Raw genomic sequence first — 72,089 nt, 5'->3', positions numbered from 1 at the left:
TGAGTTTGGGTTGTAATGGAAACATTATACTACTACACTCCCGACACAACAACTAAAATTAAACTCAACATAAAAACATGTTACTAGCCAAACTCAACCCGACTCAAACCATTACTAACCATACCGACACACCACAAAAAGATGTAAAAACTCTTAAAAACTCTTTGCGATCATCTCCTACCCCCCTAAAAGAAACAAGGTTACGTCCCCGTAACCATACATACCTGATCAAAAAGAAAAGGGTAACGCTCTCTCATAACCTCCTCTGCCTCCCATGTAGCTTCCTCAGTCTCGTGGTTAGACCAAAGGATTTTGAGCAAAACTGTCTCTCCACTCCTAGTCTTCCTAACCTTCCGGTCAAGAATCTGCTTTGGCACCTCAAGGTATGACAAGGACTCATCTAGCTCTAAGCTCTCTATCTCTAACACATGTGACGGATCACTCACATACTTCCGCAACTGAGATACGTGAAACACATTATGCACCCTCTCTAACGCAGCTGGCAAAGCCAAACGGTAAGCAACCTCTCCAACCCGCTCTAAGATCTCATAAGGCCCTATGAACTTCTGACTCAGCTTGCCTTTCTTCCCAAATCTCATAACCCCATGCATAGGAGACACTTTCAGAAGAACCTTGTCCCCAACCTGAAACTTTATATCCTGGCGATGTAGATCTGCATAACTCTTTTGCCTATCCTGAGCCGCTCTCATCCTTTCTTTGATCATCTTAATCTGCTCAACCATCTCATGTACCATCTCTGGTCCTAGAACCACTGCCTCAGCACTGTCGTCCCAACAAATCGGACTTCTACATCTCCTCCCATATAAGGCCTCAAACGGTGCCATGCCAATACTAGTGTGATAGCTGTTGTTGTAAGAAAACTCTATCAAATCCAACCTCTATTCCCAGCTACCACCAAAGTCCATCACACAAGCTCGTAACATATCCTCAAGAGTCTTGATCGTTCTCTCAGTCTGACCGTCTGTCGCAGGATGAAATGTTGTACTCATTTTCAAAGTCGTTCCCAAAGATTCCTTCAACTCTTTCCAAAACCTTGAGATAAATCTCGCATCCCTGTCAGATACTATGTCCTTAGGGACTCCATGCAACTTTAGCACATTCTTCCGATAAGCCATAGCTAATTGTGCCTTAGTCCATGTATCTTTCATTGGCACAAAGTGAGCTGACTTGGTCAATCGATCCACTATTACCCATATCATGTTGTTACCCTGTTGACTCTTCGGCAAACCCACGATAAAATCCATAGAAATGGATTCCCACTTCCACTCAGGTACCTCTAAAGACTGAATCTTACCTTGTGGTCGTCGTTGTTCCCCTTTAACTCTCTGGCATGTCAAACAACGGGCCACAAACTCAGCTGTCTCTTTCTTCATCCCAGGCCACCAAAACGTGTTCTTTAAGTCCTTATATAGCTTGTCACCACCTGGATGTACTGAATATGGTGTACAATGTGCCTCTGACATGATTGTCTTTTTCAGCTCCTCATCACTAGGGACACACCACCTACCATCAAACCTCAAACTACCATCTGTATGAATAGAGAATCGAGACATTGTCCCTTTCTCTACTCTAGCTCTCCACTCTACTATCTTAGGATCCAACACCTGTTTACCTCGAATATCATCATAAAGATCAGGCTGTACCATCAAATCTCCCATGGCATCCCCTCTCTGCATCATATGTATCCCAAACTTCCCCAACTCATCTCTCAACCTTATCAAAGATAAAGCTGTACACAAAGAATGTACACTCTTCCTACTCAAAGCATCTGCAACAACATTGGCTTTCCCTTCATGGTAGATAATATCCATGTCATAGTCGCCAATCAGCTCCATCCACCTCCTCTGTCTCATGTTCAACTCCTTTTGAGTGAAGATGTACTTGAGACTCTTGTGATCGGAAAAATACCTTAAAGGTCGCCCCATAAAGGTAATGTCTCCAAATCTTGAGAGCAAACACCACAGCACCCAACTCCAGATCGTGTGTAGGGTAGTTCTCCTCATAAGGCTTCAATTGCCTAGAAGCATAGGCGATCATTTTACCATTATGCATCAACACACATCCCAACCCATTCTTTGAGGCATCTGTATAAACCTCAAAGTTCTCAATCCCTTCAGGCAATGCTAAGATAGGAGCTGTGGTCAAACGCTCCTTTAATGTTTGGAACGCCGTCTCACAACTCTCATCCCAACAAAACCTGTTCTCTTTCCTCATCAAAGTTGTCATAGGTCTAGCAATCTTGGAGAAATCCTTCACGAACCGTCTGTAGTATCCAGCTAAACCCAAGAAACTCCTGATCTCAGCAACATTCTTTGGTGCTTCCCACTTTGTCACTACCTCAATCTTTGCCGGATCCACAGCTACCTCATCCTTAGAGATCACATGCCCCAGAAACGCAACTCTCTCTAACCAGAACTCACACTTGGACAGCTTAGCATATAACTCATGCTCCCTCGAAGTCTGCAACACAATCCTCAGATGCTCCTCATGCTCCTCCTTAGTCTTGGAATAGACTAAGATGTCATCGATAAAAACCACCACAAACTTATCCAAAAACTGTCTGAATATTCTGTTCATCAAATCCATAAACACAGCCGGTGCATTAGATAACCCAAAAGGCATCACTACATACACATAATGGCCATACCTCGACGCGAAAGCTGTCTTTGGTATGTCCACCTCTCTAATCTTCACCTGATGGTACCCCGACCTCAAATCAATCTTGGAAAAGACTGATGCACCGCTCAACTGATCAAACAGGTCATCTATCCTTGGCAAAGGATACTTATTCTTCACTGTCACTCGGTTCAGCTCCCTGTAATCTATACACAACCTCAAGCTCCCATCTTTCTTCTTCACAAAAAGAACTGGTGCTCCCCAAGGCGATACACTAGGTCTAATGTATCCCTTCTCTATCAGATCATCTAACTGTTTCCTGAGTTCCTCCATCTCTTTAGGACCTATCCGGTACGGTGCCTTAGAGATTGGCCCCGTCCCCGGTTTCAACTCAACCGTGAAATCTATCTCTCTCCTCGGTGGTAACCCCGGAATCTCCTCTCGAAAGACATATGTAAACTCACCCACCACTGGTATCTGATCAACTGTCGGACTCTCTATCCGGTCATCTCTCACATGGCACAAGATCAAAGGACATCCCTTCCTCAGATTGGACTTCCAGGTCACAGCTGCAATCAACTTAACTTTGGGTTTGACCACAAACCCACGATAAGACACACTAACACCCTTAGGACCTCTCAAAGACACTTTCTTTTGATGACAGTCTATCTTAGCTTTGTACTTTCCCAACAAATCCATCCAGACTATCATCTCAAAACCATCTAAAGAAAACTCTAACAAGTCTACAGGTAGGTCAACTTGCCCAACTATCATAGATACATCCATGTACAACCTCCCATATGATACAGACTCACCCGAAGGTATAAAAACTTTCTCACTAACAGACTCATATACCTTCAAACCCAACCGTTTAACATGACTCGAAGATACAAACGACTGAGATGCCCCCGAATCAAATAAAACAAAGGTATGAATACCGTTAACAAGAAAAGTACCAGTGATAACATGTGCGTCGTCCTCAGCTGCTTTCTTGTCCATCATAAACAGCTTTCCACTGGACTTTTGTCCACCTCCCTGGACAGTACTGGCTGACGTGGTTGGTTTAGCACCCGTCCCCTGATTGTTGTTGTTCGTAGCTGGTTTCTGATAAGAATTACCGCCATTGCAGTTACCTCCACCCCGGTTGCTCTGACCTCCCCGGTTAGACCATGACCACCCGGGTCCATTACTCGCATAACTCGTGTCGGCCCCCGAGAATAGCTCCCCGAGTAGGTCTCGAAAAGCTCCAGGTACACTCGTGCACTCATGTCTCTTGTGGCCTATACCGCCACAGCCATAGCAGGTCATTCCCCAACTGCCACTACCACTCACACGGCCACGCCCACAGGAAGCCCCAGCACTGAACTCTTAACCAGAAGAAAACGCTCTAGCCTGACTGTGGTTGCCTTTCTTGTAGTTAGATTGGCCACCACCTTCACTCTCAGCCTTTCTTTTCTCACTACCTCTCTCCCGAGCCATCTCCACCAACCTCTCAGCTCTCCCAGCCCTCTCATAAGCTTCCTTAACATCGGTAAGGACTCCACGGTAACTTGTCCATAATCCGGGTGTCAACCCCTCTCAAATCTCAGCGCTAGGTTCTCCTCACTCAAACCCATGTCCTCAGCATATCTAGACTTCTCATTAAACTGCATGTAGTACTCAGCTACCGACATGTCAGATGTCATCTTAAACCCATCAAACTCCTCCTTCAGCTTACTCCTCACATGCTCAGGTACAAACTCCTTCCTCATAGCTCTCCGGAACTCTTCCCAAGGTATAGCAGGTAGACCCTGCTTCGTGTACATCTCCCTAGCACTCACCTTCACCTTGTCCCACCACTCACCAGCTACTTCCCTCAGGTAGAACGCAGCTTGTTCTACCTTCATCTCATCTGGACAATGTACCAGATCCAGAATGTTCTCCATCTCACGATGCCAATTGTCAAGAAGATTTGGCTCCCCGGTCCCCTTATACTCTTTTAGGTTGAACCTCGCTATATAAAGACTGATCTTAGAGTGATCAACATCCTTATCCTTCCCCACTCTCTTTAGGGCCTCCGTAAGAGCATCTTGATGCTCCAACATCTTAACTACGTCGTCGATGTTCATGCTCTCAGCTCTCGCATACAAAGCGGTTTTCTTTGGTGGCATCTTGAAACTATATAATAAAGGGTAGATATAAACATTCGTACTATAACCAAAAACACGAAAACAAACTGCCCAGAACCCACTCGATCGAGTACCTAAACCTACTCGATCAAGTAGCGGCTACTCGATCGATGCCCAACATACTCAATCGAGTGGCCCGACTTCAGACCCAAAATAGACCTTCTGATCTCTAACATACTCGACCGAGTAGCATAGCCACTCGATCGAGTGCCCCCTACTCGATCGAGTGCCCCTATGTACTCGATCGAGTACCCAAAAACACGATTCTGGTTATAAAAACGTCAAATACCCACTCGATCGAGTCAGACCCACTCGATTGAGTACCTCACCTACTCGATCGAGTGCCCCCTACTCGATCGAGTCATGCTGACTCGTACATACTACCCGCATGTTATCTCTCATAACCCAACATGCTACGTAACTTTATAAACTCAACATTATAATATAACTAAGCATGCAATTCTACACAACTCCTCATATGATCAACAAATTACACTATTTCATGTTATCAAATGCCACATAGTAAACATCCATCATGCTTCTTTATGCAACCAACATACAAACACACCCCACCAAATTTTTCAATCATGTTTTCAATCTCTACTCCTAACATCCAATAATTCACAACATATATCGTTACATTCACATACAAGCTAACAAACACAACATACGACCTTGACACATATCCCCCCATGTGACCAGTTCAAAAATGTAGAGCGAGTTCGCGACTTTAGGACGTCTTCCAAGCCTTTGCATTAGCTCGTACAACCTTTACCCCGGGTTCATTTTAATTGACTCCCTACGTTCATTATATTCATTAGTTACAGGTTTCAGGATCGTCGCTCTGATACCATTTTGTAACACCCCCATACTCCAAGTGCCTTACCAGGACCACTTAAGGCATGGATGTGCTACCATCTCGGTTCCCCGAGGCAATGATAATCATAAGACAATAACGAAACAACATTTAAATAGTAATAGTTAAGTGAAAGATTACAATCCGGAAACCAAACTGATAAAATGTGAATACATGTTCTCCAAAAACCAAATGTCTAAAAGCTAAACATAATGTCTGACAACAGCGGAAGACTCTTCTAATCGCAGTGATGACTCATCCCGCCTAGCCCATGTATCACTACTCATACCGCTCAACAACCGCTCACCATCCCCGAATGGATCACCACAGTTTTTAAAACAATAAACGGGTCGATTACTAATCACACAATTTATATAATCCAACAACACAAAGAAACAACACAACTCAATCATCACGGATATACTCCGAACTCCATCACCAACTCCACACTATCGACATCGACTACACACTAAAGTGTAGCCCCGCTGCAGTGCCCATCGCAACAGGTCACTCTACGCCGCTAGTGGGGGACCGCAGCCTGTTCCACCTAATCCCCGCTCATCTCTCGTTGAGCGAATAACCCAAATCCATTAATGTGCACATCCTTCGCGGGTTCCACAGAAGGCGAATAATGGGCGTGAAGCCACTCCCGCAAGTGACTCCACTCGGCCCAGGGACGCGCCCAAGAACAGTACATACAAATAATCACTACTATTAAACAGCAATCAAAACCAACAACCGTCACAGTACTCGTATGATAACAATCAACAATCACAAATCACCACCAACACATTATGGGATTAATACTGAGTAGGGAAAACCCTACCTGGAAAGCAACACAGTCAGACGATCTCAACAGCTGTTATCAAAAAGCCTCCTCTACGAATCCTCCTCCTAACATAACATCACATATATCACTAACCACACAAAACTAACACAAATCCCCCAATTCCCAAAATTAGGGTTTAACGAAACTTAATAAAATATAATAAATTCGGTACGTAGGTCTTACCCTCGACGCAAGGATCACAAAGATGTAAAGAAAGGTGAATTCCGACCTTCCAAGCTCCAGGATTTGTCAATAATGCGATGAATGCGAAGTACGTAGATTGATTTCTCTTTTGAAAGTAATTAGGTTTGTAAAAGTGTATTATAAAAGTGACGGAAGCGTTTATATATTAATTCGCATTATTAACAAAACCCGACAAATCATCCCCCCGTAAACCGGCTACTCGATCGAGTACCAAGGCTACTCGATCGAGTACCCAACAGGTCAGAAACTATTTTAAATCGTAAAACACACTTACTCGACAGAGTAAGGCCCACTCGATAGAGTACCCAGAGACTCATAAAACCATAGTATTACATAGAAGACCTTTGTAAATAATGTAGTAGATGGGCAATGATGAAGTAAATCCTTGCATCTCCGACAAGATCCCGGAGGATTGTTGGAAGAAGAAAAGAAGGAAAGAAGAAAAAGCTCACTGGACTGGAATCCACTCATCCCAGCATCGGGACGCTCGTCCAAAAGCCACAATCCGAGCATCCCAGCACCAGGCCGCTCGTCCAAGAGCTCCACAGTCCGAGCGTCCCACCTACCAAGCCGCTCGTCCACCACCTGCACAATCCGCTCGTCCCGACCTTTTGGACGCTCGGATTGTTCTTCAGTGCAGCCCGGCTTCTTCTTGTTCTACTCGGGATGCGCATATTTTCGAAAGACTAGCAAAAAGGAGACTCGCATCTTTCTTCGAGAGGAGCATTTCCTCAACTTTTCTTAAGGACTTAATCGTCATTTAAGCCCTTAGTAACCCTAATTTGTGCACCTAATCCCCATTATAAATACCCCCATTATACTAATTAGATTATGATGCTCTTATCATCAATCTTTAGTGTAGTCTATATTATTCTACTCTCTCTTTAATCTTGTAATCAACTTTTAATCAAGTATTAATACAAATCTCATTTCCTTAATTTCTCTATTGTTCATCCTTTATTTTGGATAATTGAAGATTATTTGGGTTTATTTGGAGGATTGACAGCCTTCCAATCATTCATCAAGTACTTCTATTATTCTTTGCTTATTATTTTGGAATCATCATTAGGTATAACTCTCTTAATCCCTTTTTAATTATTGTTAATCATCTTCACTTATTCATCATGTTTTGCTTTGTTGATATGATTGACAACCTTGTTAACATGTTAAACTTGATAATGAGTGAGTAGTTTCCTTAACTAGGGTTAATGGGGAATTAGGGGAACCCAACATGGAGAATGATTCATGCTTAATCTAATATGTTCACATAATTTATTTGCTTGCTTGTTGTGATCTCAACTTATGCACATGTTATGTTTGATGAAATGCGAGCCTATGAATCCTTGCATTTTTTACCCATCACTTACCTTTTTAATGAGACTTGTAAGACATAAACCAACTCGAGTCTCATTAGACCATGCATATAGTTGAGTAGGGAGGATTAAGTCGACTTGTAGGTGTTATACAATCTAATCGATTCGGCTCCGGGACCCAAACCTTCATAGGATTGTAAGATATAAACCAACTCGATCCTATCACAACAATAATTGCTTGCTTATAATTTGAGAATATGTTTGTATGATCAATTCCCATGAATCCCCTATTAACCCATGACACCCTAGTGCTTTTAATCAATTGTTTACATCTTAATTTAGTCATCTTGCTTGTTTACTTTTATTGTTTTTTAGTTTAGTGATCTTCTTATCTCAACCCAAATTGTGACACCCCTAGACACCACTACTTGCAATCGAAAATCCTACATCAATACCCGTCCCTTGGGATCCGACCTTTACTTGCCTCTTTACTAATATTAGAGTTGTTTGTGAAGTTATAAATACTGTTTTGGTCTAGGTGCTCCTAACGACAAGTAACCGAAATCTAAGCTCAAAGCGGACCGACCAAAAATGGCGCCGTTGCCGGGGACGGTGCTAACTTGATTTGATTTTCTTTGATTGTTATTAGTTGTGTCTTTCTTTGCCTTGGGGAAGTAAAACTCCTCAAGGTTTGTTCTAATTGTTTTCGAGTTGTTTGATATTTTGCATGTCTAGAAGATCACAAGGTAACTTGTTACCCATTGATCACGAAATTGAAAGGACTTTGACAACCAATAGAAGACTTGCTAGAAATACTTTGAGAGGTATTGGTGAGGTTGTAGATATCCAACCAAATACTCTTGAGTTCATCAACCCTTTTGCAAGAGAAGGTGAGGAGAACCCAACATAAAATCAACCACACAATCAACACACAATGCCTAAGTTTTCATCACATTCCGTACCAACCGAGGAGAACCTACCCAATGGTACTCCCACACCACAACACTTAACCGGAAATTTTATTGCAAAATCCGCATTTATCCAATTAGTCGAAAGAAGCCAATTTGGGGGGATGCCTAGTGAAGACCCTCATTCTCACATGGAGACTTTTTGTGACTATTGTGATGCGATTTCACAAACCGGAGTGACTCAAGACCAAATTCGATGGGTCTTATTTCCTTTTTCTCTAATTGGTACCGCGAAACAATGGTTAAAGAGCCTTGATAAGGCTACTCTTGGAATCGACTCTTGGAAGAAGTTGGTTCTAGCTTTCTACAAAAAGTTCTACCCTCCGGAAAAGACTAACATGCTAAGAGCCCAAATCACGGGTTTTAAGCAAAGGGACGAAGAATCTTTGTATGAAGCTTGGGAGCGATTCAAAGGAACTTGCCGCTCATGTCCTCATCATGGACTTAGCGAGTGGTTCTTGGTACAACAATTTTGGAATGGTCTTTATGAAGACTCCTGAAACATTCTCAACATGGGATCAAATGGTATGTTCACCGAAGTTGACGATAACCAAACTTGGAACAAGATTGAGGAAATGGCGGTCCATAATTCACAATATAGTAGACCTCGCAAGGCTACTAGAGGAGGAAAGCATGAAGTGGACACTATTACTCAATTGGGTGCTCAACTTAGTGAAAGATCATAGATCCATATTAGACTCTCTAATAAAATTTAAATTATCTCATAATTTATCATTTAGGTGATCTATGTAACATGCATGCAAATATAAAAGCATGAAAATGAAAGTTTAAGGAAAAACAATTTCCTTACATTGATTTTATGGTAAAAAGGGCACAAACTAGTTCACCTTACTAGTTTGTTCTTGAGCTCATAACAAATGGATGATCCTCCTCACATATCTTCAAAGAGAAGATCTCCTTCATGATGCACCCAAGAATTTACCTAAAAATAATAACAAGTATTTAACTAGAAACTTGTTAAAATTATACCCTTGATATTATTTGTAATATTACTAACAAATCTTAGTAATAAAAAGTATTACTAACTTCTTAGTAAAGATGAATAATTATTTTTAGAGAGATGATTTATTTTTGTTCACATGCAAAACATACAATATGTTGTAGTGAAGAAATGAACAAAGGATGGAGTATAAGGAAGGGAAAAGTGGCGGGTGGGATGGAATGTGGTAGTGGACAAATTGTCTTATATTATTTAATCTTACATCACATGCAAAAATCTATATAAGATAACTTATGGTAGTATATAAGGTAAGGTGAAATGATTATGTTACTAATCATCCACTACTCTATTTTACACGGTCCACTTGCCCATTTACGGGTCCATGTTAGTTTTTATATTTGTCGCACAAATACGTGTAATTTTATTTTAAACATCGTTTCATGTTTAAATACTTCCATAATTAATTCGTCCAAATCACTCCGTAAATATACGTGTACCACTACACATATTATTTACGTACTAATATTAATCACATTAATCAATTAGTACAATTTTAGTGAATTAACAATTAATTAACTAAAACCCGTCTAATTTATTATTCAATTATCACATAATTAAATAATAACTGTCGTTCCTCGAGTTCGCAACTCGAATTATCTCTTAAAATAATTGACTAACCTTTTAGTCTACAAATCAAGGGACTAAATAAATTGTATCTCATACAATTAATTAGTTGTCTATTGGGGTTCGTTCCTATAGGTGTGACCGAAAGGGATCAGTTGATCACCGCCGTCTCACGACAATAACGTCAAACTCTAGTCAACCAACCGTTATCGATTTACGTTAATCAACTGACGAGGATCAAATAAATAAATATCTGATGATATTCCGTTAATGAGATTTATTATGTTAACGCACTATTGTGGAGGACACTAACTCCAACAAACGCCCACTTGTCCCACACAAGTTGTGCGCTACCAATTCTCTTGTCCGTTTTAATCTCCCACTCAATGCAAGGTGTCTTTCAGGTCGCACTTGCACACGAACATATCGCGAGTGGTTTTCTCGATCGGGAGTGTGACTACCTGACCGAAAAAATCTCTCACAGATTACTTCCGAGCGTGGCCACGCATTTGTATTCATTAACTCCTCGAGTGGCCTTGAGATATATTTACCCAACGTGGGTGGACAATTCCTGTATGCCCTATCTATCCTATTGTACAATACAGCTCACCATGACCTAGTAAATGCCCTATTTGCCTCCTTTTACGGCACGACCTAGGACAAAAACCAAAGTCACTCGAAAACTGCACTTGCTCAGATAATAGTCTCCAGTCAAAAGAATTGACTCATTAGAACATCTTAGAGATCCCCGCCACGACCAGGCGTCTATAATAGAACTTAGGGACTCTCTAAATGGTCAATGTCCGGCAAAGTGTCACACACTCTGCCTATGTAATCGACTAGTCATCATGTATGACCTTATGGTGTTAAACAACCATCAATCGACTTACAATCTAGTCACTCCGAGACGTCACCTCATTAAGTGACTAGGGACAAAATATAATGTTCATCTTATTCACTTGAATAGTGTTCAACATTGTCTCCACAACTTATTCAGATAAACAAGGTATTCATGTTCTCAGTCAAACTGAATAATTGAGTTCTTAAAGAAACTCTAACAATGAATGCGATCATCACTTATGTAAATATCAAAACTCTATCCAATATTTACATAACGATCTTTAGCAATTAAGGTATACTCTTCAATCACATTGAAATGACATAACCATCATGTCTACCTTATGCATACGGCTTTGGTTAGAGGATTAGCAACAGTTGCATCACTCTAATTTCCATTGTTATTTTCCTTTGTTCTATGCAATCTTTTCATCACACAGAGCCTTTCTAAGTACATGTCTAAACAAGTTTTTAGACTCTGGTTCTAAAGCCAGTCAAACACTCCCACTGTTTTCACAGTCTCTTGGGATACGATATTCGGCTAACAGAACTACTCTAGTCCTATTAAAATCCGGATATCAACTATCTCTTATACAATATCGGATATTGTAATGTACTTAGCTTTCGTTCATGATTTATACGTATAACTCTTATACAAATCCTTCATATGACATCTTTTATGTATGACTCCTCAAACATATATGTATAACTTCTTATACATATTATTCTTTATGCACATAACACTTTTACATGCTAACCATTCCTTAACGAGGCCCATAACATCTTATAAGCGTAGGAATGTTTCCGTGTAATCCTTTTACACAAAATTCATAAATTCCTCCAAACTACAAGAGTAAATCCTCAGTGCTTCTCAAGTACTCAAGGATGCTCTTGATAATGATCTAGTGACACTCACTAGAAAATGATTGGTAATGACTTCTCATATTCTCAACATGATAAGTCCCGACGAGAGAAGCTTTTAGCATATTTAATAGATCCTGCACCGGAAGCACAAGAGATCATATTAATTGTTCAACAACTTGAACGAGTCAAGAATCTTATCACATAAGTCTCTTGACTAAAATGCTAATATCCAAAGAGATCTATCTCATTAGATCCGGATATTTAATATGCGCCATGCTACTCTCAAGTATTCACCCGAGAATATTTCTAGTCACTAATATGTCAAACACATATTTAGACTAAGAAACATCACCTTAGCTACATTTCTGGTCACTAATATGTCAAGCACATATTTAGACTAAGAAACTCACTTTAGCTCCCACTAAACTCCATGTATCGTCTTGTTATCTCGACACTCGAGTAATACCGTTTTGATAGACTACATGATTGAACCCAAAGTTCCAACTCTTTGACGTATATAGATCACAAAAGGGATCTTTCAAGCATGCTAGGCTTCTTAGCATTGACAACATCAACAAAACTTCTCCCAAGGAGAAAGTTTCATTATTCATTTGCCGAATCTCATCCTCATGAGAAGCTATATTGCTAAGAACATACGAATTGATAAAGGCATTTGGGTTGTCACAAAACTCTCTATAACAAGCCCAAAATTTTAAACATCTTATGTAACCTTTACGACAAGATCAAGGTAACCAACCAAAGTATTCACCTTATATCAAGTCTTTGAAAACATCTCGTGTTTCCTTCCTTATCGCATCGTGTGCAAGGAGATCAATTCGAATTGCATGGTGACACGCCATCACATAGAGTTCATACTATAGAAATGCCTTTGATGAGGGTTTAAGATTCGTCACTTTTGAAAAGTAACGCAATATTATCGCAAAATTATCTCCTTATAACCACTGAGCCACAATAAAGAACGTCTTCTTGCATTGTACTCACCACTGAGCCTCAATAAAGGCATTGTACTCACCATTGAGCCTCAATAAAGAACATCTTCTTGCATTGTACTCAGTTTGTGGGTCTTGGACTTCTGTAAGTTCAAAATTTCTCCCACTCTGTCTTCCAGAAAATGAAAATCTTTCTGGAAAGACAGTATTATGAGCCACAAACTCTTTGTTCTCGTTTTGGAGGAGTAAAAACCAAGTGGTTCAATTTTGGATAACCCTCACAAATACACAAATTGGTTCTGAACATAAACATTTATGATCCCAAATGTATAAAAAGACAAGTTAGGGACTCTCCCTATCCATATCTCATATGGAGTCATTTAGGCTATTATAGTCGGGGTTTAAACTTTTAGTGAGAAAATAGCTTACAAAAGTTGCGAAAAACCTCAAACTATATCTCGTAAAGTTCGGTTAATATACTTGACTACACCATACTCTATGGTGTCCCAAGGAGAAGGTATTATGTGAACTGGTTCACAATCTTCTTAATGATTATCAAGGTCATTACTTGATATTACCCATTTGATCTTCAAAGTCATTACTTTGAAACTTCCGATCAACATCTTGATCTTGACGTGCTTTTGGTTTACTACTTCATTTTGAAAATATAACACGTTTCAAAAATCACTTTTATGTCTTATTAAATAGATACGAGGTTTTCATATCTACTTAACATTACGGTAAAAGTAACGAAGTATATATATAACCAACTATTGTCCTTACACATCCGTATGTATATGGTCAATCACCTCACTATTGTGTTTCTTTTCTGCAAAAGAAAACATAATACATGCACACATACCATAAGACTCACAATCAAATGGTTGTTCGATGTGCTTATCGTTTATTCGTGTAAACGAATTTACTTGAGGTTTGATCAATTTGGGTTCACCGAATTAGAGACATTAAAATCTACAAGATAGTATAATATTTAGTTTTCGTGAAGAATGTAAAATTCCTCTAACTTGAGTGGTCTAAACCAACCACCAAGTCATCATAGGAGTAGGTACAACATTTTGTTTTAAATCACATGAGTGATGCCTTCTATGTATAAACATAGATAATTACATTCTTTTAAAACCAAATTTAGGTACATTTGTCCCTATCGAAATCATTGCTACTCTAGCACCATTTCGATACAAAAAATGTCCTATGCCAGACGTCTTACGTTTTATCAATTCATATAAACTTCTTTACAAAGAAATGACCCGTACTTGGTATCTCATACCAAGATAGTGGAACTAGCCTATCCATTGAGTAGATGTCTCTTTCAACTTTGTTCTATCGCATACATCTAGGGTTGATACTTCCTAACTCCCACTCACTTTCACATTCCTCTTTGCTTCAATCAAGCAAAAATGAATCTCATGAAGACCTCTCTTCATGTCATTCGTGATATTTTATACAGTTAGTAAGAGTGAATTACTATAAAGTGAGTGCAACATGTGGCAAAATCTCAATTTCTTGCGAAATTGGACTACCTAACCGTTCAATTGTTATCATATGCCTAAACTCTTTAGCGCATAAACAATCGATTTGGCCTTTCTCGAAGTGAGCCATTTGACGGTATCATATTGGAGTATTATAAGTGTTTTTGAAAACTCTTTTCGCAATCTTTTGAATTACACTTGAGTAATTAAAACTAATACGTCATCTTCATGACGGAGGTGTCACTTCCGAAATCAAGACTCTCTTGATAAAATGTGACTTCCTTTTAAACTCGTAATATGAGTTTGCAACATAAAACCCCTTTTTAATATGTATGGACGTTAAGTTGTATAATAATCGCAAAACTCGTAGTAAGCTTATGTAGGTGAATTGGTAAATCATGTTACCAATCATTAATTCCTTCAAAAAAAAACCGCTTCCTTTGAAAGAACGAAACGAATATAATAATAAATAGAGGATGAAGTGGGCGATGTCATAGTAAATTCATTAAAGAAAAAGAACGAAAAATAGGAAAAAATAACATTCAATGTTTTAAAAATACTTGTGAAAAAATAACATGTTCAACAAGTTTTAGCATTTATATAATGATCTCTCACTAAATTATATAAATAATTCCAAGACCCAAATATTAAACAAAAATGAGCATCGCTTGGGCGAAACATCCCATAATTGTGTAAATCCGGTAAGTCACGTTGACTAATTCTACCTCTAGAACTCTTGGTCGATGAATTTCCTTAAATCCATCTACTAGCCCTGGAACACAAGACCGTCTTATATCCCGTTGAGTCCAACCAATTTTGGGGTGTGATAACCGCTTACCACCCTACTTACTCAAGGTAAAAAGAGAACACCCCGCTTGGGCGAGCGTGGTTCTAATGAACAAGAGATTCATAGGTGTTACTAATTGGTAAGGCTAATCTCAATTTTAGTTATGTGAGAGATCTTGTCAATTTAGTCATAAATTCCTTATAAGTGAATTAATTCGGTGAATGTAAATGACGTGAATTGACAACCGCGAAAAATAAAATGCATGTGAATGGCGATTTTGGCATGCGCGAAAATAAAACAAGCAAACATGTAAGCATATGAATAAATCCTAGTATGGCCACCTAGTTAATAAAAACTAGTCTATTACATTTCGGAAACCAACTCCTTGGTCCCTTGCCTCTTCATTCCAAAAGTGGCTCTTCCTTGTGGGATTTGGAACACCTTCCAAAAATAGACTCCGTCTCGATGTAATCCGTCTTTTGGAAACGCCGGTAAAAATAACTATTACAATTGAATTACATAGCTATTCCTATTATACATTAATTAATAAAATAAATAAAACTATTAATTAATTACAAACCGACGATACGAGATCGTATTTAATTACAAACAAATCGATATTCCCATTCATTTCGGGTAATAACGATTAAAATTAAACTAGGCCATACTAGGTACAACAAGATAAATACTTTAAATAAATGACAATCATTCATTCAACTTAAATAAATATGCTTAAAATGCTGTAAAATGATGCCAAAATCGCCCTATCTATCATTCATTGGTATCCATCTCGGTTTTTGTGGATTTAATCGATTTTTAACATGTAAAAATCAATAATCAACTCTTAAATCTCACTTAAGTCCAAACTAATTGTCCAAACTGTTTTGAACCTCAAAATTAGTCCTCACTAATTTTATGATGAATAATTAGTTTGATTTGGTGATATTTTGCTAATTTAATCGGTACAATCATAATATTTAAGTAAAAATCCAAACTAATTGAAAAATTACCCAAAAAAATGAAACAAAAATTTTGAGTATTCTGGAACACTCCCAAGAACACCAAAAAGTCAGAAAAATTGCCCAAAAATTCCAGATAAATTTTATGAAGAAAAAGATCGATATTTATCGGTTTTTAACCACTAAAACCAATAAACATCAAAATAAAGTGAAAACACATTTTAAAATTCCCTTTTAACATTTAAATAATATTTTTAAATGTACATAAATTTATCAAGGGAAGAATCAAATGTTTCGAAATTATGATTATTTTATTTCACTTTTATCGACTTTTATCTCATAAAATCAATAAACATGCAAACAATTCGAACCAACCTTCAACCTTTTGCATACAATCAGTAGAAAACATGCATGAAATACCATAAAAAATCCATACACCGAATCAACGTTTAACTATTTTTAGTCAATTTTTAACTAAAATACGGCATTTTGACTCGGTTTTCTACCAAAAATCATTAAAAATAGCAAAATAACTTCAAAAATCACCAAACTTAACCACAAACCTTTTAAGATCAGTAGGTATGCATGCCCTAAAAATTTCGTGCTAAAACCTCTTCTAACACAATTTTTGAGTTTTTATAAATTATCTCATAATTCATTAAAATGCTTAAAATCAACATGCAAATTACAAGCCTAAGCTCTGATACCACTTGAAAGATCATAAATCCATATTAGACTCTCTAATAAAATTTAAATTATCTCATAATTTATCATTTAGGTAATCTATGTAACATGCATGCAAATATAAAAGCATGAAAATGAAAGTTTAAGGAAAAACAATTTCCTTACATTGATTTTATGGTAAAAAGGGCACAAACTAGTTCACCTTACTAGTTTGTTATTGAGCTCATAACAAATGGATGATCCTCCTCACAAATCTTCAAAGAGAAGATCTCCTTCAAGATGCACCCAAGAACTTACCCAAAAATAATAACAAGTATTTAACTAGAAACTTGTTAAAATTATACCCTTGATATTATTTGTAATATTACTAACAAATCTTAGTAATAAAAAGTATTACTAACTTCTTAGTAAAGATGAATAATTATTTTTAGAGAGATGATTGATTTTTGTTCACATGCAAAACATACAATATGTTGTAGTGAAGAAATGAACAAAGGATGGAGTATAAGGAAGGGAAAAGTGGCGGGTGGGATGGAGTGTGGTAGTGGACAAATTGTCTTATATTATTTAATCTTACATCACATGCAAAAATCTATATAAGATAACTTATGGTAGTATATAAGGTAAGGTGAAATGATTATGTTACTAATCATCCACTACTCTATTTTACACGGTCCACTTGCCCATTTACGGGTCCATGTTGGTTTTTATATTTGTCGCACAAATATGTGTAATTTTATTTTAAACATTGTTTCATGTTTAAATACTTCCATAATTAATTCGTCCAAATCACTCCGTAAATATACGTGTACCACTACACATATTATTTACGTACTAATATTAATCACATTAATCAAATAGTACAATTTTAGTGAATTAACAATTAATTAACTAAAACCCGTCTCCCAAAATTTATTATTCAATTATCATATAATTAAATAATAACTGCCGTTCCTCGAGTTCGCAGCTCGAATTCTCTCTTAAAATAATTGACTAACCTTTTAGTCTACAAATCAAGGGACTAAATAAATTGTATCTCATACAATTAATTAGTTGTCTATTGGGGTTCGTTCCTATAGGTGTGACCGAAAGGGGTCAGTTGATCACCGCCGTCTCACGACAATAACGTCAAACTCTAGTCAGCCAACCGTTATCGATTTACGTTAATCAACTGACGAGGATCAAATAAATAAATATCTGATGATATTCCATTAATGAGATTTATTATGTTAACGCACTATTGTGGAGGACATTAACTCCAACACTTAGTGCTCATATTGATACCATCAACTTGAAGTTTGAAAAGGCTATGGCTAAGCTTGAAGAAGCCTCAAAATCACCAAAGCAACATGTTAATGCCATGGTAGCATCTTCATCGATTCCAAGTGGAATATGTGATAATTGTGGAACTTTGGGACATGACCAAAGTGAATGTAGGGGAACAAATGAGCAAGTGAATACTTTTCAAGCATACAACAGTGGTACCCCTTATTCCAACTATTACAATGAAAACACCAAATTCCATCCAAATCTCTCATACAAAAGCCAAAATGTTCAAAACCCTCAACCAACATACACCCCACCTCCAATGAGGAACCAAAATCAAAGACCCTTTTACAATCAAAACCAAGGTTACCAAAATCAAACTTCATACAATCAACAAAATGACCAAGGTTTTGATGTTCAAAAAGCGGTCCTCCAAATGCAAAAGAATCAACAAGAATTTTTCACTCAAATGCAAAAAGATAGCCAAGCAAAAGACATCACCATCAACAACATCCTAGCCCACACAAAAATGTTGGAAACTCAAATGACCCAACTAGCATCTTCAAGCTCTCAAAGACAAAAGGGGCAATTACCACCTCAAAGTAATCCCCCAAGACATGAAACGGTTAGTGCCATCCACTTGAGGAGTGGTACAAGGTATGAAGGGCCAAAGAAGCAAGTTGAGGATGAAGTTGTGGAGGCTAGTGACAAGGAAAGAGTTGTGCAAAACTCTAGGGAAGAAGAACCCACCAATCAAGAAGTTTCAAAGAAGAATGAAGAAAAGGCCAAAGAGAAGGAGCCCATTGTGATTAGACTTCCATTCCCGAGTCGTCAAGCTAAGCCTAAGTGTGATGACCAACTTGGAAAATTCATGGAAATTGTGAATAATTTAGAAGTCTCGATTCCTTTCACGGAATTGATCAATCACGTTCCGGCCTATGCAAAGTACATAAAGGACATCCTTACAAAGAAGAAATCAATCCGGAAGCTTGAGACTATTGCCTTCACTAAGGTGAGTAGTGCCATCCTTCAAGGGAGTTCACCTCCAAAGCTCAAGGATCCGGGAAGCTTCTCCATTCCATGCACTATTGGTGACACTACAATCAACAAAGCTTTATGTGACCTTGGGGCAAGTGTTAGTGTCATGCCATATTCGGTTAGCAAGAGGCTAGGAATGGGAGAACTCAAATGCACCAACATCACGCTTCAAATGGCGGATAGATCGACAAAAACACCTTTAGGGGTATGGGAAGATGTTCCCGTGAGAATTGGAAAATTCTTCATCCCGGTGGATTTCGTTATTGTTGACATGGAAGAAGACTCCAACATTCCTATTATCTTAGGAAGACCTTTCTTGCACACCACGGGAGCGGTGATCGATGTGAAGCATGGAGAGCTCACCCTTGAAGTGGGAGATAAAACCATTACTTTCAATCTTGACAAGACCATGAGAGCTCCCCGATTGCATGAGCCATGTTTTATGGTTGATCACTATAGCCGGAAGGATGATAGGAAGAAGTTGGAATTTCAATGGAGAAAGAAATTGGATGATGCCCCATCAAAAGAGCAAGGAAATTGCAACAATGAGAGCTTAAAAAGCTCATGCATGACAAGTGAAGAGAAAGGCCTCATTGGCCAAGACAAGAAAGAAGGAGAGTTGTCTTTATCAACTCAAGACTTTTTTAGTGAGCAAGTAAACGAAATATGCGGTCTTTGGGATGATGAGTTTGAAGGGATATTCAATCCCTATATTGGTAATGCTATGACCCAAGACCATCATGGAGAACAACAAGTGCAAAGATCTATTGAGGATCTTTATCATGATAATGAGCAAGCTTTTGACTACTTCTTCAAGGTGTTGAGTAACATCAACAACACCTTGAACATGCCCCCTTGACATCTCACATTGTATGAGAGTTTGGTGGAGTCCTCCCTAAAACACCATTTGTAAATACTCTAACTCCCTAACTTGCATTTCAATTATTCTATTGCATTTTTTGTCATTTTTGGATTTACATTTTTGTGCCTTGATCAAGATATTCATCATTTTGAGAGAAGTGACGGAGGGACTTATGAATTTATTGATGTGTAGTGCTTTGACTTAGTGTGGGGATAGCAATTGCCTAGGCTATTCATGCCTTTGTAGTGCCCCTACAATGAAGAACACAAGAATCGAAGAATGAAATGACACGGGTTACGAAGCACCCACGGATGGACCTGAATCCGTGAGGTCAAGGAAGAATCTGAGCGGCCTGAGGGATAATCCGCTCGTCCTAAAGGAATCCGAGCGTCCAAGCCATCAGACGCTCGTCTGGTGAAGCTGCAGAAATTAAAATTTGGGTCTGACTGTTAATCCGAGCGTCCCGGCCCGAGAAAGACGCTCGTCTCGATCGGACGGTCGTCCAGCAAGAAAGACGCTCGTCTTTTTGCTGCCAAATTCTGGGATTTCCCCCTGGAAAAGAATCTGAGCGTCCTAAGCAGAAGACGCTCGTCTCAGCTGAAGGAATCCGCTCGTCTTTCCTGCGGTCCGCTCGTCCTGTGGCGTCTTTTTCTGAACCATTTTCTGAAGAATCCGAGCGTCCCGACCCCTAGTCCGCTCGTCTCCCACTGCAGGTTCAAAATTAATGGATCATTTTAAAACCCTCCTCTCCCATTCATTCTCATTTCTTCAAAATACAAACACTACCCAAAATCCCAAAACCCAAAAACCCTCATCCTCTCCATCAACAAAAACAAATTCCCTCAACCAAATTCAACCAAATCAAATCCAAACTTCCTCATAACAAAAATTAATCACTCCTTTTGCAACAACAAGTGATTCAAACACCAAAATCTTCAAGTTTTGAGTCGATTTTTAGGATACAAAGCAACATTCATTCATCCTAAATCGATTTGAGCATTACTAAAAATTGAAGATTTCAATCTTTCATTGGTGAAATTAAGCAAAGGAGAATAGCAAGAATAAAAGGTGGAAACAAGGCACCCCAAAAGAAGACACTTTCCAAAAGGCAATTAGCTCTTCAAGCAAAACAAGTATCAAAGGCATTGGTAGTCCATGAGGCAAGGTTGGAGGTTCAAGAACAAAATCCCCCTATGGAAGCTACTACTTCAACTCCGGTCATTGAACAATTATCCGATTATCCGGAGGTAATTTTCCTTCCGACTCTCATAGGGAGAAATTCATTCTCTTTGCTAAGAAAACCATCATGCCTACTAAGTTTATTTGTGAAGATGCATTGTCAAAGTTGGGTGTCCTTGAACAAAATAAGACCTTTTTCGAGTCTATGGGGTTAAGTAAATTGTTTACAATGCAAGAATTGACATACCCCTCCCTTACCTTGGAATTTTGAGTTTTTTGAAAGTCACAAGGGTGGAGACTCGAACCGTCATTGAGTTTCGTCTTGAAAATGTTGATAGATGCTTATCTTATGACGAATTGGGTAAGATATTTGGCCTTAGTGATATTGTAAAATTTACAAAGATGCCTACCAAGTATGACCCCGCTCCTCTTTGGATGGCAATTTCCGGAAGGAAATTCACACGTTTTCATGATTGTCGTGCTCTCTTAGTCCACCATCCGGGCATTTGAGTATGGTATAAGGTCATTGGGAATACTTTGATAGCTAGAAATGGCACAAATCATCTTACCAAACTCGATTTTGTTCTTCTTGAGTCGGCTTTGAACATTGGGAGAGAATTTACCAAGCCATACAATGCTTTACGACTTTTCGTTGATCGATGGCTTAATGTTGATTATGGCAAAGAAGGCACGGCCTTTATTGCCAATGGAGGACTAGTTACCTATTTGGCTAAGCATTTTAACCGGGGTTTCAACAAGAATAACACTTATGCATCGGTAAAAGGTGGCCATCTTATCGATTTGCCCACCATGATTCTAAAGTTTAAATGGGTCAAGAACGATACTCTTGACAACAAGTTTGGGTGGTTAACAAATGAAGCTAGATCCTTCACTTTGCCTAGCAAAATTTGCCGATTGAATGTTCACCGACCGAACTACCTTCTCCCACTCTCCGAAGAGACCGAGTACATCATTCAACACCAAGGAGACGAAATTGTCGAGCCCTCCTCCTCCATTATCACCCCACCTTACCCATTTGAGTACCACGAGTTCAACCCCAAAGATGCCAAGGCGGGAAATGATTACTTGACTCTACTCATGAGGAAATGCATAAACAAGCTTACAATGATAGAGTTGATGCTTACAAGGCCCAATATCCGCCCCTTCTACATCTAGCTAGGCAAGGACTTCTTGATCCATCTTGTCATTTGCCTAGTTGGGCGGATAGGGAAGTATTCTTTCCTAGCACTTCTAGTGGTGGTAGACCGGGTGGAAAGGAAATGGTTGTTGATGAGAGTGGTGACCAAGAAGAAGAAGAAATTCAAGAAGAAGAAGAAGTTCAAGAAGAAGAGGAAAGTGAGGAAGAACAAATAAGTGAAAGTGAGAGTGGACATGATTCCACATCTATGGAGGTTGATGATGCCTCAAACGAGGAAGATGATGATAATGATGATACGATGGGTGAGGACTAGTAAACTTTTGGAGGCTCCTACATTCTTACACCTCCCTTATGGTTTGTCTACTTCTCTTGTTTTTCTTTTATCTTGATCATTTTATGGAGTCCTAGCAACATTGGAGGACTAACACCTTGGCATCATTAAGGTGTTCATTTTTTTTGTTCCCGACTTGAAAAATCCAAAATGACAATTTTTAGTTTCATGCATTGCATTCCATGTGCATGAACTCCCCCGAAATTCTTGACATTAGAAATAATGTCTATTTTGGTTTGGGGGAAGTCCATACATATGCATTGGGAGCTAATCTAAATTATGCTCTCCGCCATAACAAAAACACATGCATCATGTAGTGTAGTTTAGTGTAGTTTGCATTTAGTTTAAAAATCATGCATTTTCATTGCATAATTTCCTATCATATTGGCCATTGAGGACAATGCCCATACTAGTGTGGGGATGGGAAATTCTAACTTGACTTTTATACAAAATCCAAAAAAAATTGAAAAATTGAAAATCCAAAAACAAGTTCATTTCCCTTTGTAGTGTAGTCTTGTATATATATTGTTTTGTATATATTGTGTTTGTTCATCCTTTTTCACATTGATCAACTACGCCACATCCGAGACATGAGGATATTGAAGACCGCATGGTATGATCTTTCCAATCTCTTTTTTCCTCTCTATGTTAATGACTATGTGGCTTTATTTTGATTGATGCGGTATAAACAATATGATTATAGGATTGCATTTAGCTTATTTGGCATACTAGTTGGTAGAAACATATGCATTAGGATGTATAAATGTTAGTTGCATCATGGCATGTAGTTTGCATGTTAGAAAAATTTTGTGAAACCGTCTATTTGGGAAACTTGACAAGTGTATATAAGGCCCTTGTAGATGCTTTTTCTTCTTAAGACTTTGCTTGTTAGAATACTTGTAAAACACCCTAGGATGTGTCATGCTAGTATCCTTTGACCCATGGATTAAGGCCTAGTCAAGAGTACCTTGTGGTGTGATAACTCCTTGGCTACCGTTTATTCCAAGGTGACCCTTGAAACCATGCAACCATCATTCATCCATGTTCTACCACAATTTTGTCATCAAAAAGGGAATGGGCACAAAAATTGTTCAAATATTGAGTTCAAGAAATGAAATGAAAAGTCAAAAAATTTGCAAATGCATCAAAAAGAAAAGAGGAGTCCAAAAATAAGCACTCCTATGCTTCAAATATAAGGCACCCTCGTTACTAATTGGGGTGACTTTGAAAATGTTCAAAAGAAAATGCAAAAGTTGAAAGTTGTCAAGTATTGAAATGCCAAACATCAAAAGAAATGGCAAAAAGAAAATGTTCTCAAATGTTATATGCCACAAGAAATTGGGGGAAAAAACAACAACAAAAGCAAACTCCCAAATGAAACTCAAATCCTATTGATCCCTTTTATCCATCATATCATTTTTGTGCATGGTAGAGAGGGGACGACCCTTCTTCTTGTCTAGGCAAGAGGGGGAATTTCGCGATCCTCCAGTGTTTCTAACACCATAGGGAGTCTATTCTTGACAAAAGCATTTAACGATTGAGGACAAAGGTACCCTAGCTTGACACAACTTGGAGGTGATTTATTGGTATCCTTCTAGGCTTAGTAGTTTGAAGAAACCATATCTATGAAGGAGTGTGTACCCTTGAATTGCTTCCCCTTTAGATAATTTCTGCCACTTAGATAAGGAAAGTGGCTATTCCTTTTTGTAGATGCATCCATTACTTGATTTTGTGTGCTTTAATGATTGGATGTGTCGCCATTTTGGCAAGACCCACCTTGCCTTGTAAGAAGGCATCCTACCTCATGGTTGTCTTGTTGTGAGTTGAAGGGGCGGAGTGAGACCCGCTAATTGTCTCATATCGGCTATATTAGTAGGTTAGTTTAAATAAGGGTCCTAGTTTTGTCACCTCTTTACTCGGGACGAGCAAAGGTTCGGTTTGGGGATATTTGATGTGACCAATATTTGAGCATATTTAGTCCCCGAATTAGCCTCGTTCCTATGCTTTTTAGTGCATATTTGGGTCATTCACTATCTTTAGTCCTTTGTTTTGCATATTCTTTGAGGTTTTGTTCCCTTGGTAGGAGAGGAGTGCATACCTTGCATTTTCATGGCAAAATAGAGCTAAATTGATCGAATCTAATGACCAAGCATCAAATTAAAGACAAGACTAGAAGACCTTTGTAAATAATGTAGTAGATGGGCAATGATGAAGAAAATCCTTGCATCTCCGACAAGATCCCGGAGGATTGTTGGAAGAAGAAAAAAAGGAAAGAAGAAAAAGCTCACTGGACTGGAATCCGCTCGTCCCAGCATCGGGACGCTCGTCCAAAAGCCACAATCCAAGCGTCCCAGCACCAGGCCGCTCGTCCAAGAGCTCCACAGTCCGAGCGTCCCACCTACCAAGCCGCTCGTCCACCACCTGCACAATCCGCTCGTCCCAACCTTTTGGACGCTCGGATTGTTCTCCAGTGCAGCCCGGCTTCTTCTTGTTCTACTCGGGATGCGCATATTTTCGAAAGACTAGCAAAAAGGAGACTCGCATGTTTCTTCGAGAGGAGCATTTCCTCAACTTTTCTTAAGGACTTAATCGTCATTTAAGCCCTTAGTAACCCTAATTTGTACACCTAATCCCCATTATAAATACCCCATTATACTAATTAGATTATGATGTTCTTCTTATCAATCTTTAGTGTAGTCTATATTATTCTAATCTCTCTTTAATCTTGTAATCAACTTTTAATCAAGTATTAATACAAATCTCATTTCCTTAATTTCTCTATTGTTCATCCTTTATTTTGGGTAATTGAAGATTATTTGGGTTTATTTGGAGGATTGACAACCTTCCAATCATTCATCAAGTACTTCTATTATTCTTTGCTTATTATTTTGGAATCATCATTAGGTATAACTCTCTTAATCCCTTTTTAATTATTGTTAATCATCTTTACTTATTCATCATGTTTTGCTTTGTTGATATGATTGACAACCTTGTTAACATGTTAAAATTGATAATGAGTGAGTAGTTTCCTTAACTAGGGTTAATGGGGAATTAGGGGAACCCAACATGGGGAATGATTCATGCTTAATCGAATATGTTCACATAATTTATTTGCTTGCTTGTTGTGATCTCAACTTATGCACATGTTATGTTTGATGAAATGCGAGCCTATGAATCCTTACATTTTTTACCCATCACTTACCTTTTCAATGAGAATTGTAAGACATAAACCAACTCAAGTCTCATTAGACCATGCATATAGTTGAGTAGGGAGGATTAAGTCGACTTGTAGGTGTTGTACAATCTAATCGATTCGAAACAAAGGGACCCAAACCTTCCTAGGATTGTAAGATATAAACCAACTCGATCCTATCACAACAATAATTGCTTGCTTATAATATGAGAATATGTTTGTATGATCAATTCCCATGAATCCCCTATGAACCCATGACACCCTAGTGCTTTTAATCAATTGTTTACATCTCATTTTAGTCATCTTGCTTGTTTACTTTTATTGTTTTTTAGTTTAGTGATCTTCTTATCTCAACCCAAATTGTGACACCCCTAGACACCACTACTTGCAATCGACAATCCTACATCAATACCCGTCCCTTGGGATCCGACCTTTACTTGCCTCTTTACTAATAGTAGAGTTGTTTGTGAAGTTATAAATATTGTTTTGGTCTAGGTGCTCCTAACGACAAGTAACCGAAATCTAAGCTCAAAGCGGACCGACCAGGAAACAAAATACAACGGTTTTTCTTATACCGTGTTTATTACTTTCCAATAAACAAGGTCTTGGAAGTATTGTATTATTCACACATATATACTCTGAGCTTCCCCTCACCCACATAATATCCTCAAACATTGAGTTTCCCCTCAACCACCAGCCTATCCCATCGTCGTTGCAGTTATCGTCATCATCGCCATTGCCGCCGCCAGATCAATCCGGATTCTCCTCTTTAAAGAAGTAATAAACTCTCCTCTCTAGAGATTTGTTTGTTATTATAAGTATGCATTGTTATTATTTGTTTATTAATTTCTGCTTTAGATATGGTCCAAAAGCGGAAAAGAAACAATGGAAATGCGTCAGGCGACGACTCAGGTGATGAGAATAATTTGCAACACACTGCGGGTCGAATGCGCCACAGGGTTTCCCTAGAAGCAATAAATTCAAAGATACCTAATCCTTTACAGTGGGATAAAGATACGGGCCTGCCATATGGTGAGAATGCCGGGTATTTTGCGAGTTGGATTGGTTGTTGTGTAAGATAGTATGTGCCTCTCAGTACGTCGCGTATCAGTGAACTGGGTAAAATACGGAACACCATGCTAATAAACAGAATAAAGGTATGTATATACAATAATAAATGTTTAAGCTGAAATTAAGTTACTACTTGATATGTGTTTTAGCCGAAACACTTGTACCAACTATGCTCATCATATATGCAGTTAGCTTACGTTGTCCCCGAAAAGTATGATAAGTACCTAAAAAAAAGACAGGGGAAGCCCTCAGTTCTTGGAAGTTAAAGATTGCTGAGAAGCACCTGTTCAACAAGGAAACCGGGGAGATGAACAAGAACCCACCAACAAAGAAGTATCCGTATGTCAGTCAAGACCATTGGGATTGCTATATCGCTTATAGGCAGTCTGATAAGTTTAAGGTAACTTAATATAATAAGTAAAGAAGTATACTTAGTTTAGTGTTTGGTCATGCTTACGTTTCTTGATACAATTTATTTGATGAAGGCTATGAGTGAGAGGAACAAGGCGAACATTTCAAAGAAAAAGACCGTCTTTTACGGCTCCCGAGGTGGTTATAGATTGATTAAGAAGAAACTTGTAAGTACATAATTCTTATAGTATTAGACTATTAGGTGTTTTAGTCGGTTGATGTCGTCCAAAAAACTATGGCTTGCCCCCTACAATGAGAATATGTATGTATAGTATGTGATTATTGTAATGAATCACGGTTCTATAAATTTATTATTAACATGCTTAAATGCGTGTAAATGAACTAACAGCTCAATGTCCCAAATTGAATAGGAAGCATTGGGTGCTACTGGCAATCCAAGTGGAAACAAAAACAGTGTACTGGATTGACTCTCGCGAAGGCAAACCCTCTGACAGTTGTGTAAGGATGATAACTGAGTAAGTTTACAACCGTCAATAATGTCATTTTATATTGTATGACTTGGGCCAAATATATGCAAATAATAATGGCATGTGTGTATATTTATGAATTAGTGTTTTTGAAGCAAAAAAAAAAGATTATGTCCACTTGGAAAATAAGAAAGCAACGTTGTTCCCAATTTTATCACGCCATTAGTAAGTGTATTCTTAATAATTACTCGTATCATTTAATTAATGTTTCTGCGAGAGGTTGATTATCTAATTCAGCTGATTTGTGTGTGATTTATATAATAGTCTCCTAAAGCACCAGACGACAAACAATGCGCCTTTTACGTTTGTCAGTCCATGTGGGAGGTTAACAATAGAAAACTATTTACCATTCCGATACGGGTTAGTGTGACTTAAAAACTATTTCAGACGTAAGTTGAGTTCAATTCTGTATACTTCCATGTATTATATCTATTTTGATTATGTATATTTTGAATTGTAGTTTCCACTAATACTCAACAAAGCCTCAGAATATTTGCCAGAGGACATCAACCAGATGAGAAATATGTGGGCCAGTTATGTTGTTTCATTAGCGGAGTCTCAATAGTTTTCTCATGCTTTATGTACGAGTGTGTATATATAGAGCCATTGTGTATTGGCTTCTTTTGTTTTTCTGAGGAAGTTGTGTTTTGGCTGTTGATCATCCTGTTTGTACTGTTTTTAAACTGGGTTTAATTGATCATGGGGTGTAATATTTTGATACAGGATTGAATTTTTGCACTGCACAGCTGCTGGAATGCTATTTTTCAGTAGCAGCTGAAAAAATAGCATTTCAGCAGCTGCTAGAACAAGCTAAAATCATTTTTTAAAAAAACAAAAAATAATAAAAACGATAACGGTTAAAAACAACCCGTTGCAAACAATTATTTGACAACGGTTTTATTTAGATAAATAACCGTTGACATATTTTCCCTCCCATTCAAACCGCAAAAAATATAAGATAACGAACGATAACCGTTGTCGAGTTCAAAACTTTTACAACGGTTTATTTAAGCAGAACCGTTGTCAAATTTTCATCAATAAAAATAGATAACGGTTACATACGGTTGTCAACAGATGAATATAACAATGATTTTGCATGCAATAAAGCCGTTGTTAAATTTTAACATTCAATTAAATAAAATAACGAAATGAACCGTCATCATATATAATATTTAACATTGGTTTTGGAACGATAAGACGTTGTCAATAGTAAACTACGACAATGGATTTGAAACCGTTCTTAAGATTTAATAACGGTTTCTTAAAAGATTTTATAACGGTTCTTGATGTTATATAACGGTCGCGTGTTATTTGTACAACCGTGGTATATATTTAACAACCATCGTTGCAATAACGGTCCCGTGTTTCTATTTAAAAACGGTAATTGCATTATTTGACTGTTATTGAATGTCTTATTTGGCATAGTGGTTAGTTCCAAGTCTTATATTTCCCCTTCTATATCTTGTTATGTGATTTCTTTTGTAGCATGTCAAGGAACACGAGGAGCAACCATGGGAGAAACAACCGCCAACCTCAACCTGAACCGGCGGCACCACCCGCCATTACCCATCCGGGATACCCGGGGTTAGAGTTTAAGAGCGAACCCCATAAGAATACCTTCTTATCCTTCACCGAAAGACGTATGAACGCCACTAGGTGTGTATCGGAGAATGCCTTAGAAGCCTTGGGGATAGAGGTGCAAGTGCATGACATTTTTAGCGTACTTGGCATGGAGGGATAGTATAATTTGGCGGAAATAAGCTACCGCACCCTTACCTTAGAATTCTTGAGCTCTTTCCTCTATAATCCAAAAGACCATACCGTGAGCTTCCGACTCAAGAACACCTCCTTTCACCTATCTAGCGATGTCTTCGCGGAGCGATTAAGTGTACGAAAAAGGACCACCCTTACTCTTGACAAGGTGGGGAAGGAAATGAATGCCACAAAATACATCGATCTTTATATGCGTAACCAACATACCGACGTTAGTGCCATGAAAATAAATGATGTGGAGCACCCCGTTTTGAAAATTTTCCTCCGCCTGATGACCAACCTCCTTTACGGGAGAAGAGGCCCTAGCAAACTCAACTCCTCGGAAGTACTACTTCTAAGCTCCTACCTCAATCCATACTATGAGAGGCGCTTTTACTTTATGCCCGTGACCATGGTATGCTTAGCATTTGAGAGGATGACCAAGTCCGACAAGTGCTCCTTTGATTGTGGCGCCCTGGTAACTAGGCTAGCCAAAAACCTCTTGGGTTATGAGCCGGGGGGCTATTGATAGACTCATGAGTACGGAGGTGCCTTACTTCGACATTGCCTACATGAAGGGCATGTTTTGGGTTGTGGATAGGAAAGACAAAAAGGGATACTCGTGGAGGGTGAACACGGACCTATACATAAAGCTTCCCGCAACCAAGTGATTGCCCAAAACCTTCCTCTTACCTGAACTAGCCCCACCTTGCCCTCCGGCCTGGTCCTACCTCGTCCCCGAAAACCTTACACCCTTGATGGTGAAGCGGTGCAAGGGGAACCCACTCCACAGCTCCTTTCCTACCCTCCTTGGATCTCTTCGCATGCCCCATTATCCTCCTATGTGCCCATGCCCTCGCCACCCTTTGATCGCCCTAGACACTCCACCTACGCCCCGTCCTCTTCTTTCATGCGTGAACCTTCGCCATACCATGACCCTCCCAGGCACTCCATGCACATGCCGTCTTTCACCGGAGGATATAACCAACCACCGCCGGCTTATGATCACCAATGCCCCATGGCAGACCTAATCGGGAAAGTGAACCACTCTTTGGTCCTAAGGGCTATGCATGAGTTCACCTATAACCAAGGAATAAGACCGACCGAACGCTTCCGGGGTATTTAAAGCCTATGGTATTCAACCCTCGGATTGGGGTCATAAAATTCCTCACGGTGATGGACACTTGCTTAGTCCCTGGGCGGGACCGCACTATGCCACCGGGAGTTTCTTTAATGATGCTCATCAAAGTGGAGGCTACCAAGAGAATGTGGGTGGTGACTACCGAGATAATGTGGATAGTACCTACCAAGAGGGGGTGGGAGGTGACTCTCATGAGGGTGGGGGCAATTTTTTCTATGGAAGAGGGAGTGGAGGAGGAGCATCTAGTTGGGCACCGGGAGTTATGGAGTATAATGGCCTCTATGTCAACGCAATAGTGGAAGATGCGGTGATGGAACCTCGGGCAATACAAGAAGTGAGGAGCTTAGCACGCGGAGGGAAGAGTCACCGGTGAACAGCGAAGGAGCCTTGGTTCGGTGGGTGAAGAGGCTTGGCAAGAGAAGAAAGTCCTCTTCTTAGTCTTGTTTATTTATATGAAAACTCATTTGACCTTGTGTCTCGAACAATTTATTTTCTTATATTGTAAACTCGGCCATAAGGCCAAAAGCTAGTAGATGTTATGTGGTAGGATGGTGCTATGATAACCATTGAGACTCCTTCGCAAGTATACTCGACCATAGGTAAGCTTAAAGACCTTAAATGGCCGGATTTTAGACTACCCTGTGACACTCGGCTGAGTGCCATTTTCACTCGATCGAGTGGAGGTCCACTCGACCGAGTGACCCATTTCACTCGATCGAGTGAGCCGAAAACAGACCTTGGGGACCTTCTGTAAAGACCCACACTCGACCAAATGACACCCTCACTCGACCGAGTGATATCCCTACTTGACCGAGTAATTTTCCACTCGACCGAGTGAACTGTTTTGACCTTGTTTTGATGATTTGACCCAACATGGATTGAGTACCTTCGTTTTATGACCCTACCGATCTCCTAATAGTTGTGTTAGTGTAGAAATCATTAATGAATGAATTGAAATGAGTTGCTTATGTTGGTATGTGTCATTTTGTATGCTGTGTTATGAAATATGTTTAGCTGATGGATGAGATCTAACATGTTTAGTAATAATATTAACGATGCGGTAATTAGCGAGTGTATGTAAGAGTCCTATGAGTGTTATGCATGATCGAGTCTTGTGACGACTAGAGTGGTATGATACGATATGATGATGGATAAGAACACATGTGTGAACATGTGGTTTATGCATAACATGATCTAGTCGAGAATAAAAAATACGGAAGAAACTGAGTCACGTTAGATGAGGTATTCGACCGTGTTACAATTATCATGTACGGAGTCATGAGTAATACATGTATATCTGGAGCCACGATTTATGCACGATACGACCGGACCCTAGCCATGATAGTGGGAACGAATGTTAAGCTTGACTTGTACTCAGACCCATGAGCCTAGATCGAGTGAATATGATAATCCTTCTCGCGAGAGATCGAGTGGTGAACTTGGGGACGAATTTCTATTTTTAGGGAGAGTGAATGTAACATTTTGGAATAAGAAAGGACATTAGAGCATAAAAGAGCATGTACGGTAAATGCTTGAGGAAGAGACTTGGGAGTTAGGCATAAGACGAATGAGACGTAAGGAAGTGTTAAGGAAAAGTGAGGGTGAGGCGAACTTCGAGGATGAAGTTCATTTTAAGAAGGGAAGATTGTAATACCCGGTCATTCTGGGACCCGTACTTGGACCTTGGGATGCGTGAGAGGACCATTAGACCCGATAAGAGATCACGCATGAGGGAAGGATAGCCTTACACTAGACCTAGACTAGACCATGTGGAGCTGCAGCGGACCGACTGGGTCCAGTCGGTCGAGTGAAAGGTATAATCGACCGAGTGAGTCCACTTAACCGAGTGAGTCCACTTGACCGAGTGAGTTATCTACTCGATCGAGTAAGTCCACTCGACCGAGTCGACTCGGCAATCGGTCGAGTGACGTTGTTCAGAACACGGGTTAAATCCTTTCTTCCCTAACCCTAAAATCATTTCTATCTTTCTCCTTATCACTCCAAACTCTCTCCTTTTTCTCTAAACCCTCACAAACACCTACTGTACTACTTGGGATTCAAGCCTGGATTAGAGGATTTCCCACCTTCCTCTTCATCTCCTTCATCTAGTAAGTAAACATCCACTCTTTTCTATTCTTTTAAACCCTAACTTTTGGGGGATTTCGTTATGGGTAATTAATTACTAATTAGTATGGGTAAGAGGGGTAATTAAGGGTTAATAATAAGGGGTAATAATAAGGGGTTTTGTAGTGTATATTAGTATAGGATGTATTGTGATAGTTATTATATGATTTGTATAGGATAAGACGGTTCCTTGAGATGGTTTCGGTCCGGATTCGAGTAGCTTGAGGAGATTGCTAAAAAGTAGGTTAATCCTACTCGGTTTCAATAATGTGGTGTTGTTTATGTTGATGTTGTAGTTAGTCTCACAAAATTAGGGCATTTGCATTATAACATATTTAGTGGTTAATTGCATTATTAAGAGGATGATTATGATAGGTTGGGTTATGTTTCATGTATTGGTTATTATTGTGTATGTGGAGGATGTGTTATTATTTAGGAGACGTAAGACGGTTGGGAAACCGTCGTACGCTTGAGTCACCTCTTGGAGCTTCCCACTCCAAGAGGGATGTGCACATTAAAGGCTGGAGTCACGGTGGGACTCGTGTGGTTGAGACACGACGTCTGGCAGGGGATCAGGTTGGCTTCCGGACCCGGTACGTCTAGCCGTGTCCCGGTACCTGTTTATTGTTGTTGGTATATTTGGGCGTGTCCCGATACCAGTGTGGTTATCGGTATGTCTAGGCGTGTCCCAATACCATGGTAGCTGTAGTTGTTTGATAGTGGTTCACTCATGTTATAGTCATGCTGCATACTCATACGCTTTGAGTCATGTCACACTTTATTTATTTATTGAAACTGACGTTTGTGTGTCTACATAATTGTCACCTATTTCCGGGGTGGCCTGTGTCGATCCATATGATATTTTCGATCATATGGGGAGCAGGTTGAGTACAGGTTTGCTTGTTGACGTGATCGAGATTTGGGCCGCGCCTTGGACTCGGAGTCGAGTAGTGTAGCATGGATGACATAGTCATAAACCGGTTGTATTTTATTTATTCATTAGTTTATGTTTTAATAACTAAACTTGTAATTTATTTAATAAAGTTTCTTAATTGTAATTCCGATTTCACTGCCTCGGGAAACCGAGACGGTAACATTTCCTAATTACCTTGGCCGGGTAAGAAGGGGGTGTTACATTCTCCATTTTAACTTGGCGTGTTGAGTTAAGCGCCTTTAGTACTAAGGCTATTCCAGCTTCTAACTTAGCTACTTGTTGGCTAAAATCCTCTATGACCAAAGTAATTTCTTGAAAGTAAAGACAATGGATGATGTTGTTAGAATTTGCACGGTTTCGGGGAGAGATCTTTCTTCACCTATCATGTTGATCTCATCTTCTAGTGGAGTGATGAGATGCGAGCAATCTAGAACGGATACTTCATCTGTAATCACCAAAATTCCAAGAGGAATTATTTTGTTGTTTAGCTTATCTGGAGGAGGAAGAAGTAGCTTACTGCCTTTAATCATGTCCTGAATGACATACTTTAACTTTTAATAGTTTTCAGTGTCATGGGCCTTACCCTTGTGGTATTTACACAAAGCATTTCCGTCCCAGAACCTAGTTTTCTTTTCAGGAACAAGGTCAGGTGTTAGTCCAATCAGTTGTACTTACCCTACTTCATTAGTCTTTTTAATGCATTGGAGTATGTATCACCGATGTCGGTGAACTTCTGATGTGCCTAATTTATATATGGTTTTACTCCCTACTTTGGCCCGGTTTTATTTGATTATTGCACTTTTATAAGTGTATTTGTGAGTTAATTCCGTGTTCTAGGTGTTTTTGCTTGTACTCATTGCATTTTGTAGGAAATGAAGCATTCGGTAGCTTTTTCCCATCAAATTAGCTACCACCAAAGTTCACCAAGCTAATGGAAACAAGACTTGACCATGGAGGGGCGTTTTGGGAAGAATTGGGAAATCCCGAGCATGAAGAAACCAACTTTGGTTGGTGGACAAGTAAAGAAATGAAGCCCAAATGAAGATTAAAAAGCAAGCTTAGGATTCCCCATTGCAATTAGTCGAGCGAATTAAGAGGCTTTAAGACAGTTCCTAGGATTCCTTGTGCCAATTAATCAAGAACTAAAGGAGAATAGTCGGTTTCCCACGCCCCCGATAGGGATTGGGTGTCCCCGATCGGGGTCACCTGCATTTATGATCTTTACGTTTCAATCCCCTAAGTCCTATATAAGGGGTGTCGAATCCGTCAATTGGAGATACTTTTCATACAGTTTACACACCTTCGCACGCTTTTTTTCAGTTTTTAGAATAGTTTAGATTTCCTTTAAGCATTTCCTTATTATTCTAAATAATTTCCTTTAGCAATTTCAAGTTATATTTCAAATTACATTTCAAGTTGTTTTCATTTACTACCTTGTTCTTCATTTCTATGTTCCATTTCTATTGTTAAGGTAATTCTATTTCTAGTACTTACTTTGTTAATTCCTTTGTCATTTTCATTATTAGTTAGTTTGTTAATTCATCATTTCTTAATCATTATACCGTCTATTTTATTATTCCATTGTCATCATGTTTTCATATGTTAATAGCTTAGTTTTCATTATGTGTGAGTAGTACTTTAGTCTAGGGATTAGGGGAGCCATGCATAAATAGTATTTGTAATTGTTGAAATAGAATGCTATAATATCGATTAAACGTTTCTATCACATGCTTGTATTATTTTGTTAGTCTTTGATTATTTATCACAATCTTAGATTAAATTTGTTAATTCACTTTTAAAAGTCGAGAGGCACGAAATTGAATTAGACTAAGCATGTTTTAGTAGACCGATCTAGTAATAGCGAGAGCTTGCTAAGTATTCGTTCTATGGTTGACAATAAGGCCGAGAGGCGGTTGTCATTAGACCTAAACAATTATTGTTATTATAAATTCCTAGTTTGACATGAGCATTTACATAATTACATGTGTGACCCGAGTCCCCTAGACTCTTTTATCATTATTAATTTTACATCATTTTATCACAAGTTTTACCAACCAAAACAAACACTCAATCGTTAATCAACCTTGATAAAATTCGCTCCATGACAACTTGTTTAGCAACTCCCGTCTCCTTGTGTTCGACCCCTACTACTACATTCATTTGTTACTAGGGTATTTATCTTTGTTAGGTGTGCGATAGCCTATCAAATTTTGGCGCCGTTGCCGGGGAGCATGATTTTGTTTGTTGTTACTTGTTGAATTTTATCTTGTTTTATTTTGTCCTAGGGAACACATGTTCCTTGGGATCGTTCTCACGGTTTCTTTGTAGTTTTAGTGCCTATTTTTTAGGTAATGAAGCTATCTCGAGGGGGATCTGTTTAGCCTTCCATAATGGTTGTATTCCCTTTCTTGCAACAATAAAGCCAACCCTTTCATGACTATCTTTCCTAATTTGAAGAATATGTCGGCCGTATTGTTTCTTTTGGATGTATTTACAGTGAATATCAATTGGGTCAGGTCGTGCTTGAAGGTATGGATTCTGAGTCCCGTGATTTGGCTCTTTACATGAGTTGTAGGAGTCTTTACTATAAGAGTAGGGAGAACCTTTGGGTTTTCCTAAGGTTCATGGCTGCCCAATGTCGGGAGGTAGCTCGCCAACAAGCTTTATGGCGCATCGAAGAGGAGCTCAAAGTTGTTCAGGCTCGTTTGGACAAACTTTCTCAAAAGAAACCAAGACCACGTGAGCCTATTTTTTCTCCTTTTGTCATTTCACCCTCCCAATCTGAGTCTATTGCCCCTATTGATTTTGAATTTTTGGATGACGATGATGATGTTCCGACTTTTTCTTTTAAAATTCCCCCTAGTGTCATTCTAATTGACCATTTATAGACTCATGTTAAAGACAATGACCTTGTAGTAGATGACACACTAGCCATGGGTGATCTTGAGCCCGATCGTAGTGAATAGGATGAGGTTTTGTCCGAGCCTTTAGAAACCTTTGAAAATCCTTTCACGGAGGGTGTAGTTGATCCATTTGAGGTTGATGGAGGACTTAGTGATACTAATTTAGAGGTTAAGTGGGATGAACCCCCCATTTTTTATGAATCCCACCTCCTTGAGTTTTCATGCCACCAATTTGAGACCATTCATGATGATATTTTGAGCACCAACGGTTTTTTCATGGTCTTAAGCTTGTTACTCCATCTCCTGCTGACGAGTGGAGTAGTACGGTGGTTCTCTTGGAAGTCTCTCATGCGCACCTTGATAAGATATATCATTCCTTACCCTTTATATTTCATGCTTTAATTTTATCAATTGCTTACATTTGTATTTGTATTGCTCATGCGTAGGTATATGCATGATAGACTCTTACGGGCCTTGACTTGCTTTTTAAATATGAAGATGGTCGTGCATTTGAGAAAAAACAAGTCTAGCAAGACTTTTAAATTGCGCTTCTCAGAAGGCAACCCGTGTTTAGTTGGTTTTGATGCAATTTAGTGTTTTTGGACAATTTATTTATGTTGGTTTTTGGACAATTTTAATTCGGTTGTAATAGTTAAGACAATAAGACAATTTGCTTGCTTTAGTATGTAGTAGCTTGTCTTTCGCAGGTACTTTGCTACTTGGATTGGACTTTGCCCCCGTTTTCAAGCTAGCTTGGGGGAGCTTCTACGCGGTTGTATGCTTTCTTTCCCTTTTTTTATTTCCACATGTGTCATCCTCATCTCCCCTTGTTGGTTTTATTTGTCCTTTTATGTGGTTTTTTCCGTTTAAACCCATTTTACACATTGAGGGCAATGTGTTGTTCTATCTTGGGGGAGGGATTTAGTGGACTTGTTTATTGCTTTCATATTTTTGAAAAATCCAAAAAAATTGAAAAAAATTTCATAAAAATTTCCATGTTGTGTCCACCCATTTGTCCATTGCATAATGTCATTCCTCCTTGCATTTCCCTTATTGTAGCTTTCTAAGCTCATGAATCACGCTTTTGACGGGTTTTGCATACTTAGGGATGTCTTGACATAGTGGGTGATGGATGGATTTTGGACAAAGTAGACTTGATCTTGACATTGGTAAGCTACATATTGGTTAAGGTAGAGCCTCCAATGGTCGGTGCATCTATACCCGGTGTCATCTAGGTGTGTGTAGTTTCTCCTCTTGGTGTGCGTTACATCTATACGCACAAGTATGTTTTGTTCCATTTTTTATGAGCTTTGCTATCATGATTGCATTTAGAAGCCATTCACTTGTTTGCTTACATATATTGCCCAAAAATTACCCTCTTTCCTAGCTACATATAACTTTGCCTACCTTTGTCGAGCTAGTGACTTGCTACTTGTGGTGGGATGCTCTCTTATTTAGGATATGGTTATTTGTTACTATCGTAAGCATTGTTGTTACGGGATTGTTGATTCCCGTATCTTGGTGAATGTTGAATGTTGGATGGAAATTGAAAAAAGAAAGAAAGGAAATTGGAAAAGAGTTGGAAAAAAAGATGAAATGAAAGAAAAAGAAAAGAAAGAAGCTTGAAAAAAAATGATGAAAAAGAAGAGAAGAAGATGTGATTTACTTCCGTGTTTTATAAAGAATTGTTTTAGGAAGTTTACTAGTGATTCGTAATGAAAAAAATGAGTCATTATGCTGCTTTTGACTCTAGTTATTGTTGCTTGGGAACGGTTAAGGTTTGGAATGAGCATCCTTGCACTTTTGGTTAGTTGCTAGCTTGACATTAGCTCCACATGACCAAAAACATTTGTCTACCTTCTTACCTATTTCCCCTACCTTCTTCTTTGTCTTCTTGGCTTCTTTACTTGTGTATATTTGATCATGATTAGCATTATCTTGTTAATTTTGGAATGTCTACCATGCTAGATTGCGGGCGCATTCTCTTGAGTCGTAGATAAGAGAGTGGCTTTCACATAAAATTTCCTTATTCATATTATAAGTGTGAGTGTTATCCCGTGAGGAGTCAGATGTCAATAAGATCATGCAAGAGTTGAAATGTCCATGTAAAGTCCTTTATGCTACGTCGTCGTGTAAATCTCATCCATGTATTGCATTTTCCCTATGCCCATGTTGTTTTGGGATTATGATTCATTGTGCTTGTTAGCTTATATTAGGATTTGCAATTGATGAGGTTTAGTGACTCGTTGCCCTTGTCTTGGTTTTATGTGCTTGCTTGAGGACAAGCAAGGGTTTAGCTTAGGGGAGTTTGATGTGTCTAATTTATATATGGTTTTACTCCCTACTTGTTGGCTCGGTTTTATTTGATTATTGCACTTTTATAATAAATGTATTTGTGAGCTAATTCCGTGTTCTAAGTGTTTTTGCTTGTACTCATTGCATTTTGTAGGAAATGAAGCATTTGGTAGCTTTTTCCCGTCAAATTAGCAAGCACCAAAGTTCACAAAGCTAATAGAAACAAGACTTGACCATAGAGGGGCGTTTTGGGAAGAATTGGGAAATCCCGAGCATGAAGAAACCAACGTTTGTTGGTGGACAAGTAAAGAAATGGAGCCCAAATGAAGATTAAAAAGCAAGTTTAGGATTCCCCATTGCAATTAATCGAGCGAATTAAGAGGCATTAAGACGGTTCCTAAGATTCCTTGTACCAATTAATCAAGAATTAAAGGAGAATAGTCGGTTTCCCACGACCCCGATAGGGGTTGGGTGCTCACCTTCATTTATGATCTTTACGTTTCAATCCCCTAAGTCCTATATAAGGGGTTTCGAATCCATCAATTGGAGATACTTTTCATACACTTTTACACACCTTCATACACTTTATTTCGGTATTTAGAATCGTTTAGATTTCCTTTAAGCATTTCCTTATTATTCTAAATAATTTCCTTTAGCAATTTCAAGTTATATTTCAAATTACATTTCAAGTTATTTCCATTTACTACCTTGTTCTTCATTTCCATGTTCCATTTCTATAGTTAAGGTAATTCTATTTCTAGTACTTACTTTATTAATTCCTTTGTCATTTTCATTATTAGTTAGTTTGTTGATTCATTTTTTGTTAATCATTATACTGTCTATTTCATTATTCCATTGTCATCATGTTTTCATATGTTAATAGCTTAGTTTTCATTATGTGTGAGTAGTACTTTAGTCTAGGGATTAGGAGAGCCATGCATAAATAGTATTTGTAATTGTTGAAATAGAATGCTATAATATCGATTAAACTTTCTATCACATGCTTGTATTGTTTTGGTAGCCTTTGATTATTGATCATAATCATAGATTAAATTTGTTAATTCACTTTTAAAAGTCGAGAGGCACGAAATTGAATTAGACTAAGCATGTTTTAGTAGACCGATCTAGTAATAGCGAGATCTTGCTAAGAACCCGTTCTATGGTTGATAATAAGGCCGAGAGGTGGTTGTCATTAGACCTAAACAATTATCGTTATTATCAATTCCTAGTTTGACATGAGCATTTACATAATTGCATGTGTAACCCGACTCGCCTAGATTCTTTTATCATTATTAATTTTACATCATTTTATCACAAGTTTTACCAACCAAAACCAACACCCAATCGTTAATCAACCTTGATAAAATTCGCTCCATGACAACTTGTTTAGCAACTCTCGTCTCCTTGTGTTCAACCCCTAATACTACATTCATTTATTATTAGGGTATTTATCTTTGTTAGGTGTGCGATAGACTATCAACTTCCGAGGTATCGTACCTTTATTTGAAGCTTCCAAGAGGTTAACTTCATTGGTTGTACTGGTCAAGCCATAAGAGCGGGTTCAAGTTGAGGCGAGCCTGAATATCCGCATCCCACAGTCAAATCTATTTCCTACAACACTCAAATCTTTGAAAGTCTTAATATTTTGTTACCTCAACTGGCTAGCATAGATCGGTTTCAGGTTGTCCACGAATTTCTCCACAAGAGTGGCTCGATCCGGACGGTAAACAAGTTGGATGCTCGTCTTCCTCCACCGATTTAGGAAATCAGTGAATCCTTCCTTGTCATTTTGAGTTAAGACTTCCACGGTTGGCATGTTAACTTAAATTTTAGCAATATATGCGTATTGCTTAGTGAACGCGATTGCAACATCATCTCAGTTTGAGATCTTTTTTAGCTCTAGAGAGTAGAACCACTGGCGAGGAAAGATCCTTAGAAACATCTCGGGTTTGATACTCTTAATGGACATGTAGTCTTTGAACCTCTTATATGATTCAAAGGATTCTCATGTCCCTTGAACTTTGGAATGTCAATCATAGTGAAATTAGTTAGTAGATAAGTTTTCACTGCTTCATACTTCAATTATGTTTTCCCTGTGAATGTCATCTCCCTTGAGGTACATTATTTTCTCCTCCAAGTAGCTAAGACACTTCTCAGCTTCAGTGGGTGGAGGGGTGATTCCGTCAGTTCCAATATTTCCAGCATTTCCAGAATTATTGACATTTCCAGAGTTTGGTTGGGGATCGTCAAGAGTTGGGCTTTCTTTGGGAGGGAGTCTAGTTTCTACCGCAATGATGCGGTCTTCAATTGACTGCAAACGGATGTAAGCCACATCCTAACTGGTTTGGAGACGAAGCATGGCATTCAAGATTTTGTTGTTGACGTTTTGATTCCTATGGTTACTACCGTGATGACTGTTGTGAACATTTGCGTCACTTGCTGCATTTACGGCCATCTTGGACTGAGAAGAAACCAACAGCATATCAATACTCGTTTGACTACGATTTACAGCTTACCCGAAAAAGGAAACACAAAGACTAGCACATAGGGGTGACTCGAAACGGACTCTACGCAAACTAGGCATTTGGGCATATGTGTGTGTGTGTGTGTGTGTGTGTGTGTGCGCGCGCGCGCTCAAAGTGTACCATGTAAAAAGGCAAATTTTTGAAAGGGTTTTCAAATGTGAGGCCTAGTAAACCATTGTGTGTGATCTAAGCGTGTAACTCGAGGTGTAAAAAGTGTTTTTAGACCTTAAAGACTCGGGATATGGGGTCCAAAATGACGGCGTAACGCCTATGAATTTGAGTCATGGCCCAAAATGTAAGGAAGGACGAGTTTATAACCCGGCGGAGTTTTGACTTGAATTTAGTCTAATTTGATTTGAGCTAATTAGAGCCAAAAAGGTTTTACAAATTTTACATTTTGAAAAATCAACTTTTTTTATATAAAGAATTGTTTTTTTATACAAAAAGTTTCGAAAATTTTGAAGGAAAATGTTTGGAAAATTTCGACATAGTTTAGTTTACAAAAGGTGATGTTTAAAGAAAAGACTCGGGAAAACACATAGCATGTATACATTTTAACAAGAATTATAATGGTATGCAAAAGTGCTTGTAACGGGTTTTAGTTTGATATGGTATTTTCCACACCAAGCAATCAAACTCTAGTCTGTGGAGGGGTTTATGTCAAACATGAGAAAGGTCGGTTCCTACTTCCATTCGCGCGAGTAGTGAAAGCTCTTGACACACACATGAGTATGTATCGTGGTGTGGTTGACATCAATCGTTATCCATCTACTTGGAACTAATAAAAATTTGGGTTATCGAGGCGGCACGATTGTCGAATTTGGTTTGGTTAAGAGCCTAGGAAGGCTAGATAAACGGTCAGAAGACCGCGAATGAAAACCAACAATTGTCAAATGTAAACTATTTTCCCAACCTAGTTCAAGTTTCACCACGAGTAACATTTAGATCAAATATAAGTGTATCATCCCCCAGCGGAGTCGCCAAACTGTGGACCAACGCCACCCGCGTGAATGCATTGAAGCGACACATTTCCCATGGAACCTAGCGAGCAAAACACTTCATCGGTTCACAACCGATTTGAAAAGCTTAGAAACCAATGAAAGATTTGAACAAGCCTGTGTTTGAGGAGTCGCCACCAATTGTTGTGGAAAATTGGAAACCATTCAAATCAACTTTATGCTATGTCAGATTAAGCACAAAGCAGAATGTGACATAGACACTAAAGATGGAGATTCATTCCCCTTAGCATTCTATGTCTAGAATGAACTCTCGTAATGTCAATGAACAGGGATGTTCACAAAAATCTGAGTAAGGGGTGAGGGTACGTACTAGGAAGTGCTTTAATCAAACACCTAATCCCACCCGCCTCGATAGCGGTCTCTACTAATGATTGGGATTATCGTTTACATCGATTATGTTGATTATATGCATGCAATACAACATCCATTATCTTAAATCCTATCATGTGAAAATTAGACTAAGTCGGTTAATTAACAACTAGAACTAGAAGTCGAATTGAGAATTTACATTGATTGCATGTGAATGATATACAAAATAACAAACAACGAATTTACGTCACATAAATACCAAACGAAGCTTTTAAAGAAGAAATGAAAAAAATAATAAAAAAAAATGTGAGAAAATAAATTAAAAGACCCAAATATACAGCTAACTGCAGTAAGAGTTGATCACCAGGGTTCCACTAATCCTGGCCCTGACTCAAGCTCAGGCCAACCTCAGCCTGAACCAGCTCAAGCACAGGTCCCTATGAGGCTCACTAGGTCAAACTATCAGCTGTCAGTCTGGCCAACTGATAGAATCCTCAATTAAGCTCACGGGTTACTGAAAATCAAGGGTTAATCAAGCCAAGTTAAGTTTAGTTTAGTTTAGCAGCAGAATAATGAAGCAAATGGTAGATGAGATGTCACTATCAGTAAAGCACATTTCCTCAATTGTTCAAGCAAAGGCCAAAGTTGAGGGCTCGAGACATTTGGATGTATACAAGTTCACCAAACACCTTTTTGCTAGACAACAAAGCCAATTAGAGCTTTGAAAACTCTAAGAAGAGCAACGGCCTACAGCCTACACCAGAACAAGCCAAGATGATTGACAACCACCTGTTTTACCCTTTGTTTTCACCTTACCTTTAGTTAACTCCCTTTTTAAAATATTATCTTATGTTGTGTGTTTCCTCGATGGATTTTTAGCCCGTGGATTAAACTGTACTCGGACTGTAACAAAGGCTGGTCTATATAAGGACCATTGCCTCCGACTGTGAAAGACAAACTACTTTTGAATGAAAAATTAAAACCTGAGATTTCTCTCAACCTTTCAAACTTGTACATAGTTGTAGTTTGAGTCCAGGCTTGGTAAATTAACCTGTGTTGAGTTGTGGTTGATATGACCAAGTTATGTTTGGCATTAATTAGATTTATCATGTGCTTAACTGTGGATTAGTTTGGTTGTGTTGTTCAGATATAAGCTTAGAATTCCTGTGTTAATCTGTGGATTTCTTTGTTTAAATTCGTCAAATTATTTTCTTAAGTTCCATGTAAGTCTTCTGTGAGAAATTTAGATCATAATTATATCCTTTGTGTCACCTAAATCCAAGAACAATTCGGTTCAGGTAAACTGTTAGACGCAATTCATCTGTCAGGCTAGTTGTTGAATTTATTAAAAATAGTTACAGTGATCTAAAAATCCAAAATTTTCAATCAGCGTCAGTTTTCATAGTTATTTGTCACAAAATTTCATGAATTTTAAGGTCCATTTGGTATTTTATCTTAACCTCTGAAATTTATTGCATTCAGTCTAAAATCCTAACTACCATGGGTGTAATACTCCTTATTTAATAATAATATTTTATTGTATTTAGCGAGTTGGGTAATAATAATAGTAATAATAATAATAATAATGATAATAATAATAATAATAATAATAATAATAATAATAATAAGCTACATGTACATACATACATACATACGTACTACACCCACCCTATATATATACTCCCTTATCCCTCATCTACCCTCCTTATCCATTTCATTTGCATTTGTGACGTATTTGGTATATCATGTTGTCTGTGTATGTTGTGATTGTATATGTTGGAGGATTTGTTGTTGTTTCGGAGACGTAAGACAGTTGGGAGACCGTCTTACGCTTGAGTCGCCTCTTGGAGCTTCCCACTCCAAGAGGGATGTGCACATTAATGGCTTGAGTTACGGAGAGACTCGTGTGGTTGAGACACGACATCTAGCAGGGGATCCGGTTGGCTTCCGGACCCGGTACGTCTGGGCGTGTCCCGGTACCAGGGTGGTTGTCGGTATGTCTGGGCGTGTCCCGGTACCGTGGTGGTTGTCGATAGTACCTCATTCATATTATTGGCATGTTGCATATTTACTTATCATGTCGTGTCTTATAATTAATTATTTTGAAACTGGCGTGTTGTGTGTCTGTGTAATTGTCACCTATTTCCGGGGTGGGCTGTGTCGATCCATATGATATTTCCAATCATATGGGGAGCAGGTTGAGTACAGGATTTGCTTGATTGGCGTGATCGGGATTTGGGCCGCACCTTGGTTTAGAGTCGAGATGCTAGTTAGTAGATGAGTTTTATTACGCATAGATCACATTTGTATTTCATTTAATCGTTTGTAATTCATTAAACATGTTATTTATATAATCGTTTCTTAATTGTATCTTTGATTTCACCGCCTCGGGGAACCGAGAGGGTAACATCCTCCCATTACCTTGGTCGGGTAAGACGGGGGTGTTACACTGGGGTCTTACACTGCACTAACTAGGCGATAATAGGGGTTAATAGTGGATTAATAGGGATTAATGTAATACATCGGAACAAGAAGAGTTCAGAGATGGAAACCAGCCTAAAACAGGCACAACAACAGATGCGTCCCTTGGAAGCGCAACACCTTCTGCGTCTAGGGTTGGGTTATAGCTGTGAAAATCAGGCCCGGTTGCTTGTTACAATTGATTAATTAAGAAAATTATTCGATGCTGGTATTATATTTTCTCTAAGATTAGTCTTAATTCCCCAATCCTAAATCTAAGATTAGTCTTAAATCAATCTAGTATAGGTCGATAATAAAGAATCTTGAGTTCATTTTCTTTGCTTTCATGTACGTGTAATGGAGTAAAACGCGTGTAAACCAATGTTACTTGTTTCACAATTTAGAGTTTACACACACCCTATAGTTTCATGAACCTTGAGTTCCTCGACAAAAAAAAATGCAAGTTGTTTGAGAGTGTACGGACTCTAACATCCCGGAATTGTAGGGATCACACAAAGATACGCCCACGGTGCCTTGATTTTCTTGGTACTTGAAACTTGACCAACACTATCATTATTCATATACACACTCATTTTGCCTAAATAATTGCCATGTTCATTTGCAATCAAAACAATAAACTCATCATGTTCATGTTCCTCAATTACCTACATACATAAATAAGGGAATCCCCCAAACATTACAAGTAATACCCGCCATTTTGTGATCAACACAAATAATTTTTTTTAATGGAAATTCAACCTCTTATTATCGACGCATTTGTAGTCAATACTCACGCCTATTTGTAACTTGCGTTTAATTTAGGGTGGCCCTAAATCCACTAGTTAAAACAACCAAGAAACGGGAATTTTGCCTAGAGAGAGTGGCCCCCACCTTTGCATGTAAGAGCAAATGTCCGTGGATTAGTACATATCACCCGCGTATTTATCACTACCCTTAATTTAAGATGTTTGAAAATTCAGCTCATTGTGTGTCGTTCCACTAATATTTGTGATCAATAAAAATATCGGTAGTTTGATCAATTTTTATCTCGTCGTCCTGATTTTTGTGCTTTGTGATATCATGACTTGAAATTTGTTTTTTTTTTTTTTTTTTTTTTTTTGGTTTTGCTTACTTAAGGTATAATAGTCATATTCTTTTGAACTAAAACTTTCTAAACTGAACTATGGAACAAAATTAAACTGAACTAAAATGAATCGGAACGAACCCAAATAGTCAATTTTCTTTTGAATTGCATGAGGTGGGAAAAAAATCGAAGTAGATATTAAAGGCAGATTTTACCTAATTTTGCAAAAATCTAGTACCTATATTGTGGTTACAAATATAGTGTGTGTGTTGGATTGAATTTAGGGGCCGTTTGTTTGGAGGGTTTCAAAAAAGAGCAAGTCAGTTAAAGTTAATGAATCCTTTAAAGGGAATGGAATCCTCTTCCCGCTAGATCTCTCCTCCCACCATTCAAAAACCCCTTATCACCATTATACTAACCACTGCCTTGGTTGGTGGGAGGAGAGATCCAGTAGTAAAGGTTGTGGTTAGGATGGTGGTGGTCGTCAACGGAGGCATGTGATTAGAATATGTGAGAACTCAAGTTAGTATTATGGACTTGATGAAATCTAGGACAAAAATAAGATTAGTCAGTACGCGGACACTGCGTACAAACTAAAGGAGCGAGGGTAACTACCCTCCGTTCAAGCAAGCCTTAAAATATCCCTCTGCAATAGAGTTGTACACGGATATAAAAAGGCCGTTGCTTTATATTACACCTATACTTTTATATTACACCTATACTCTGCGTCTGCAAACAGGTAATTGCAACATCACAGAAACTTTAAGCATGTCCAAAATAAATGGAACAATTCTAAAGATTCCGACGAAGAAACACTTTCAAGTTTTCAACTAAAGATAGAAGTAGAACATGGGAGTCGGGACCGTAGAGCAGGGTGCAACCGAGCATTAATTAATTCATTTGATCTACAATTATAATAACAAATTTTAGTTATAATAAGGTAAAGCTACTAGAGTATGATACTATGTGATTCTCTCTTTGACAACTGTCCTCTGAAGACTCCTGCTGTTCCATAAGAGTACTAGCGTTTCCTTGTGTACAGGTCTCTTCTGAGCCTTTATGTTGTGAAAATCTAACGAGCATTTCCGGAGCTTGCATCTTGATATCTTTACATTACTCAGTGAGTACCTGTCCGTAAACTGCAACAGGGAATATAAACACTAAACATAACAAGAAGTCGAATCCAGTTTATATATGTAAAAAGCCAAATCTAACCATATTAGTGGGTAAAAGTAGCTATTAAAAGAGTCCGTTTTACATTAGAGCTAATTTAATGTTAACCATACGTCATTACGTCTATAACCACAACTCTTTGCCAATATCCTCATCCTTCCACCACCACACCATCGTCGGCTGCCCTCGACCTACTGACCCCAACAAGCACCACCCTGGAAATTCCCGCTTGCAACTTCCGAAAATTTCAGCCCACAACCTACAACTTACTAAACCTTCACAGTCAGCACTCAGCCCCCCCAAAACAACCATATCAACATATTTGACCCACCGAACACCATAATTAGCCTTAAAAGTTCGACCAGCCACCATATTGAACCCAATATACCAAATTGGAAATCTGAACACGACCATAGATCCCACCACGTGCCTCAACTATAATAAATGCACCTGAGCCGAGCCGAGTCGAGCCCGAGCCCGACTTGTCACTCGATGATGACACGACCCAACAATGACCGACATGAATTGTAACCGACCCGCAACCCGTTACTGGCCAGGCACAACCCAATCCGATATGGCACAACCCGCTTAAACTGACCCATAACTGACCTAAGGTCAGACCTGATTGCCACCTTTACTCTACATAGGGGGTTTCCATTATGCATTATCTTCACTTGGTTATAAGACTTGCAAGCAATCAGCAAAGACTACTTGTGAATATGACTGATTAATTCCTGTGACCCTGTCAATAGATTACGAATTCCACTTTGGTCTACGCTAGCCAATTGTTTACATATCCTTTTTAGAACTACAGGTATGTTTTGTGTGGATCCAAGACTGCCCAGCCCAGCATGTGATTACATCAATTAAAAAAAGGGCATATGCACACTGCAGACTGATATATTAGTCCAGGATCCTCAATCTGATTCAAACATAACATCACACACATACATGTTTAGACTAACTCTATTGAAGACCCCATAATTAATCAACTACTGCAAATCAAATAAATAACAGATAAAATGGTGGTACTCACATTCGGCAGATCTAAGTCGCCTTCACTCGCATCACACCAATCTAGTGATAAACTTCTAAGCATAGGCAACTGTTACAATTATGGTGAATGTCATTTACGAGTATTACATATAACTCCTCCGTTCCATTTGATTGTTTACGTTCACTTTTGGGACACAGTTAAGAAGACGTACATGGAAGTATGGTTGGGGGACTTTTGAACAAGTAGATTACTGAAATACCCATGTGAAATAATTTTTGTAGGTTTATTTATTTATTTATTGTTTGTGTGTTAGGGGGACCTCTCATTGCACATGGGATAAAAATCAAGGCATTTTCGTTGTTTGACATGGAGAGGATTTACAAAAACAGAAACATTAAACAATTAGCGGACCAGCCTAAAAGGATAAAAATTAACAACCCAATGGCACGGAAGGAGTACTACATATTCTAGCAGTATTAAGGGTGTGTTTGGATAACAAAAAAAGAGGGAAAGGGAGGGAAGGAGGAAGGAGGGAAAGGAAAGGGAGAGGAGGGAGAATGGAGGAGGTGGTTTTTCCTTCAAATCTTGCCGTTGTTGGAGAGAAAATAATTTGGCTTGGAGGAGGGAAATGGAGGGATCCATTTTCCCTCCCCTTCAAATCCCTCCACCTCCATTTTGCTAACCAAACAATGGATTTTTCATCCCTTCAAATCCCCTCCTTCTCTTTCCCTCCAATTCCTTCAATCCAAACGCACCCTAAATGACTTACTTTGGAAGCAGCATGGATTATAAAGTTTCTCCAGATCCCACAGCCCTGCAAGCAGCAATTCATAGTCAGAGTTATCATTATTTATATAATAATGTGATCGCTCATCGCTTCATTTCTCCAATTTACATATTTACATTGTTTTTCTCAGAACTTAAGATAAACAATCAGAATAAGAAGCAAGCTTTAAAAATATACTACGCAAGAAAAATGCAAGATGTGGAATAAACCAGAATAAGACAACCAGAAATGTGGTCCTTTTATTTGACCCTCTTTCATATACAAAATTATACGAGGGTTATACGAGAAATTTACAATAAATTTATTTGCGACAAAGCCAAAACGAAATATGGCGGAGTAAAGCATATAATTTCTAGTGTTTTCTGAAAGATCCATCTGCATTCATACATATGACATTACAAAAGACAAAGCATGACGAAGTTTACATTGTGGCGAAGCAGGAGGTCTTCCATTGCTTTGCAGTCAAAAAGAGCACCAACCCCTTTTGAAGTTATTAATCCACAGTCCTAACACAAACGTTATAAGCACAAAACACCAGTCAGCTAAGGTAACTAAATCAGGAGTCAAAAGCAACGTCTATTACAGGTTCAACGACCACTCACAATGGTAGTAAAGTGAAAGCAAAATTAAAGAAGTTATCGGCAGGTAGAATTCAAACCATAGCTCGACTTTATAATATTACTCAAATAGATTACCAAATGCCAAATTATGAGCAAAAACAAAAATTAAATGGTACTCTAGACCAAATCAGTTTATGCTCTTTTGTTCACACTTTACACCCAGTGAACAAGAACAGTTTACAGTATTAGAGGTATCAGAGAAAGAGCCATAACATCATACCATTAGTTGCTCAAGAATTCTGTTTCAAAAGATCTACGTAGAAAAGGCAGAACAATACCTAGTACCGCTTTTTTTTCAACATTTCTCTCTTTCTCTTTTAGTTATTTAATGGGTACCAACTACCAATGAAGATAATAAAAAAAATACATATGTAAGATAAACCAAGCAAGACATCAGCGCCATATTTGGGTACCAATATCTCAGTACTTGCATGCACACTTTTCTGTTAAAACACGATAGCAGGATACTAAAATACAGGAAGTGATTCGAACTGACAAATCCTTGTAAGTACCTCTAAATGGAGACAAACAAGGCCTGGCCAACCTGATGAAATGATTTCCTGAGCATCTACAAAAGAGGGAATTCATTAGGCAACAACGTGAAATGCAGAACAAATGTTCAGATGCATGATATTCCATAAGAGTGTATATCTTTTCCACTAAAGTCAGGGACACACAGTATTAGACATAAGTACCACGAACAAAACAGCTAATCTAACTGTGTATGATTCACCAAGCAATGAAAACATAACCACAATGCCGATAAAAGCTCTGGTGCAATAACAAAAATGCGGATGTATGCAACCCTAATCCCAGGTCTAAAACACAAAGAAGCTTTTTGTACAGCAAACAACCACATTATCTAAGTGCTTCGAGGGCTCCCGCGAGCAGCATGTATGGGGAGGTCAAATGTACACAAGTCAAAACACATTACCCTTGTATAGGCTATAAAGATCACCGCGGCGGTATTTTATCACATTCTAAGGCGATATTGACTGTATTTAGTGAGATTAGAATGCTATGGCCCATACTGTGATTTAATACTATGCGAGCATGCGTCGGATACAATTTCTCAACAAACTCATAGTGTTATAGCATTTTCACTCTATAATAATGTATACTAACCTCCATCTAAACATGTGCATCCCACCAATGAAAGTTCAATTAAATTGACACAATTTTGAGTCAGCAGAGCCAAGTTGTCATTTGTCATCCAGGGAGTCACCCTTTCCAGCTTTAACTTTCTCAAGTGTGGAGCCTTACAATTCAAGGCCAGCTGGGATATGTCCCCGATACAATAGCGGATAGATAATGCCCGTAAGCTTTTCAATGTTACCAACAATTTCATGATGGCAATATCAGAAATCACCTGTAGATAGACGCCACAATTGTTTAGATTTGGAAGAACATATACGAGGAGATATGTTTTAGAACAAAAAAGTAACTCCAGTCTCGTACTCTCGTCAGCACATTTTGCTCATCTAGGAGAGCACTTATTGTTCTTTTATAGGTAACCAGGCTACATCTTGCGAATGACATGAAAGATTTGAATCAATTGCTGGTTCTTATAATGAATATCATCTCATTCCAAGCAAATATCCGTTCTTTTGACCAAAAGTACAAGCAAGAAATATAAGTTCACAACTACTCTCTCTGTTGGAAAATTAAAATTGTAGACAGCTCTAAATTAATCATTTAACCCCTGGCAAAACAGTGACCTCAAAATCACTATAATAGTATAATATAGTAGTATACAATGCGCATGAGCAGTCGACAATACCTGAAACGTAATAGACACAGATTCCAGCAAAGGACATAAAGTGCACAACAGATTCATTCCTTCTGGACCTAATGATCCGCCTAACCCCACCTTCAAATTTTTAAGAGATTTCAAACCAGGACCAATTGCATGGACAGATGAATCAGAGAAACCCCACCCAATTGCTAGCTTTTCTAACCGGCATTCCTTTCCCAGCATACTGAAAATTTTCTCACAAGGATACCAAGATGCCAAATTGTCTTCACTATTCTTTTTCCCATGTAGGCACAAATTCCTACATCCACTGGTTTCCAAGTATTCCAGGCCAGGATTTTTCATAACCATGTACAATAAAGCATCTCTTGAAATCTACAACAGCAAAAATTAAAATAAAATATAAAAAAAAAAAAAAATCAAAACTGGAAAGTCCATCATATGACATACTTCACTATGCAAGAAAAAGATACAAGCCTTTTATGTTCTTTTTGTCTTTCTTTTATTGAAGGAAGAGCTTCTAACAGTGAAATTGACAGGTTCACTTCAACCTTCACGCATGCTTCGAACAATGAAGTCTAGTTGCATACGTAAGAGCAATTGACTAACACAAGAGATGAAATTAACTGATTTTAAGTTGTTAAGAAATCGTCATTAATCGGATATCACATATTGCATATTAAAAAAATAATAAAAAAATAAATAGGTAACCCTGGCTCTTGCTTGCACATTCCTAGTGTTGGGGCAAGCCAGAATTAGAGTAAATTTGGGTGAAACAGCTCAACTATCATGCCCTAGTGTAATAAATTATCCCAGATACAGAATTTTAAATCGCCAACTCTTCTTCCTTCAACCATCGCTACAATAAAGCACCACCCATATTTCACCTCCAAATACCTCCCACTTGCTGCTCCTATTCCAGGCATGCCATTAAGTGTCCTTATTTGGTTACGTCTAAATGATAAAAGGGGTGCAAAGGGGTTCTTTGCTCATTGGTCTCTAATCCATAATATCATTACTCTAGGGCAGGAAGTCAGGAACCAACTTTATGTTCGGAAATCGGAGACCTCATTTCTCCGAACTCTAACAAAATATCATGTTACTTTATTCACATAGCTACAAACTAACCATGGTGTTAGAAACATCAAGCATCTCCAAGGCAGAACCGAGAAACCTATATAACGCGTGGTCTACCAGGCAAGTGTCTCTCAAGCAAAGACTCTTGAGCATGCGTCCTTTAGACAAAATATTCACAAGAGATGTTTCACAGACACCTGCACGGGAACAAGATTAACAAGAAGGTACGTGAATACTTTAGCAATTTGAAGATTAATATTTACAAGGTGCTTCTCAGAGAGAGAGAAATGCAATAGCCACTGTTTTCTTAGCAATGTAAAGCATTAAAAAAATGGAGATGCCAATCAAGGCAATAATATTTCTTCACATATGCACCACAAAATTAAATGCTCCACAAACGGTCTAACCTGAGACATCATACTACAGCTCCTCACAAATTTCAGATCCTAACACTGCATCCTAAAATATGTGTAGAACCTTTTCTTTTTATTGGCAGATAAGGACGCAGTTTTTAATGCAATGCAGCTCCTGCACAAGTTAACAGCCCTTTTTTTTTGTTTCATAAGGCAACTGTGCATTAATTATTTTCCAATTATCTAAAAAGATAGATAATTTTAAATTGGTGATACTTGTTTGCCACTTCAAACAGCAGCACCTTAACAGAAAAAAGAGGTGAGTTTCAAATATACTAGTGCACCATAATACTGGGGAGTAGGGAGTAATTATCATAGCACCTCATGTGCTATCCTCAATCTTTAATGGATGATTGAGAATGAGACATCATGCAATGTCGCAATCGAATGATCTACGGTAGGGAAATGTTTAATAGATACACTCCCCATAACACAATCAATAGGAGGGCAGAAAAGAGCCTAATAGCCATACTCGTTACAAATTCGTGCAAACCTCGTGCTTGTCCCAAAGAAATAGAAAGGGAGCGAAAGAGCTCCCATGAAAGTGCTATTCTTGTTATCTCTAACTTTATGACCATACCATACAATATTTCATTATTTCCAAGCAATCAAGACACCATTACTCAATAATGAATTGAGCTTCAAGTACTACATAATAGCAGAATCTCTATCGTAGTTTCTCATCATTTTTTATTAGCAGCCTGATAGAGAAGAGATTTTTGTTGTTTGTCAATAGCTCAACATCTGCTATTGCTAAACATAATATAAAAATAACAGCTACCACATACATTTAATATACACTTCATTCTTTTAAAACAGAACTCCAAAATTTTCAAAAAAACATAACTCAAGAATTTGCTTTTATATTCAAGCAACTTCCAAAATTTCCAGCCACATTTTGCATCTTTTTTTTGTTTTGGTTCATTTTGAAACCATAATAAATAATGACAACTGACAAGATACTTGATGTCAGTAACTAGTCAATTTCAGAAAGCCATGGATGATTAGAATAGATATATAAGAGATTTGTGAGCGCAGAAGTACTCACCCTTGCAGCCACCTATATGAAGCATTTGTAGGTTAATGTCTGATATTTTTACATGTTCCACATCTACTTCTGTAAAAGGAGAATTTGCGGTACCCTGAGCTCTAGAGCAAAGAGCAGAAATTGAATTTCCTCCAAATGAGGTGTTTGTGGCTATAATCGAATGCAATTTTGCACATCTTACAATAAGATTTGCAATACCGATATCCGTTACAGACAAGCAACCTCTAATGTTCAAATAGATCAAGGAGGCACAGCACTCTGCAACATCAAGGAGCTCTGCATCTGCCAGCAACATTTAAAAAACCAAATCAAGGATTATCAAAATAAGAATAAAAACACTATTTAAATAAATTTACCTGAACAGGAGAGCAAAGTTTAGTCATATCAAAGACAAAATCTACTTCTATTACAATAGAGTATTACATATATAATTTATTATTCATCCAGTCCAACAACGACAAAGCCTTCGTCCCAAAATTATTTTGGGGTTGACTAACATGATCCACTTTGATTATCCATTTTGGAAAATAGATAAAAAGTAGAAAAGGAGAAATAGAGCTAACAAAGAATGTAAGGGGCTATGAAAGAGATCTTAGAGGAGATGTGAAGGGACTGTGAAGTACAGAAAGTTTAATTGAGAAAACTTTGAAAGAGATGCACGTTGGAGAATTAGTTTGAAGAAACAAAAAAAAAACAAAGAGAAGGAAAGGAACAATTTCAGACAAGAACGAATGGCTAATCTGGTCAGCAGCATATTCTCCAATTTCTCACTGCCATTTTCAGTTCCATCCTTTTATGTCTGTCAAAATTTTGACTAAACATTCGAAGAGTCATTTGTCAAAAGTACTGAAAAGGTGAAAAGCAAACTTCTAAACAAAGAACATTGAATTTGAATTCTGTTTGCTGATTTGTTCTCATCTAAAAGATTATAAGCAGCTATAAAATAGGTCAGCGAGAATGCCACTTTTACCTGAAAAGTCAGTTCGTCCTTCCAATGTAAGCTTTGATATATTTGATGGCCATGGTTTTGGTTCTCGATGAGGAGAAATATTATAATATCTTTTTTTTGTGGGTCTACTTACTGACTCAGAATGTAAAACGGATACTTTTGAAGGTAAAAGGGGACTGACATCAACTGTTAAGTCAACTTCACGAATGGTAGAATTTTCCACAAGGTTGCATAACATAATTGTTTCAAAATCCAAGAATTGAGCCATCCTAATGGTCCTCAACAAAGGGAATGACTTCTTAAAGCAATCCACTGCAGCGCCAAGATGCAACAGAGAACACTTGGATATGTCAACTTCGGCCATTGCCTCAAAAGACAAAATCGGGAAAAGTGAAAGCCATTTTGGATACTCGAGATCAATATTACTTGTTCTTATAGCATCTAATAATAAGGGACCGTCTGATGGACGAAGCAAAGAAAGTAGTAGAATTAATGTTGTTATTTGAGGGCATCCAGAAAGGTCGAGTTTCTGCACACAATAAGCAAAAGTTATATTATATACTGCAAGATAACTTACAAACATGTTGATAAAGAACACAGAGCATTGTCCAAAGGGAGTGTATCCTTTTTAAACATAATGCACTAGTATGATCATCCTCTACATGCAGAATAGTCAACGGATCTAGACAGATATCTAAATAATTATTATGATAGCTGATTTTTTGCAACATATGTTTGTTAAGTGTGTACTAAACTATTATACTTGGTCATATACCCAGATACATCAGGACAATTCACGAATCTATGAGCAAACCACCAGAAAAAATATTCCAAAAAAGAGCATTATGTGACCTTAAGGATCAATAGATAGGAAGACAACCATCACAAGGCAACTCCAATTATGTACATTTTCATTGGGAATGATACAGAAACGTGTATAACAAAATAAATTATGCAGAGGACCATTTGTTAAAAGGTGATGGCAAATAACATATGGCGGCCAGGAAATTACTCCTCTATACAGATTCTGAGATAAATAGAAAGAATATAATCAAAATGAACACATTCCATTTAACCATCAATCGATTATCTACTGCTTACACATTTAAAAAGGAATATACCAAATTGGTGGAATAGTATACTTCTGCATTTTTTAAAAGCAAATACCTGTGAGTATTCTGTCAACCGAATTCTCGCGTAACTAAAGTCATCAGCCACACCCAAATAATGTGAGTCTTTGGGCAATCCCTTTAGAAGACCAAACGTATTAGGAACACCCTGCTTCGCAAATGTGGAAAAGTAACTACACCTGCATTTCCCTATAAACATCTTAAGTTTGAATTCGATGCTAAAATTAGAACAAAAAATACACAAAATTATTACATCCACCAGAATTATTCCATTCAATTTTGGAAACCTCTGTGAAATACATCACATACCCATGATAAACCAGAGTGGCAAAAGGTCAACACGTATCTGCAACACAGACATTTCCACATGTTAGTTTCATTTCCAGACCTACCAAGTTACTATAGCGACGACCACCAGTCAATCGCCAACTCCAGCAAAAATCATATTGATGAATGCAGAAAATACCCTGAATAATGAAAGAGCTAGAGTAAGGGGGAATCAAAAGTACACACCCTTAGCGCTCTAACATAAGGAGACGTTCCAAATAACCCAAAAAAAATGTGTTAAGAATTGGATTGAATGATGGCTGCCTATAGAAATAAGCGCAGCTAAGTTACTAAACCATTTTTTTTTATTCCATTATTATTTAGAACCAAAAAATATGAGCCTTTTGATTCGACCAATTTGAAATGAACTAATCAAAAATAGTATTTTGTATGATACCACAAAACCATTGGAGGACAAGAAATCCACCAAGCAACAAAATTATGGGATGCCCCAATTTCTTTGAACTAAAGTAACATAAGTCCTCAAAAACACGGGCTGCTTTAACACACACAGAAGCTAAATAAACTACCCTTCACATACATATCTTAAAGAAAGATCAATTGAACAGAATTAAACAGCAATATAGAAAATGATGTAAATTTGGCCATGCCACTTCATCATGCACGCATATAGAGCTTTCATGAGTCTACTTTTTTTTGTAGTGGTTGATACTCATTACTGGTTTTTTTGTACCCACATAGAGGTTTCAGGCAAAAGAACGTCAACAACATCAGAAAATAAGTTTATGTTTATTGGACAATAGAAATTACCTCCTCAAATATGTTTGGCCACTTGCTTGACTGTATATCCTTCTGGTTGCACTTGTCAGTCCAAACATCTTCAAAGCCACTTGTTTCCATGTTTGCAGCAGACCATGCTAGTAACGTTTCACAAAGATGCCTCTCACTGTAATGACAAGAAAAAATTATGTATGCACACAGTACATTTGTCAAGGCTGAAAAATTGTTCATGACAAAACTAACCTGTAAACCGTCAGATGAGGGTGCTTAACACATGCAAGAATGAAGCTGTATGGAACGTCAACAAATATGTCGCAGGACATAGCCCACATCTGATTAAAAGAAATGCCAAAAGGAGCGGTAATGAGATAGATGTCTTGGGGACGACACATAAACAGCAAAAGCAGAAAAGTTGATTAGCCATAGAGCACAATGCTCACAAAAATTATTAGCATAGTGCTCTTGAGATTTAACATTTTTAAACCAGGAGGAACTCCTGGCCTCATAACAAAATCAAGATTTTGAAAAATTAATTATTCCCTCCATCCCAATTTTATTGTCCCCCTTTTATATTTAACAAGGAAAAAAGATAAGCATCCAATATTGCCCCCAGATAATGAGCTATCACCATCTCCACCACAATGTTATGGTCTCAGCTCTCATTAATACAGGGGTAGAGTAGGTAGTTCATCACTTCTCCTGAAATCCTTCCAAAATAGAATGGGACACTAAAAATGGGAAGGATGATTTCCAAATCAAACCAGTCTATGAAAAATATTGTAAGAAAGAAAAACACGTCAATTGCCCTTGCAAAGGAACAAAGTCGATTTTGATACGTACAAAATTTTTCGCGACGTAGCTTGTACAATGTTCTACTACCCAATCAACAGCTGTCAATGTACAAAGATTCTTATGAATTCGTTATTAATGCAAAAGATGAGCACTCAACCAAACATATTTGACGCATGGAAGTTGGCTGAATAAGTCTCACCGTGTTCCAAACCAAAATCCCTAAAACGAACAACATCATCCAAACGAAGTTGCTGCGAAGAAAGCCTTTCCTTAAGCATAATATCACAAAACCAAGTTTTACATTCAACGACAAGCCTTTCTAGTCCAAAGTAGAGTGCAGCCTGCAAGATTGCAGTGAGAGAATCATATTGTGGTGGCAAAAGATGACGCTGATACTTTGGAAACTCTCATCATCAAGTTCCATTATTTGGCATCGTCAATGCCAGTCAGTTCTGCAATACCTACAAAGTAGAGCTATTTGTCCTTGTTGATATTACACATATCTAGCATCTAACTTAAGTCAGAAGACTCAGAACAATGTCAACTACCTAATTGGGCACAGGCAAAGAAACTAAACCAGAACGCTCTGCTACTGCAACAATTTGACTACAAGCAGGTGTATACTAATATTCAACTATACAAAAACAGCCAAACAGGGGCAACACTGACCTCAAAGAGTGGCAGAAAATTAAAAATCGTGATTTCCATGTGATATCCATGGATGAACCTCAATATAGGTATAAACATCTCAGGGTTCCAGTACACAGAAATGCTACACATTGATGATTCACTGTTAGGCAAAAAGAGTTAAAGGGGATTAATATAAGAATAAAATCAATCAAATCAGTCTAATAAAGAAAAGACGATAACGCATCGAGGATAGACCAATAATAAAAAACATTATGAAATTATTGTCCCGTCAGCGTGTTCTAACTCCATAAGAATAGTAACCATAGAAAAAGTTTAACAATATTAGTTCACATATAAGAGCAAAATCTAAAGTTAAAAAATTAAAATAACCAACATAGAGTCAAACTTAACCAAACAAAGAGAACATTCGAGTTCCAATGCCTTAAGGAATGACCCACAATGAAAATTGTGTCGATTGACAACTATTTCAGATTTCAAGAATCCCGCATATGTACTTTTTGTGGGTCATTTTGTATCACAAACCGATGGATAACGAATACTTGTCTCCAATAGCCAACTACTGGACAATAATATTTGAATTAACAAAGTCACTTAAGTTTCACAAGTAACGAAGACAAAACCACACCAGAATAAAATAGCCTCACCTACATACGAATCGTTTATTCATTGATGGATTCATACTCCATATCATGTTGTACTCAAGTCCTTGATCATTTAGCTAGAATAAAATACAACCCTAATTTTTGGGGGACACGCCACTAATAATCAGAATACACTCAGTCGAATTTTGGTTTCTACTCATTCAACTAGAATACCATACACAAGCATTCGTAAATTTCTGTTGGGTACTAGAGATTGCAAGAGAAATACAGCTACAACCTAATAATTAAGAGTAGGTCTTGCTTAAAACAGTCTTATTTAGGACGGTCTTTACCAAGAATTTGTGATTAGTTTTAGTTTGTACTAAGAGGCATTCAAAAGAGTCTGTTTCCAGCAAAGCAACTGAGATAATACTGTTGTTGTAGTTGTCCAATTTCAATTTCAGCATAAAATAAAAGAAAGTACCTGAAATTCCCGGCAAATAGTGTTCGAAAATAAGTAGACTCTTCAATCAGCCTGTAATTAAGCGACATAAGAACTAACTGTATTTTAATTAAAGATAAACAAAGGATTGAGACGAATAGAGGAGTATATGGTAAGGAGAAAGCAAACCTAGAGCGAAGGATGTTGACTTTGACAATCTGATGATTGAGAATAGTGGGAATGTCCCAGGAAGAAATGTGACAAGTAGAGATGGAAGTTTGAGAGAGAGGAGTGGAATCTGATGACCCTTCGATGAGAGTGGGGTCCTTGCACTCCACCACCACCCATTCGTCCCCTCCGTTGCCATCGCTTCTGACCGTCGCATCAGACATGCCTCCGCCGGCTTATGTCATGCACAACATCAGCGATGAAATAAGGACCCTCACAGAGTCGCAGTCACCAACACACTTGATAGTTGACACTCCCTTTGGTAACACTACTATTCATCCGGGCAAACGGATCAGCGGGTTGGATCATACGGCTCACCGATTGGGTCAAAATCGGAATACACCATAAAAGATTTGGGACTTTTTTTATCCATTTTAAAATCCAACATAATATACGGTGTACAAACTTTTTTTTTTTTGACAACGATTAACTGTATTGAAAGGAAACTAGAGTAAATGGACAAGCTTACATAAGTTAGCCACTTGCCAAGCTTACAAACCAAAACCTACGAATTACAAAAAACCTATGGGTTTGGGAGATAGTGTGATATAGATAAACGGGTACTGGCGTAGAAGGAGCCACAACTGTAACACCCTCATTTAATCATACGGCTCACCGATTGGGTCAAATCGGAACACTATAAAAGATTTGCACTTTTTTTATCCATTTTAAAATCCAACATAATATACGGTGTACAAACCTTTTTTTTTGGATGGTGATAAGGCGTCACCGGGTGGCGTCGAATCTCGGCGCCACCATAATTTATAAAAAAAGGAAAAATAAAAAAAAGGTTAATTTTCGTTTTTGCGCCAACTATTTAAGGGTATTTATGTAATTTTTTTATCTATTCAATTAAAATCTAACTCTTAATAATCAATTTTCTAAATAATATTTTACACCAAAACAATTTATCTTCTCAAGTAATTATGTTTCTTCATCGCTAAATTGTGTTATTAATCAACCTCGTTTTCCATCTAATGAATTCGTCATCTACAAGCCAACGAAAGCGGTAAAGAAGACATTGAAAAAAATCGATCGGATCGGATCAATTGACGACAGGTCTGCTGCTTACCCACACAACATGAATTTAAGTCTTCTTTTATAGGTAATCATTGTGCGCATCATATAAAGGATAAACTTGAGCATATTCATGATCCAAATGGAAAGATTAGATCAATGGTCTTCTTGGTTTTGAAGAACTGCTGCAAAATTTCTACAAAGATGGCGTCATTGACGGACGCATTGTACAATTATGTTTCCTAAACTACCCTTTTCTTCTAATTAGTTTGAAATTCAGAATTCATTGGAGGAAAGTGAAAATAAACAAAACATTTACTATTATTCCCTTGGTGGCACTCAGTTTAAGTACCACCCGGTGGCGCCATCTCATTATTCTTTTTTTTTTTTTGACAACGATTAATTGTATTGAAAGGAAACTGGAGTAAATGTACAAGCCTACATAAGTTAGCCAGTTGCCAAGCTTACAAACCAAAACCTACGAATTACAAAAATACCTACGGGTTTGGGAGATAGTGTGATATAGATAAACGGGTACTGGCGTAAAAGGAGACAGAACTGTAACACCCTCATTTAACAAAGAGTCTTACTAGGCATTCCTAGGTAAATGAACTTGTAATACCCAGCCTTTGTAGGACCCGTACTTAGACCGATGAGAGAGCACTCGGAAGGGAAGGATAGCCTTACACTAGACCTGAGCTTAGACCGAGTGGTGTTGCAACGGATCGAGTGGGTTTACTCGGTCGAGTGAAAGGTACACTCGACCTAGTGCGTCCACTCGACCGAGTGGAGTGCTACTCGGCCGAGTGGACTCGGCACTCGGTCGAGTGCCACCTTTTCAGAACACGTGATTTAATCCCTTTCCTCCCTAACCCTAAATCACTTCCACCTTCCCCCTTATCTCTCCAAACTCTCTCCCCTCTCTCTAAAACCTTCACAAACACCTTCTACTTGGGATGTAAGCTTGGATTAGGAGATCTACTACCTTCCTCTTCATCTCCTTCACCTAGTAAGTAAAGACCTCTCATTTTCTAGTCTTTAAACCCTAACTTTTGGGGGAATTCATCATGGATAATTAATTAGTGTTAGTAGGTGTATTTGGGGTAGGTGATGTGATAGTCTATCGCACACCTATGCAAAGATAATATTTATACCCTAGCAAAACAAATGAATGTAATACGTAGGGGTCGAACTACAGAGAGACGAGAGTTGTTAATTAGTCGATATGGAGTGAATTTTACCTTGAGGTCGGTTATCGTTTGTTGATTGGTTAGTTGGATTATGGAAGAAAACAATAATGATAAAGAAATAATCTAGAGAGGTCGGGTCACACATGCAAATTATGTAAATGCTCAAATTAAACATATGAGTTGATAAATCGTTAATTGTTTAGGCTTAGAGACACCCACCTTACGATATTAGTGTCAACCATAGACCGGGTCCTAGAGAAACTCTCGTCCATGACTAGGTCGTCCTACTACGCATGCTTAATCTAATTCAATTCCGTGCCACTCGACTTTTAGAACGAATGAACAAAGTTAATCAATGAATAAGGCCTTTAAACAAAGATTAAACGTGACGATGCAAACATGTGATAGAAACAATTAGACAATATTATATCAACCTAATTTAACATTTTGCAAATACTTTTTATGCATGGCTCCTTTCATTCCCTAGACAAAAGAAACTACTCTAACATGGTGGAAATGTAAATTAAACTAATGATAAATGAAAACATAATGAAAATATGAATAAGAAATTACCTTGCAATTGGAAATGGAAATGGAAATGGAAGAACAATACTTGTAATATAAATAACTTGTAAATGTAAATTGTTTTATAACTTGAAATGTAAATAGGAAATGTAAATAACATAAAGTAAATCTAAACTAAACTAAACTAAGAGCTAACCTAAACTAACTACTAAATTTAGAGAGAATTTCTATGTAAAAGTGTGTAGAAAAGATGGTATCAAATACTTGTGTCGAGGTTCCTTTATATAGGACTTGAGTGTGTAACGTAAACAAGTGAGAATCTCACGTCCCCGATCGGGGACACCCAACCCCGATCGGGGTTACCATTGCCCGGGTATTTTCTCTTCAATTCTTGGTTTAATGCTCAAGGAATCCTATGGTCATGTTTTAATGCTCCTTTAATCACCCGGTTGAATGCAATGTTTGGCATCTTAGAAAGGATCTTTACGTGACTTTTGAAGGAAAAGTAGATCTATATACTAACATATTCATATATGTTTTTGTTAATTTAGTCATAAAATTAAATGGTGATCTTATGCATGCAAACAATAAAATAGTTAAAGAAGAAATCTCTATCTTACATTGGTATTTCGGTTTATTTGGGCACAAGAGAGATCTCATTCTCTCTTGTTCTTGTGCTTTCCTCAATGGATGAACTAGGATCCACTACAACAAATCTAATATTAGACAGCATTTATCTAACAGCACAAAGTATAAATGCCACCTTAAGTGTACTTATTGTGGCATTTAACCTGACATTTAGCTGAAATGCCGCCTTATAACATTTTAGGCACTTCGGCGCGCACAATTTTTTCTATCTGGCGGTCATTTCTCAAATTACCTTTTCAAATTGAAAAAAAAAAGCCCCAAAACGCTTAAATCATACTCCGTATGTGCTAAACCTAACCTCATACTCCCTCACTGCATCATCTTTTTGCTAATTGACTAAATCCATCGACTAGAGAGCAAAGGAAACACATCAAGCTGCAAAATTAAAGGTATGTTTGTTTATGTTTAAGCCCACTTTACCAAAAATCCAATTTAATTAAGATGCTTGAGGATAAATGTGCGCTAGATTAGGTTTTGCCTTTGATAGTGCAAACTCTATGCACGATTTTGATAGATCTAAGGATCAGATTATTGTGGTATAACTGCTATTTGGTGATTAACTTAGCAAAAGCGTTTGTGGTATGCTCTCTAATCAAAAATTAACTTATATATATATTTATTATTATGGTGTGGAGTATAGAGAGTAAAAAAGTATACAATTTCGTACCTGTTTTCTTAGTGTTCGCTTTATTAGTGTATTTCTTATCCTGTGTTTTGAGAAAATATAATATCAGAAAATTAAGTTATGTGTGATATAAATTCACTTTGAAAAGAGGAATTTCTATAGCAGTTGATGCTAATTGATGGCGCTATTTGTGTAGATGTTTGTCTATTTTCCTATGAATTCCTACATATGCTTCTATTAGTTTGCAAAGTGGGTGTCTTTGCTACTTGCTAGTGATTTTTGGCACTTATGCTTGAAGTAAAGTTGAAGGCTAAGTGTTGTATTATGCTTATAAAGACCGGTTCTTTTTGCTATTGGAGTCCATCTACTGGATACCTTGCTAAAGTGAAATTAAAGAAGGTAGATCATCAATTTAACACCTTTCAATAGTTTAAGCATCGTCCATTGAAGGTTAACTATTTTCAAAATTATGTTTGCTGAAGGATCAAAGGTTCCCTTGCTCCTTTTGTTTCGTTTGTTGAACCCGGCTTTTTACATATCTTTAACCCCTATCCTTTACCATTGTTTTTGTATAAGTAGAAGAGAGAAAAGAAAAGGCAACTTTATATGTTTGTTTTATACTTTGATCTTTATGCATACGAAAACGTAAGAAATTCACCAGGACGTAGTAGGTACTATTAGTACGAGTTATTTAAGAGAAATCCATGTTGCATATGATTATGGATCAAATTGAAAAGTTCTTTATAGAAATCTAAACTTGCACGCACGAATGCTAGTGTTCTATGATACCGTTTTTGGTAACTTTGTCCTTTTTCTTACTTAGTTCTTTGGTTAATTAGAAGTTTTCATTTACATTGAAGTCAAAAACTCACTTTGCTTGGTTCCCGATCAAAATGCAATGAATCAAAATCATACACTATACGCTAATTGACTCATGCCATCAATGGTTCGCTCTTTGGTTCAATTGTAAGATTTGTAACACTTACGGTTTCATTGGAGATGATACCACTCTTAATACGGCACTTATTAATTAATTAACTCACAAATTTCTTCAATAGATGATATCTTTGTTGCAACATGACTAAGCCGACCCTTACGCACACTTTTCTAACCTTGAAGTTTTATCTAAATTGAATATAGAGTTCTGACCACCTAATAACTATGCTTGATTGGATTATAGATCTAACATTTGTTTTTGTGAATTTAGGATTTTTACTTTACCTTTTCTTTGCTTTCAGTTATAATTTTAACTTTGCTTTGAATAGTCAGAGCTTTGGCGAACCGTTGGCTACATTTTCGTGACGTCTTGGCCTGTCGCTTCCTTCAAAGGTGAGTGGTGACTTGTTGTATTTGATTTTATCAAGGGTTTATTCAATTTTTATTTTAATTTAACTTGTTAGCGAAGGACTATATGATTGCTCACATTTTATGTAATGAAAAAATTAAGTTTTTGAAGGTTGAGCTAAAGAAGGTGAATGATAAACGTGCCAAGATACAAGACGACAATCTCGTAGCTCAAAGAAAAATGCAAGAGGAGCTAACCATGCTCAAGATGACTTTATTTGGTAGAGATATTCTCAGTCACAACTATACATTGCCGCAATCCTTCATTTAGTTCTCATAAACACCACAAGAAAAACTAAAGTAAGTCCTTTTCTTGATATTTTACATTGTTACATATTAGATTGCTTGTTCAAGATGCCTGGGATTGTTTAACATGTTATTTAGTTATTGGTGTTGTGTAATCAACACAAAACGCCATCCGTTATTGTGACGTCAAGTTTCAAGACAATCATTGTCTTGTTGTGTGGTGTTAGACATATTTAATTTCAGGTTGTCGTGAGCCTGTGACACATTCAAAATTTGTGACACATTCAAAATTGGATTGTTAATTTTTTTAACATTGCCCTCTCGCATGAAGGGGGTGTGATATGATCGTGGAAATCTACTTCATATTGGCTTATTATTGCTTTGCGTGTAAGTTTTGAATGTGTAAAAGATACAGATTGTATTTGATGGGTGAAGGAAGTGACTTTGGGTTTCTTTTGCCCAGGATTAAACGTATGAGGAGGAGGATAGATGGCATTTTGGTTTTCACGAAGCCTTATTAGAATCAAGTTAGAAGTGATGACTATGGTACGACTTCAGGCAATTGAGTTGGAAGTATTGGATATGGCACGAGATCATGGATGTCAATGGAAGCTTTTGTGAATGTTGGAGTACATGTTATTTATATTGAGCCTTATGTTAATTCTGTAGTAAATTGGCTTTTGTTAATGTACTGAGCTCAAATTTATATAAGGCTTTTGTAAGACACTGATATATGAAAGTTCTATATTCCATTAAGGTTGTTATTTTGTAAGTCTTTTTATTTTTTATTTTTTTTTTAAATATTTGCATTTTATTTTAAAAAAAAAAAGCAATCTCAAAAGCTTGAAAGGTTGTTGAACAGTAATGCATAAACAAAAACTATAACAAGAAAAAAGAATAATGTGTAATATTAATTAATTATTTTTAAGAGGGAAATCAATTAAAATGCAGTTATAGAGCAATCTCGAAATTTGTGATAGCATGGCATTTATATTGGCTTTCACAGGCATATCCAATAAATGCCACGAGGACTTCTCCCGACATTGGATCTTGCGGCAAAAGACTTAATGCTGTTAAAACGTTTTGTGGCATTTATAAATGCCGTTAAAATACAAATTAAACGCCACAAAAGCTATTATCTGTTGTAGTGATCCAAGTATAGGATCCCTCCCAAAGTATAATACCCAAAGCAAACTCTTAATTAAATTAATATTATGTATACTAGAACAATATTAATTTAGTGGAAAAATTGACCCAAAAATATTATGGAACTCTCTATTATTTCGGTTAGAGAGAAGGAAGAGAAGGAAGAGTTTTTATCTTTCTAAAACTCAAATTTTTAGATGAATGAATAATATTAAGCACTAAACTCATTTGTAGTGTACAATGGGTAAATAAGAAGAAAAACCAAAGTGGTTTTTCTTCTCAAAAAACCGGGTGGAAGAGGGGAGAAGAGGGAGCCAATGCATGCATTAGTTGTTCTTCACAATGATCACTAGGTTTGCATGGCTAGTCAATTAGGGTAATCATTATGCTTACCACTCACATGATAAACATAATATTATCCTAAATCCTCCCTTAATTTCGGTTTACATGTAAAATGGAATCCATTTTATTTTTGTCAATATGTCACATGTCACATGTCACATAAAAATTGTTATGTATTTTTAACATATTAAAAATCAACGTATTAATAAAAATACGTCATATACAAAAATCGACTTAGTAATTCATAATTACTTGTACCAAAATATTTTACCAATTATAAATCACAATAACTTGTATTTATAATAATTCATTCAATTTCAATTGTTTCCTTAAACAATAATTTCATCTGAGTAATGAAACAATTCGATTACTCAGACCGTATCTCATTTAATCAAATTTCAATGAGACACGTAAATATTACTTCCAAAATCGTCCGTCAATTTTAAATAATTTAATTGACTCGTAACGTTATACGATCAATTAAATGATCAATTAAGAGTGTTGCCCTTTAGGTATGACCTAGGGGATCAACTGATCACCACCGTCGCACGACAGTAATGTCAAACTCTAGTCAGCCAATCATTACCGATATGTGTGGACCAGTTGACAGTAAAATATTACTTCCCAATTGTATTCTTTATAATGAGACTTAAACATGTGATCATCATGATCAACAGTTGTGATCGCATTATTGTCGGAGGACACATATTCCAACAATCTCCCACTTGTCCTCGACAAGTGTGCGTCACCAATTCTCTTGTCCTATTACTATCTCCCACTCAATGCAAGGTGTCTTTCAGGTCGTACTTGCAAGTGATCATATCGAGAGTGGTTTCCTCGATCTGGAGAATAACTGATTGACCGGATTTATCCACCATGGATACATTCCGAGCGTGGCCACGCATTTCCAGTTCATTACTCCTCGAGTGGCCCTGAGATATTGTTATAACCCTGACTAGGGGTGGACAATTCCTATCGCACTCATTCCCTTCAACTAGCCACAACCATCATAACCCAAAATATGCCCATTTGACCCCATTTACGAAGGTCGTAGTAACACAAATCAAAGTTAATCTGAAACTGTGCCATCTTAGGCGAATAATCTTTAGTCAAAAGAATCGACTCATTAGAATACTATAGCAGCTCTCGCCACGACCAGGCTATATAAATTTGCCAGAACTCTATAAGCGGTCATAAAGCCCGACAAAATGTTCCTAACAGTCCGCCTATGTGATCGACTAGTCATTCTCATATGACTCTATGGCACTTGAACTTGCCATCAATCGCATCACACTCTAGTCACTTCGAGACGTCACCTCATGTAAGTAACTATGGGCAAATACAATGCTAATCCGTGTTCACTTAAACGGGGTTCAATTGTCTCTACAACCCGTTGGATGTAACAAAGTATAAGGTGAGTTAATAATAACTCAAACGACAAATGTCGACATCACACTCGGGTAGTCAATACCATATTACAACCTTGTGATGCATATTGCAAGTGTGTAAACACTTGTTGATTGCAATAAAAGTTTAACATGTTACGTGTCCATGTGTTCAAACTTCTTAATCGTATTATCCTTTACATTCATGTTATCACTCATAGCATGAACCTTACCAAGTACACATCAAGGTTCCCGACCTTGGTTTCGGTTCTTTATCTTAAAAGAACTTCCTTATCTATTATCACATAACGAACGAATTTGTGGTGAATGATATAACTTGTATTGATCAAGTAATTCATCCACACACAATGCACTAGGTAAATGTTTTGTAGAGTCTTGCAACAATTTATCAAGATGATTAGCCTAGCACTTCTCACAAGTCCTAGCATATTAGGAAAGATTAGTTTTGAGCAACTTCTTTATTCAACTAAGTATCTTTCCAAACTTCCTATTTCTCCCTTTAGCTTGTAAAGTTTAGGATTTTCATAAATCTTTACGTGTGTTCGGATTTCTTTAATATGTGCAACCTCTTGACACATAACAGAGTATTCTGTCAAACACCGAAATCGCTCATCGAATTCTTCTCGAGAATTCATGACGTTTCTACTATGGCTTACCAATGATTCATCATGCTCTTATGCATATGACTCATAATTGGACATGTGCATGATTATTCTAATGGCGGAAACATTAGTAACTTTTAATCATGGCATCAACTATATTAGGTTCAAGGAACGACCATGACTGCTAATGGCAATTCCATTTTCATTTAAATGAATAATCTACGTATCTCGTTGATTCGATGTGTATCTTACAATACTTATCCAACATCTCATGATGTAGTTGGATTCATCATGGTCCATTTTCATCCAGAATTGAAAACTCAAATCTTCCTCTGTGAAGGAAGGTATTAGCTCGTCATTCTTCAATGAGTGATGAGTTAAACTTATATAAGATGATTACTCCCACTAAATTCCATGTCTTCACATGATAATTTCTAACTCCCACTTGTTTCGCAATTGACTACTCAATTTAGACATTGTATTGCTTTTGTTTAAGATAAAACCATATATGTTCCCATCATATCCTTTCAAAATACCTATTTTGAAGTGGTCTCATCTTAACCTTATGGAAAGAGATTTTAATCTCTAACTCACACATATCATAATGATGTGTAGCAATGTCATTATTCAAATATAAATAATATCTAACACATGTCCTTGAAATCCCTTTGGAAGGAGGTTTAACCAATTCATTTTCATAATGTGGTTAAGTAATGACTTTTGCGTGGTTAAAACTTAACTTAACAATTTGAGGATATCGGTATATCAATCCTTGCAACCTCTAGTCATAAACTAGATTTATTACTAGGATGTTACTTTGATTCATTTAGGCTCTTAAGTAAAGTTGAAACTATTGGTCAAAATTTATCATAAACTAGTCAATTAAGACTTTACATTAGTCATTCTAGTTCCAAAACTTTCTTTTGGTCTCCTCGTGTAGTTATCTTGAGAACATACTCTTATGATTACTTCACTTGGTCTCTTTAGTCATATAGAACTATTTGAGACCATAGATCTTATCTATTGGGTATACTATATAAATAGATATACCTCCATTCAAATCATTCTCCCTTGCGTAGATCTCGTTTACACAAGTACACAAATTTATCTTGGTGTGTGTTGTGTCTTCATTTTTCTCCCACTCGATCTTTAGAATAAATACACTAGAGATTCAAAGATAGCATATGAGACACAAATAATGATTTTGAAGTATAAGGAGAACTATCTCATAGGTTGACTAATAGTTTTAGATTTTGAAGTGTACTTGGTGATTGACATTCCTTTAAGAGAGTTCATAGACTCAATATCACTTTATAAATGATCATACACAAGCCTTAAGCATGTGGACATATAATGAATCCCATCATTATAGTTGTCTATTAGATCACTTTAAGTGAATAATCATATGTTTCTAAGAGCAAGCATGTAAATACGAATTTTAGAACAAGGATAAAAAGATAAAACGGGTGACTTGGGTTGCAAACCAAGCCACCATTATCCAAAATACAACCAATTATCCAAAATACCTTTCCATGTCGAACACGGAAACTTAAAGGTTCTAAAATCCAAAACATAATTAAAATAAAACAATAAAAAGCGAAGCTCCATGAAAGCTATTCCTAGCTTCTTGATGGTTTCTCAAGCTTGCTTTTCTTTTCCCTTGTCTTTGCTTGGTGGAGGCCCTATTTACAATAAAAAGGGAGATACATTATCACAACTTTGTATCACAATACCATAGTTGAATTAGAAACATAAAAGAAAGGATAGTCATTTACCTCCGGAGTAATCTTTCCACCTTAATATCACCAAGGTATTTGGAACAATTTCTTTTTCAATGTCCAACACCATTACAATAATGGCATTTATCAAGAGGACCCTTCTTGATTTTTGAAGTGCTAGCTTCATAAGTCTTAGCTTTGGTGAAAGTGGGAGCTTGTTTCTTACCCTTCCTCCCATTCTTCTTGAACTTCCCCTTGTTTTTGGTGCTAATGTTAAGCACATCCTTGGGTGGGTTCACATTTAACCCCATGTCCCTTTCGGCTTGCACAAGTAACTTGTGCAATTCTTCAAGAGACACATCCTTGTCTTGCATGTTAAAATTCACCCGAAATTGAACATACGCTTTGACTTTGGACAAGGAGTGTAGAATCCTATCTACAATGAGTTCTTTGGGGATTTCAACCTTTTGAATCTTCAAGGTCTCGACAAGCTCCATAAGTTTGAGCACATGAGGGCTAACCTTTTGGCCCTCTTTGAAGTCGAGATCAAAGAATGCCGCGGCCGCCTCATATTGGACGATCCGCGGAGTTTGTGAAAACATTGTCACAAGCTTGGAGTAAATCTCATTAGCGGTGCCCATCTTAAAGGCTCTCCTTTGGAGATCCGCCTCCATCGCAAAGATTAATACATTTTTCATTGCGGCGGACTCCTTATGGTAAGCCTCATATGCTTCCCTAGTAGCGGCACTCGATCTAACATTAGGTTCGGGTGGAGAGGCCTCAGTGAGGTAACGAAGCTTGTCGTCACCTTGGGCGGCTAATTTGAGTTGGGCATCCCAATCGGAGAAATTTGACCCATTCTTTTCAAGTTTACATCGATCCATGAAGGATCGGAG

The 72,089-nt window shown here is 37.7% G+C and overlaps 1 protein-coding gene, 1 long non-coding RNA gene and 1 other non-coding gene across 7 annotated transcripts; 1 reads left to right on the top strand and 2 right to left on the bottom strand.

The window, feature by feature from the left end:
- Positions 1–9,313: 9,313 nt before the first annotated feature.
- LOC141593712 (small nucleolar RNA R71) lies at positions 9,314–9,420 on the bottom strand. The gene has a single exon (XR_012521781.1). It is a non-coding gene; the product is annotated as a small nucleolar RNA R71 (small nucleolar RNA).
- Positions 9,421–47,474: 38,054 nt separating this feature from the next.
- LOC141592334 (BTB/POZ domain-containing protein FBL11-like) lies at positions 47,475–60,821 on the bottom strand. 4 transcript variants are annotated; one of them, XM_074412945.1, is made up of 19 exons: positions 60,346–60,821; positions 60,199–60,249; positions 59,152–59,272; positions 58,682–58,823; positions 58,531–58,580; positions 57,934–58,022; positions 57,721–57,856; positions 56,932–56,968; positions 56,660–56,811; positions 55,514–56,021; positions 54,544–54,825; positions 53,134–53,279; positions 52,033–52,380; positions 51,378–51,621; positions 50,765–50,820; positions 50,058–50,138; positions 49,615–49,659; positions 48,885–48,953; positions 47,475–47,814 (listed from the first exon to the last, which is right to left on the bottom strand). In XM_074412945.1, the coding sequence occupies exons 1-19, from the start codon at positions 60,546–60,548 to the stop codon at positions 47,638–47,640; spliced, it is 2,937 nt and encodes a 978-aa protein (XP_074269046.1). In that variant the 5' UTR covers positions 60,549–60,821; the 3' UTR covers positions 47,475–47,637. The 4 variants fall into 4 exon arrangements, with proteins under 4 accessions (XP_074269046.1, XP_074269047.1, XP_074269049.1 ...); XM_074412946.1 differs by having other exon boundaries at positions 60,199–60,271; positions 60,346–60,526; XM_074412948.1 differs by lacking the exon at positions 48,885–48,953.
- Positions 60,822–63,860: 3,039 nt separating this feature from the next.
- Positions 63,861–66,746, top strand: LOC141591158 (uncharacterized). 2 transcript variants are annotated; one of them, XR_012520699.1, is made up of 4 exons: positions 63,861–64,153; positions 65,655–65,718; positions 65,846–66,033; positions 66,443–66,746. It is a non-coding gene; the product is annotated as an uncharacterized LOC141591158 (long non-coding RNA). The 2 variants fall into 2 exon arrangements; XR_012520698.1 differs by having other exon boundaries at positions 63,865–64,153; positions 65,837–66,033.
- The last annotated feature ends 5,343 nt before the right edge of the window (positions 66,747–72,089 follow it).

The sequence above is a fragment of the Silene latifolia genome, chromosome 7 (genome assembly GCF_048544455.1).
Source record: "Silene latifolia isolate original U9 population chromosome 7, ASM4854445v1, whole genome shotgun sequence".
Classification (NCBI taxonomy): domain Eukaryota; kingdom Viridiplantae; phylum Streptophyta; class Magnoliopsida; order Caryophyllales; family Caryophyllaceae; genus Silene; species Silene latifolia.
The sequence above is the reverse complement of the archived record's forward strand: the minus strand, read 5'-3'. Positions and strand labels throughout refer to the sequence as shown.

Bases quoted from the DNA above. Each gene is read 5' to 3' on its own strand.
- LOC141592334 (XM_074412945.1), bottom strand. From the start codon at position 60,548: ATGTCTGATGCGACGGTCAGAAGCGATGGCAACGGAGGGGACGAATGG. The intron at 58,023-58,530 runs GTACGTATCAAA...TCTTTTAATCAG, and splicing joins GCTACGTCGCGAAAAATTTT to ATGTGGGCTATGTCCTGCGA. The intron at 53,280-54,543 runs GTGAGTACTTCT...GTTCCCGTGCAG, and splicing joins TCATATAGGTGGCTGCAAGG to GTGTCTGTGAAACATCTCTT.